This window comes from Ictidomys tridecemlineatus, chromosome 5 (genome assembly GCF_052094955.1).
Source record: "Ictidomys tridecemlineatus isolate mIctTri1 chromosome 5, mIctTri1.hap1, whole genome shotgun sequence".
In the NCBI taxonomy this organism is placed as follows: Eukaryota; Metazoa; Chordata; class Mammalia; order Rodentia; family Sciuridae; genus Ictidomys; species Ictidomys tridecemlineatus.
In genome coordinates this window covers 93,481,230-93,553,318 of record NC_135481.1, presented here as the reverse complement: position 1 = coordinate 93,553,318, position 72,089 = coordinate 93,481,230, and the positions used below count along the sequence as shown (strand labels likewise).

The 72,089-nt window shown below is 38.4% G+C and overlaps 4 protein-coding genes across 4 annotated transcripts in view; all 4 read left to right on the top strand.

The window, feature by feature from the left end:
* The window catches only part of LOC144377869 (disintegrin and metalloproteinase domain-containing protein 20-like), an 8,009-nt gene extending 6,886 nt beyond the window's left edge, over positions 1 to 1,123 (top strand). Inside the window, exon 1 of the mRNA XM_078050429.1 lies at positions 1 to 1,123. This exon is cut by the window's left edge and continues 6,886 nt beyond it. The gene's annotated coding sequence lies outside the window, so the exon portion shown is untranslated.
* A 20,970-nt stretch (positions 1,124 to 22,093) lies between these two features.
* Positions 22,094 to 29,356, top strand: LOC144377868 (disintegrin and metalloproteinase domain-containing protein 20-like). Its single transcript, XM_078050428.1, has one exon. The coding sequence runs from the start codon at positions 23,137 to 23,139 to the stop codon at positions 25,594 to 25,596; it is 2,460 nt and encodes an 819-aa protein (XP_077906554.1). The 5' UTR covers positions 22,094 to 23,136; the 3' UTR covers positions 25,597 to 29,356.
* Positions 29,357 to 40,667: 11,311 nt separating this feature from the next.
* On the top strand, positions 40,668 to 45,159 carry LOC101958461 (disintegrin and metalloproteinase domain-containing protein 20). Its single transcript, XM_078050427.1, has one exon. The coding sequence runs from the start codon at positions 42,638 to 42,640 to the stop codon at positions 44,966 to 44,968; it is 2,331 nt and encodes a 776-aa protein (XP_077906553.1). The 5' UTR covers positions 40,668 to 42,637; the 3' UTR covers positions 44,969 to 45,159.
* A 1,842-nt stretch (positions 45,160 to 47,001) lies between these two features.
* On the top strand, positions 47,002 to 67,006 carry Adam21 (ADAM metallopeptidase domain 21). Its single transcript, XM_078050430.1, has 3 exons — positions 47,002 to 47,099; positions 64,114 to 64,160; positions 64,244 to 67,006. Exon 3 carries the CDS (start codon positions 64,255 to 64,257, stop codon positions 66,421 to 66,423), a length of 2,169 nt encoding a protein of 722 aa, XP_077906556.1. The 5' UTR covers positions 47,002 to 47,099; positions 64,114 to 64,160; positions 64,244 to 64,254; the 3' UTR covers positions 66,424 to 67,006.
* The last annotated feature ends 5,083 nt before the right edge of the window (positions 67,007 to 72,089 follow it).

Below are 72,089 nucleotides of genomic sequence, written 5' to 3'. Positions count from 1 at the left end.
AGGATTACAGGCATGGAACACCATGCCCAGTCAGAAGTTATCATTATATGTTTCCAGAGCAAAGACATTTTTAAGGTGTTGGTCAGTATTTCAAGCCTCTCGATTTTTTATTCTTCTATGTAATTTGCAGGATGTGCCTCTACAAAGGCCATTTCTTTTGGCCCATTTAGTTGTGGCAAAAAGAGCAAATAAGTAGGCCTGGAGAGATGGATGAGAGGAGAAGAGGGTTTTCATTCCTTTCTTTCCTATGTACTTAATAATTGCCATCAGCATTAGTTTGGTTGGGTTCATTCATACTAGCTGTTGGGCTTTGGAGTCCAGTTTGGTTGTCACTAGCAGAACCACCCTCATGTTTTCCAAGGTGTACAAGCAGCAGTTAACCACTGGCCTCTCAGTGATCTGTGTTGTAGCTCTGGGGTTAGTTGAGTGGTTTCCTCTGAATTCCTGAAGAAGCAGTATCAGCTGTTCATGTACCTCCTCCAAGATGTGTGTGCCTGTTCTGCAGGGGGCCTCCCTTTAATCACCTCTACACTAATAAACCCGAATTTTTTGCTGTGATCTCCTGACCCTGGGCATATTTGGTGCTTTCTGAAGTTATCATTCTGATAGGTCGAGTGCTGCAGACACAGGCCTGAATTGGAATTCAGAATGCAAGATGTTTATTAGAGACACAGATTTGGAGAGGCCAGGTAGGATGGAGATGAAGCCAGTGTTTGCACACAAAGAAATTAAGTTGTGTTCAGGTCTTAAAGAAGCTTTAACCCGTGTGGATAAAGACAGTGTAGCAAATGTTGTCTGTCAGATGTTTTACTCCGTGGGCCACAGTGGCAGGGTTCTTCATCCCTGTGTTCTGGTATGAAAGGTATACAGCATTAGTTGTTCTGGACTTCTTCCTTCATTGTTGTTCTGTGTGTTGTTTCCCTGAAGTTCTAAGTTTGATAAGGGTAAGATCTCTGATCCCTGACCACATCTTTTCTGTTACTCTAATAGTGTCTGTAGGCATTACCCATGGAAATCCTTTATGCAATCTGTGTACGGATTAATTCCCTTTGAGAGATGTAGAGCTATTTCGTTTTTGTGCCTTCTTATGTGTCTAGCTCATTAAATTGTGTGTTTCAAGGAATTTGTTCAATTCTCCTGTGATTTCCTATTTGTGGACATAATAGTTTGCTCAGAGTATCCTTTCATTTCCTTTTTTGTCCATAGGAAATATGGTGGCATTTCCTCATTCCTTCCTGATGCTATCTGTTTATACTTTTCAATGTTGTCTCGAAGCAGTTTTGCTAAGGATTTATCAACTTGATTATTCTTTTCAAGGGACCAGTGTTAGGAGCCATCTTTGGGCTGTGTGTGGATGGTTGTGCACAGTAGCCTCCTGAGGGGATAAGTCCTGACATTGGGAACTTTCCAAGGCACTCCCCACAGGATTGACTGCCTGATGCAGGTGAACTTTTCCCCTCAATCTCTGCCAAAGATGCCTGCAGCCAGCATCTGAGATGGGAGTAGCCTGCCAAGATGTTGATCAATCTGTGACTGCAAGACCCCCTGAATCAAAACTCCTCCTTTGATTCCTTATCCCTGCCTTTTATGTACCCCCTTAGGTAAAACACCAGAGCCATTTTTTGTGTAGTTCCAGAAACCATGTGGACTAGATCTATCAGGGGCTTTGCTTTCTGTAAATATATTTCTGAGTGTTTGTACGTTGTTATTAACTAATTGTTTAAGATTGTAAGTTTTAGGGTGGCTTGGATTACCCTGGGCTGGAAGAAAAAACCCTTAATTAGACACTGCCTGTTTTCCCCTCCCCCCATCCCCCCCCCCCCAGTTATTATGGTGCTCAATGTGGACCTGACCATGTGGATGAAGTTAAAGTAAATAGACACTCGATTAAATGGGGCTTGAACACCCCCAGATTCAGAAGATAAAAATTAAAGCACGCCACACCCACCTCAAAGAAATAGAGGGTGCATCGCAATCTAGAGAGAACTGGGAGGCAGGAAAGTTTGATACCTTGATATAAAACCAAAGCAAAACTCTTCCAGAAAAGAAGTCTATCCACTTAAAAACCTCATTAAAATAAGTTAAGGGAAAAAAGACAATTTATCTACTTTTGAGAATGTTTAAGCAATTTAATCAGAGCTACCCCTCCCCACCCACAACTTCTGCCTTCTATCCGGGCTGAGACAGTAACCCAAAATAGTGACAGTGCCACCTCTGCCTGCCAGTAGTCAGCAAAAGGCAGGGAGAAGAAACTAGAAAAAAGCCCCAGGACGCTGCCACAGAGGGATCCAAAGCAGGGAAGCGCAGGCAGGCAAGCTAAGGGCTTGAGATGCTGACAACTAGGGGAACCCTGGGGGGAAATGGCAGCAGAGTGCTTGCTGGAGGAGCTAAATGCCTAACAGCACCAACTGCTTGCAGAGACCCAGGGCCCAACCAGGAGGGCTCTGAGGATAGCCGAGATGTGGGCGCTCACCCCCGGCCATGGGAGCCAGGCATAATAAGGAAAGGCAAAGCAGCATTGGTGTCTCACGTGACCCAAGGTGAATGGACAGAGTCATAGCTCCGATAATTCCCAGACAGACAAAATTCCACAAAAGCCACTGGCATTGTAACTTCCCATGGACGAACATGGGTGTCATGAGTGGTTTCACAGACTCAGTCTGAGGCACAGTTAGATTCAGCCAGATCTGTTTCATTAATGGTCATCACATTTCAGGCACACGTCCTAATTCTGAGTCCTAACAGTCTACACCCAAGGATCCCAGATGCTCACCTGTGACGTGCCTTAAATCTGGGTCCCTGGAACTCAATCCTGGCGATCCCTATAGGAGGGGTCTGTTGCAGGGGGGACAACAGCAACAAAAGTCTCTCTGTCTGGGTCCTCTTAGGTCCTGCCGGGCCCCAGAAGGCTGGGATTTTAAGTCCTAGTTCAGTTGTGCTTGCAGCTGATAACTGGGTGACCTCTGGGGTCTATGCCGGGGTGTAGACTCTTAACATCACTCTCCTAGGTCTACCTATGTTCTGCAGCTATATCTTAAGTTTTGCAGTTTACATGTGTACATATGCTTACCGTCTTTATCTAACACACACACTAATATAATCCACAATCAATAGTCCTATATATAATATTTTCTGTACTCATATCAGTGAGAGGCACTCAAGGCAGGACAGCGTACACAGTGGGGACCCCAGAGCTGCAGGCAGAATTTCAGGTGGCATGGAAGGCACAGAAGGGCAGATCTGACAGTGCGGCCAGGGCAGCTAGGGCAACTTGGCGGATACCTTCAAGTCTGAGTAAATAGAAAACAGGTTTACGTATGACTAACTTGGTTATAAATATATAGAACAGTCAATTTAAAAATTTTGAGGCTTCTCCTTAAGAACAAATATTAATGTGCTAATGTAAACCAAACTTTAACCTATACATTGAGATGACAATAACTGCATAAAACATTAATCTACCTCATTCCAATAGAATAATTACTTATGCCTGGTAATTTTATTGTTTAAAAAATAACTAATTTTTAATAAATTAAGATGCATATATTTATACTTAAACAATAACATTATAAGATATAACAATGTATTTTTACTTAAGCAATAATAATATTTTTAAAAAATATTTATTGTTTAGTTGTAGATGGACCCAATATATTTATTTTATTTTTATGTGGTTCTGAGGATGGAACCCAGGGCCTGACGCGTGCTACCTGAGAGCTCTACTGCTGAGCCCCAACCCCAGCCCAATAATTATTTTCAAATACCACCTCAAGTTCCAATTTTCAATCTTTACTTTGGAAGCTAATTTTAATTCATATTAAAACATAAATGATTATGATAATTATTGCTAATTAATTATATATATATAATCTGTTTCCTGAATATGTAAACCCTTAAAACCTAAGGTTTAAAAGAACATTTTGCTAAACTAATGCTCTATAAACTAGTTTCTGACTCATATAAACAATAAAATATCTAATCATGATTTATTCTTCTATAATTATATAAGACTTATATGTTACTGTCTACAATAAGAAGGAAACTTAACTATATATTTAAAAGACAATTGAGAGACACTAACTTATTTAAAGGGTAACATTATAAGGTATAACAATGTATTAAGAGTTTCTCCCTAGAAGGGATTAAATGTTCTCTTAATTTGTCCATGTCATATTCTACATACAAAAATGGATCAACTAGGTTATGTTAACCCAAGGAATTTTATACCAAAGTTTATAGACTTATATTCAAATGAGAAACTAAAATTAATTTCAAGATTAAGACACCTTACTTATCTTTTGACACGAGACCCATTGTTTTAAAAATTAAGAGGTATACATAAAAATCTTATAGGATTTTACTGTCCATGGTTATATCTAAACTGTTTCCTATATATTTAGAAATACATATTTTATATAAAAATAGTTTCATGTTGACATTTTCAAAACTTGTAAAATCTTTTTAAAATTGTTCATTGTTGATACTGTTTTAAAATGTTATGTTTAATGCCAGATTTCTATCATACAGTTCCTTTATGCAAAACCTTATATTAAATATTTGAGTTGATCTTACTACTTAAATACACAGTACTTAAAGATATTCATACAGCTTACATCTTTATACATAAAGATTGTTTTGACACAAATCTCTTATGTCATTGCTGGGTGAATGCCATATAAAGTTCTAATTTTCATAAAAAAATCATTAAATCATTGTCCTAAAATATACTACTGACTTGCTTTTCCCATCAAATTTAAAGTAACGATCCCCCATACTTAGATCAACATTAGATTTAATGATGATAACAATTTTTCCTAAATTGGTAAGTAAAAGGCTATTCATTCTTCTATTTCATTTTTCGTTATTAGTAATTAATAAAAAATATTCTTCCTGGGCTAGGATAATGGATGAGTGGTAGAGCGCTTGCCTAGCATGTGTGAGGCACTGAGTTCGATTCTCAGCACCACATATAAATAAATAAAAAATAAAGGTCCATCAGCAACTAAAAAAAATTTTAAAAATATATTTTTCCTATCTTCACTAAATAAATATATTTCTTATTCTAAAAGGGCGTCTCTTTATATCTTTCCTGTTTGTTGTGGAGGCTATCTCTCCTAAGTTAAAACTCTGCCTCTCACCTCATTCAAAGTTAAGATAATCATCCAAATTCATTTAAAGTTAGAGTCAAAATGTAAATTTTTATTTTACAACTCACTGTATTCTTAAACAAAAAATACTATATAATATATGGAGATCAGTTATAAAATTATATTCCTTAAGTCATAGCTATTATGATAATTACACATAGTTTTACTCTTGTTAATTTCATTGCGTTTTCCCCTATAAACCTTACAGCTATTGGTTGTTAATGTCTTACACAAGTATCAATTCGAGTATATCAAGTTAATTTAAGACAATAAGGTATTACCTATAGAAAAAAACAAGTTATAAAGCTCACTTTCAACATCTATACAAACTCCCTTTTATAATTTTGTTGCTCAGCTATTACTAAAGTTAAAATCAAATTATACATTTGATTAAAATCAGGCTTTTATTTATTATAATCCTTTTCCAACTCAATAATATTGGCCTACTGGAGCCTAATAAGTAACTCTTGCCAAGTTTCCTGGCCAACTAAAGATAGTAAATCTCTTCTTATTATTGAAATATTTGTACTACACTAGGCCATTGTGTATAGTTTAAGCTAATGATACTCTGACATATATATATATATGTGTATATATATATGTATATATATATATAACTTTTTATTCAGTTTTTAAAAATACAAAAGTGGGAAAACAGGACCCTAAAAGTCCCTACTAAATCTCACAAAAATATTTAAAAATTTTTTAAAAATTATGATACTGAAACTCTTACTGATGCTAAGCAACCTATGGTACAATTGAACGAATCAGATTTCAAAGGATAAAAATCTAAACCTTTTATCGTGGAAAGGGCTGAAAAACCTGATACCGGAAGGTACATTTCCAACCACAGTGGTTATAGCTAGGTAGTCCTTATGAGCAATATCAGGTAAGTAAAATCTATGGAGAGATTTCTATGAACTCATTCTGCTAGTCCACTTTAATGTACCTTGTAATATGGGCTGGAGAATTCATCCCCGTATTTATTAATAATACTCATATGATGGATGGTCTCACAGATACTCATATTACATCCATTCATGTGACTATATTTAAACATAATAGCTACAGTAGCAGCCTAATTACATGTTGGTCCCTTAGTGAACATACCAGTTATTTAAAAGTAACTTTAGAGGAAAAACAACATGGGAAGAAACTAGACCCACCAGTCATGCTGGTCCTTAGAACTTAAGATTGTACTTATATATCTGGGCAGTTATTAAAATAGAATGATTATTGAAATAGATTTTTCTCATAGCAAGCCAGTTATTTCCACAAAATATCCACCAATATTTTACTGCCCTAATCATTCTACAATAGAATTTGGCATTTTTACTGAATGAATGAAGTATATAAATACTTTGCCGGTGCAACATAAAATCTCTGGAGGTGATTGATATGTTTTGGATTGATTTTCAAAAACTTGATAAAAGACAGTTATATCAAGATGCCACTTGCTACAAAAAGCCAGGAGGACTTAACATAGAAGTAGTGTCACCAAGTGTTTCACTTCTACTTCTTAAAAAAATTTGCAAACAACCATGTTTAATTTAGATTCTTAATTTAGTAAAAGATCTAAAAAGCTAAAAAATAATTGAGTTATCTAAAATTATTTTCAGAATACCAAATTAAGATGAGATATACTATCATTTTGATTCCATATGATTTAAATTACTCCCTAGTGTGTGGGTATTATTTATAGCCATATAATGAAGGCCAAATTAAGCCTGGCAAACTGATTGATGTTACTCTAGAAAGGTTAATAACTCACATTTGGATTTATAACAGTCATTTCTTATTTGATGATAATTTGGGTCCTATGTATCTTATTGTATTCTCTCAGGCTTATATCTGCCTCCATATTCACTGTATGTGTGGATATAATCCATTCTCTCATGATGATAGGACCCCTGAAAGTTTCATTTGTAATATTCTAACTTCAGGAAAGATGATATCAAAAAGATCTCTGGCATTTAATTGTTGCCTCGTTTTCCCTGTCTTACAAATGGCCCCATATCTAACTTTATAAGCAGGAAACCCAAGGAGGGTTCCCGCTGTGGCCTATGAACCTATATTTAATCCTCTTATATTTAATGATTGGAGACATAATAGTATCCTGTAAATTGTAAAAAATGTAATCTAAGCACATTTTCTTAATAACTTGGCTCAAAATATTTCTAAAGTCCTATACAATTAGTAAGTATGGATAAGATTAAATATTTTAAAAGCCATTATTATAGATATCAATACTAAGCTTTCTGCTCTCAAATTCTATAAAGGCTTAAATGTCATGCTAAATACAAGTATACCTGTATTACTGCAGCCAGATTTCATGCTTCCCAATAAAATTGGGAAAAACTTAGTGATCATCTGATGCATAGTTTAACATAACAATAATAACGGCTTAAGCCTTGTGGGGATACATCAAATCACCCAGGCAGGATACTTAAAAAAGCAGGACTAAGCTCATGGGCCCTGCACCTCTAGCTTGTCAAATACTCTGTAAATTGATTGGCTCCCATCCTAAAAACATTTTGAACATTCTACATGGTATATTATTGAAATGATGGTGTTTTCTACTAATTCTTTTTATATCATAATAGTAGACCATGACGCCCTCACATCAAGGACCCAGTGATTCAAAGTTATAACCCCTCGTCCTCATTTATAAGTTAAGAATGGGGGAGATGTCACAAGCTGTCTTTGGGCTGTGTGTGCATGGTAGCCTTGTGAGGGGATAAGTTTGGCATTGGGAACTTCCTGTGTCACCCCCCACAGGGATTGAGCACCTGATGAAGGTGAACTTCCCCCTCAAGCTCTGCCAAAGATCCCACACAGCACCTGAGATGGGTGACCTGCCAAGATGTCAATCAACCTAGTGACTTCAAGACATCCTGAAGCAAGATTCCACCCTTGAAACCTTAACCCTGCCTTTGATGTATCCCCTTAAATAAACCACTAGAGCCATTTTTCCCTTGTCTAGTTCCACAATCTATGTGGACTAGAACTATCAGAGGCTTTGCTTTCTGTAAATATATTTCTGAGTATTTGTACTTTGTTATTTACTAATTATTTGAGATTGTAAATTTTAGGCTGGCTTAGATTATGTTGGGCAGGAAGAGTACCCCCTTAATTAGACACTGGCTGTCGTCTCCTATTAAACCAGCCTTTGGCTACATTGATTTTTCCCATTTTATGTTTGCTTTTAATGTCACAGTTTCATAGTCATATATCTGTTTTTTAAAGTTTTGTTTGACCATTGTGCCTCTGTTATGCTCGAATTTGGGACCCCCAAAGACCACCAGAGACCCAAGATCCATGTAAGCAGCAAAGAGGTGTTTATTGCGAGCCAGCTGGGTCTTCTGCACGCACACAGCAACTGGTGACGCTGAGAGGCCCTGAGCCCAGGGTTTGCAGCAGTTTTATACATTCTTTGGAGAGGGCAGGGACTTCACATACATCATAGCAAATCATCACACACCTCGGGAAAATCAAATAACAACTCTAAAACATGATTAGCACATTCACTGGAGGGAACAAGTTGGGTAGGGCTGATTGGTCAGTACAAAAGGGGTATTCGTTTGAACTGATTGGTTTGAGCCAAGAGGGGTGTACGTGCTGAACTACATGGTTTCCCAACTTGTTATCAACCACTATAAACCACTGGGAGGGTTATCTGGCATCCCAGGTATTTCCCTGTCTCATGCTGATTGGTGGCTGCTGGGGGCTGTTATGGATCCCCACCTAGCCTGACTGAGTCAGGGACACCTGGCACAGCAGATCTCTCCTGTTATTTGTAGATAAACCACTTAGCAGCCTGGGAATGTGCTTAGGAGTGCTCTGTGGGTTTTTTCCAAGTACTAAGTCATGTCCCTTCCTTGGACAGGCTTTGCTCTGAGGTCGAGGCTGGTTTTTCACCTCTCACTTGATTATAGCTCAGATAAAATATTTTGAAATTAAAACCTTTTTAAATACATACCCTGAAAGCTCAAAATGTCCATGTAAGTATTCATTGCCATTGCCACATCATGGAAGGTTTTTTTTTTCGTATAATTTCATTCAGTAGCAGTCAGTCCAAATATTATCCATTATGCATTTATATTTTTTGTTTTAAACGTGGAGTATTTAGGTATTTCTTTAATTTTGAAAGGTCTGGCTGTGTTTTGTCTTGTTCCTTTTTATAGTTTTTGATTCTGCAGTGATTAAGAAACATAAACTTCAGTTTTACTCTTTAACATTTACTGAGTATGACAATAGTTGAGAATTAATTTTTGTAAGTACCCTAGGTGGATATGAAAACAATGCCTATTTTGTATTTGTTTAACATAGTATTTTAGGGTGAATGTATGTGTCCAGATGACTTTGAATAGAGGTGCTTGACATTTCTTTCCAAAAAGTGTTTTTGTATGTTCTGTTTGTGGCTGAGAAAGCTGTATTAACATCGTCAGCTACATTTTGAATTTTCCTGTTTCTTATTTTTGATCTCCCCTTTTGTTTCTTTCCTGTTTGGAGCTGGTGATTGAACTCATAGGCACATTACCACTGAACACCTCCCCAGCCTGCTTTATTTTTTATTTTGAAACCTGGTCCTGCTAAGTTGCTTAGGGCCTCACTCAATTGCTGCGGCTGGCTTTGAACTTGCTATCCACCTGCCTCATCTTCCCAAGCGATTCAAGTCCTTTGCCATTGTGCCTGGCTTGGTTCAAATATTTTGAAAATATTTACTGAGTATATACAAATTCCAACTGAATTATCACTCTTATGATAAATATATACCTCATTTATCATGCTAATATTTCACTTTTTCTATTTTTAATATGTTTTTATTATTTACATGTTCTCCCACTCATACACTACCTGATACTGAGGATTGAAACCAGGGCACTTTAACATTGAGTTAAATTCCAACATCATTCCCACGCCCTTTTTTTTGGTGATCCTGAGTATTGAGCCAAGTGGCACTCTACCACTTAACTACATCCTCAGCCCCTTATAAATTTTGTATTCTGAGACATGTCTTGGCGAGTTGCCAAAGATGGCCTTGAACTTGAAGTCCTCCTGCCTTAGCTTCTCAAATAGAAGGACAGTATTACAAGGACCCTGGGTTCCTGTTCTGAATACCATAGACAGTGGTAGGCATTTTTCCATTTAAACATAGAAAAGATAAGTAAAAATGCACTGTAAATGAGAACAAATTATAAACTTTTATAGGGCTGTACCATGAATTGGACTTGTGGGACCGGAAGTCTGTCTGTCAGTAGTTGTGCATGGAGTGAATGCCTCAGCTCAACATTGCTTTGCACTGCTGTAGCCCTTACACCTAGGCCACACGCTGCATTTATAAGAGATATTTTTCTTTCATCAATAATATTTTTTAATTTAAAAATATTTACTTTCAGTACATTATAATTTCAATAATGAAAATAACCTTAGGTTATTGTAATGTAAATTAAAATGTTTTTAACTTTTGTACTAGTGAGAACATTTAGTTGAAAATACAAACACATCGACTGGTAGCTACACAGTATTTTTTCTTCTACATCTTTATTCTATAAGCTCTTTTATGTTTCAATTTTCTAAGCTCTCCTTTTACTTTTAAATTTTGTTGTTGTTGTTGTTGTTGTTGTTGAACACTAAGGCCGAAACACACCCATTAGCCCAGATGTCCAAAGGGTTAGCATCATTGTTATCACTAGCTTCCACCACCACATCCTGTCCCGCTGGAAAGTCTTGAGGGGCAGTTACAGGCATGGAGCTCTTATCCCTGTGATAACTATGCCTTCTTCTGGAATCTCTCCTCTAGGACCTGCTTGAGGCTCTTTCTGAAAAGGTTTCACTTGCCGCAGTCTGTCTGGGCCCAAATAACCGAGCCGCCACAAAGCCTTGTAGATTCAAACAGCAACTCTTTATTCCCCAACTCTCACCGGCACTGCACACACCACACAGGCACACACTCCCTCCACTGGGTTCCATTTAATCTCCCCGAATTCCTAGGAGAACTCATGGGAACTCCAAAGTAGCAGGTACCTGAGGCAGCAAAAGCCACCCTGTTGCCAAACAGTAAAGGTTAAATATACAATACAATCAATCCAGCATCACAGCTTAACTCAAATCATCATCTCAATGGTTCACTGGCATCACCTTACAACCATTCCCTCTGGCAAATGCTAGGCATCATTCTGACTGGGCTATGGCTCTCAACATCTCCCCACTTCTGTTTAATTAAACAAGAGCATGTGGCTTAGGACTGTGCCTGTCTTAGGTTGTCCAAATCTACATATGGTCCTTACGAGTCATCATCGGATGAGCTGACCTCATGGCATCAGCCTCCTGTCTTAGGTTGGTACCATTGCAATTGGATCATACCCGTCATTGACTACTGGTTCAGCATACAGCCATACTTGTGGATAGGCGTTTGCACCAGTGGTGGGGTGAGGTTCTTTGCCTCACCTCTGTTGACCCCCAAATTCCTTGGTGCCAGTCGAGGGGTGAGGTTCTTTGCCTCACCTCTGTTGGCCCCCGAATTTTAGACTATCACAAGCAGAAGTGAGGAGGATGCAAAATGCCATGACACCAAGCCAAATGAGTGCTCTTTTTGGAAAAATTGTACCACCGATGACACAATCAGCAAAGATGCCCCAGCACTACCACAATTTGCTGCACCAACGGATAGTTGCATACAAGTGCATTCAAGTGATACAAAGTCCAAGCAAGTTCTTCAAGCTGTTCAAAGCAGAGGAATCCATCAATAGGTCCATTTTCTCCCAAAGTAAATTGACTCCTTGATTGAGCATCAGTTGTTGAGTTATTATTCATTGATGCATCAGTTTACACAGTTTACTGTGATAGCTATCGAAGAAGCTGTAGTTTAGTTTTATCTTTGTCTTCACCGGCATTGGGGTGAAGATAGGGATTCTGGCAATGATGGCTAAAAAAAAAAATTATGTAACATTCCAGCAGGCACTAAAAGAAAGCAATTTTCTAAACAATTTAGTATCCTGAATAGAATTAGATATAATGAAAAGAAAGGTGAAAGTAAACAAACAGATCTGTTAACCTCCTTTTTGTTCACATATTAAAACAGCTGTTTACCCAATTTAAATTAAACCATTTAAATTATGTGAATAAAAAATATTTGAATTCATTTTTTCTTGAGCGCTCCTCATATATGATATATGACATACGCACATACAGACATACAACACCAAACAGAAGTGTGCACACATAACACAATACATACAACACATAACATTATAGTAAAGGCCTTGTAGCTTTTCACAGGTGAAATCTCCATTGCAATGTTTGAAAACTCCACAATCAAAAATAGAACTGATCATAAAAAACATTAACCTAGGTCTGTATGAGCTCAAAAACTAAAATAGAACTTCATGATGTGGCAAAAGGCAATAATAAAATATATATTGAAAAAAGCATCCTGGTTACCACCTAGGTTTGACTCTTCTTTTGATATCCCATCCTTCTTCCTGTAACTTGCATATGGGTCTGAAGGTATTCCCACAAGTAAGCCTCAGGGTTTTTTACATTTGAAATAGGCCTTAATGGTGTTCATTATTCATTAGCCTCCAAGTGTGGGAGAATCACTGTCATAGATGTAAGAATAGCCAAGCTGGAGCTCTGGATATCAGCTGTTAGGGATTTGAGTTAAATCATCTTCTTTTTGGTCTGTAGAAATCGCCTTGGTTAGTCTCTCTGGAATCCATATCAGCTGCTGTTCTCCCTGTGGAAACACACAAACAGAACCCTGACTCCAGACAATCACTGGGTCAGGACCTTTCCATTGTCTTGTTAAAATATCCTTCCAAAGTACCTTAGGCTTATGTACATTTTTTGGACACATATGCCTTTCTGCAGCACTAAGGCCTGATGAATCCAAATTTAAAAAGTTTAGAGTAAAAAGTGTTATTTTAAGTTTATCTTTGGGTGATATATACCCCTTTCCAATTCCCTCTTTTTGCTTTAATAAGTACATTTTAATAGTTTGATGAGCTCTTTCAACTCTGCCTTGTCCCTGTGGATTGTATGGAATTCTTGTTATGTGAGTAATGCCAAATGATGAGCAAAATTGTTTAAAAGAGGTAGAGGTATAGCCAGGGGCATTATCCGTTTTTAACTGTTTTGAAACGTCCACAGTGGCAAAATTTTGTAAGCAATGAGCTATAATATCTTTAGTTTTTTCTCCAGCATGAAGGGAGCCCATCAAAAATCCGGAGGAATTATCAACTGTAACATACAAATATTTTAATTTTCCAAATTCTGGCAAGTGTGTGTGTGTGTCCATCTGCCAAATATGGTTAGGTATCAGTCCTCTAAGATTGACTCCAAGATTAACTTGTGGTAAAAAGGTCACACAATTTTGACATTGTATTACTATTTGTCTAGCTTGTTCCTTAGTTATTTTAAAATGCTTCTGTGAAGTATTAGCATTGACATAGAACCTTTTATGAAAATTTGTAGCTTCTTCTAGTGTAGAGAAAATATGTATGTCATGTGTAGTTTTATCTGCTAAATCATTGCCCAAAATAAGGGCTCCAGGCAATCCTGCATGTGCTCTGATATGTCCTATAAAGAATGGATCTTTTCTGTCCCAGATTAGACTTTGTATAGTGGAAAACAAAGAGAAAACGGGAAATCCTACCAGCATCTTCAAGGGATACTATAGCATTAACTATATACTGACTATCAGAAAATAAATTAAATATAGAATCTTTAAACATCACAAAAGCTTGTAATACTGCATTAAGCTCTACCTTTTGAGCTGATTGTTTGGGTACTAAAAATGTAAAAGTTTGATCAGGGTTAACTACTGCTGCTGTACCATTATTTGACCCATCAGTGAATATATTTGGAGCATTCATGATAGGGGTTTTTCTTGTCATTTTTGGAAAAACTACAGGATGCGAAGACCAAAAAGACAACAAAGGATTAGATGGTAAGTGATTATCAAATGAAACATTAGATTTACACATGATTATTGCCCAAGTATTTAACTCATTAGCTAACTCATCAATTTGATCCATAGTATATGGAGTAATAATTTTATTGGGAGAAATTTCAAACACTCCCTTTGCTGCTTTTATTCCTTTGAGTATTAATTGTCCTATAGCCTCAGGATACCTAGTAAGAATAGTGTTAGGAGAATAAGATAAATGTGTCCATAATAATGGACCTTCTTGCCAAAATACCCCTGTAGGAATATTTTTTGTTGGTATTACAATAAATAATAAAGGCAAACTTATATCAATTCTGTCCAAATGCATATTTTCCATATATGTTTCAGTAATTTTTAATACCTTTTTTGCTTCAGGTGTTAACATTCAGGGTGAATTTGAATCTGATGGACCTTTTAGGATATCAAATAAAGGTCCCAACTCTCCTGTTGGTATGCCTAGATAAGGCCTTATCCAATTTATGTCTCCTAATAATTTTTGAAAGTCCTTAAGTGATTTGAGTTGATCTACTCGTGGACGAGTTTGAATTTTTGGTGGACGGACCATGGTTGAGGATAATAGAACTCCTAAATAATTAATTGGAAAATTTAATTGTACTTTGTCTATTGCTATCTCTAGATTATAATTTTTAATAAGTTTGTAAGTGTAGCCTAACATTCTAGCAAAGTGTTTTTATCTTTGTGTTCTAACAATACATCATCCATATAGTGAAATATTTGTAGTTCAGGATTTTGATTTCTAAGTGGCTGGATTGCTTTGTTAACATAAATTTGACACATAGTTGGACTGTTAGCCATCCCTTGAGGGAGTACTTTCCATTCATATCTCTGATCAGGATCTTCATGATTCAACACAGGGATAGTAAATGCAAAACGTGGACTATCCTCAGGATGAATTGGAATTGAAAAAAAAACAATCTTTAATATCTATATCCAAAATATACCAGGTTTTTGGCAATGCAGACAATTGGGGAATCCCTGTTTGAGCAGGTCCCATAATAACCATCTCATTATTAATGGCTCTTAAATCTTGCAATAATCTCCATTTACCAGATTTCTTTTTAATGACAAAAATGGGAGTATTATGGGGAGATACGGAAGGTTGAATATGTCCTTCCACTAATTGTTGTTTGACCAGGTCATGGGCTACTTGTATCTTTTCTTTAGTCAGGGGCCACTGAGGAACCCATAACTGGTCTTTCTGATTTTGAAGTAATTTTTATTGTCTCAGTGACCCCTTCTGAATACCAAATCCATGTTTATTTATTCCTTGATCTATTTGATTTGGTGCTGCTATACCTTGTTCTTGTTTTCCTAATCTTTTTTCTTTCCTAAAACCTTGTCTATCCCTAATAGTGGGTGCATTTGGATTGATGTTATTTGTTAATGTCAAACCTAATTGATCTAGGACATCTCATCCCCATAAATTTATAAGAAGATGATCCAATACATATGGCTGTATAGTTTCTTAACATCCTTCAGGATCCTTCCAATCTAATACCATTGCACTTCTATGGGGATTAGTTGCCACTCCTAGGCCTCAAAGCATTTGAGTGGCATGTTGTAATGGCCAATGTTTTGGCCATTCTTGATGAGAGATGATGCTAAGGTCTGCACCTGTGTCCAGTAGCCCATTAAATTCATTTCCTTGAATATTTAGTTTCAGCATTGGGCAAGAATCTAAATTTAAAGACAGCATAGCCCAATCTACACCTGTGGAGCCTAATCCCCCTGGAACCTCTTTCTATAGTACTACTGGAAAATTTATCATGTAGGCTGGATATTATTAATAACTGTGCTATTCTATCTCCTGGTGAAATTACTTATATACCTCTTGGAGAACTAGCTATAATTTTTATTTCACCTTCATAATCGGGATCAATTACCCCAAGACTTATCATAAGTTCTTTTAGAGTAGAAGAACTGTGTCCCAATAATAAACCTACTGTTCCTTGGGGAAGAGGTCCTTTTACTCCTGTGGGAATGATTTGAATTCCAATCTCTGGAGTTAGTACTGCTCTGGCAGAGGTGCAGATGTCCAACCCTGTGCTTCCTCTAGTTTGTCTGATGAGAGATCTAATGGACAATGTGTCCTGGGCACTACCCTGATGGTGTCGCTGGGTTCCTCCAGTGCCCCATATATTTGTGGTTATGGGCCCCGGAGCATTGGGCCCCCCTGTTAGTTTTTTGGCATGCTTTTCTCCACAATATCGTGGGTAAACTCCTGGTCCTTGTCCATTTTTTGATAATGGAGTACCCTCTATGGTGGTTTGTGAATGGCATTCATTAGCCCAATGTCTCCCTCTAAGGCATCGTGGGCAAATACCCGGAATTCTACTCCTTTGATACCTAGCTTTGTTAAACCCTCCTCCAATGGGGCAACTCCTTTTAAAATGTCCTGTTTGTTCACAATTGTAGCATGTTTTTGGCCTGGCATCTAAAGCCTATTGTACAGCAGCCAAGACTTGCCCTTGTTCATTAATGTCTCTACATAATTTAATATATGTGTTTAAATCTCCATATTTCCATGGTTTAATGGCCTCCTTGCACCATCTGTTTGCTTGCTCAAAGGCTAGCTGTTTAATTAATGGCATTGCTTGTTCTGTGTCCCCAAAAACTCTGGTAGCTCTTTGAATAAGCCTATCTACAAATTCAGCGTAAGGTTCATTAGCTCCTTGTATTATCCTAGATAATTGATCTTGTAAATCTCCATGTCCTTGTAAAGTCTTCTATGCCCTAACTGCATCTGCAGGATATACAGCAGGATCATATTCAATTTGTTGCCATTGAGCCTCATAAGGTCCTTTTCCTAACAACATATCTAGATTTCTTTGAGGGTAACCGGCTGCTGCATTTCGCCTACCTGTCTCAGTGCAAAATTCCTCTTTGGCAACCTTCCATAACAAGTAATGTCCTCCATTTAGCAGAGATTTATACATGCTAGCCCAATCTGCTGGCGTCATGTCCAACTCCTGCTGTATCAATCTATACAAGTTGCTCGTCACCGCCCGGTTATTTGGCTACAGCCGGACTGCGGCAGTCCAAGTTGGTTTTTTGACCATGATCACAGTGAAGGGTATTTGGGGACCATAGGTTGATACAGCCTCCTTTAACTGCTTCACTGTTTTGAAATCTAAAGCACGGTGAATTCGCTGCCCTCATGCCTGCTCAAGTACAGGGCATGCCAATCTTTGAGGTCCTGTCTCAGGATCCCATCTATCAACTATGGGGGTTGGGGGCTCCATAGGTGGAGCTGTTGGTTGGACACTTTCGCCCTCTGGTGATAGAAAGGTGTTAGTAGCAGCCTCCTGTTGTAACTTTTCCCCTAATAGCTGTTTCTCCTCTGAGCTTTCTTCCTTTATATTTTCTTCCTCTGTCTGACTAGCTGGAGAGACCTTCTCTTTTGCTTGTTCTACCATGTTTTCTATGATACTTTGAACCTCTAACAATTTATTTAACAAGCTTTCAGTTTGTTTTTTACTAATTTCTGATCCCATCTTTCTACTATAAAGATAACACAAAACAAAACCGAAACATAATGAAACCAAAACGGAACAAAAAGGCATTGTATCAATTTTCCTATTTTCTTGAAATGTATGTTTGTGGTCTATTTCTATCTCTATCTCAGGGGCAAACAACTTCAAACCTTGAGCCAACAATTTTCCCCAGTTTGCCTGAGAAAGTTCTAGGGACAGGCAACTTGAAATAAAAACAAAATAAATCAAAACAAGAACATATTGTTTTTTGAAGTGGACACCCATTCTCTCGCTCTTCCTCAGGGGCTAGCAATTTCACTTACCTCCGAGCTTCAGGAGTTCCCCTTACGGGCCACCAAATGCTGCAGTCTGGCTGGTCACAAATAACCAAGCTGCCAAAAAGCCTTGTAGATTCAAACAGCAATGCTTTATTCCCCAACTCTCACCAGCACTGCACACACCACACGGGAACACACTCCCTCCACTGGGTTCCATCCAATCTCCCCAAAACCCCGCGAAAACTCACAGGAATTCCAAAGTAGCAGGTGCTCCAGGCAGCAACAGCCGCCCTATTGCCGGACAGTAAAGATCAAATATACAATACAATCAATTCAGCATCACAGCAATTATATATAGCTTAACTCAAATCATCATCTCAATGGTTTGCTGGTGTCACCTTTCAATCATCCCCTCTGGCAAATGCCAGACATCATTCTGACTGGGCTGTGGCTCCCAACATTCACTCCTTTTCGAATTATGTTCATGTGGTTTGCTTGGTTTGTCTCCTTTTTCCATCTTAGACTTCCTTCTAAGTAGGAAATGTGCTAGGAGCATTCCTTCTATTAACAAAAAGTCTTTTGGTGTTGGGGGCCATTCTTTGAAATGTTTCATAAGGAGCTTCTTGAGGTATACAAGCTCCTTTTAAGTACTTCACTGTCAATGGTCTTGAGTTTTACTCTTCTCTAGTAGTTTTCTTTCTCTTGGGAGATATCTCCTTTGGGTATAAGTTGAGCGTGTGCTTCAAATTTTTCAGTATCATTATACTCTTATGAGAACACTGTGTGGTTTCCCCATTGTCCAAAACATCATTATGCAGCATATGACTGAATACACTTGAAGCTGAGTTACAGCATCATTCCTTAGAGGGACACAGCCTCTTATTCTGTTGAAAGTCCTTGGATCTATGAATTGACTTAATCTAGGAAAACAAGAAGTTAGGACTCTGCCATGATGGAGAGTTTGTTTGTCCATCCAGCCTAGTGGTTTCCCTTTATTGAACTAGGTAGTATGTTGGTAGGCTGCCCATGTTTTAATTGATAAGGTGACTATGAACTGTTCGTCTTTCCTTTGGAACCTTAGGGCTCAGAATACTCTGGTTGACACATCATTCCTGCAGCTCATTATGAAAAATGCACTTCCTTTGTATCTGCAGTGCACTGACATACGGTCACTGCTACTCTGGGAGCAAATTACATTCTTTAGGATCAGGCAGCCCATCTGTGTCCCCTGAGTAATTTTCATGAATGTTTGTGTGAAGGTCGCACATGATAATTCCATTCTAATGTTCCTATTGCTCTAAGTATTTGGTACACTTTCTGTACATTATGTGAACAAAATTTAGGTATACTGACTCCTGGAGTATTAAGTCTTACTGCAGTACGTTTCAGTCAAACAAGTAAAATTATTGATGTACTTTCAAATGCCCGAGCTAGCATAAAAAATCCAGGTATCTGGTAAGTTCACCCATAATAAATATTTGGCATGCTTCATTGTGCTTTTTGCTCTTCCACAATCCAAAATTCTTAGGATCTATATCCTGCACACCCCTGTGGGTCCCTGCCAATATAAACTATGACAACATTGCAAATATTCTGTAATAGAAACTTTTGCCTTCCAATTGAGACTTAGACCCGACACACAGGAACATGTTGAGATAGGATTTTAGTCTGTGTGTAGGCCCATTAGTTGCATGTCGTGAAGAGTCTAGGAATCCTCTAGCAGGGTAAGTTTCTCACCTGAGGTCATTACAGGGTCTCAAGCTCAATTCCTCAGACAGGAGAGCTCTAGGCTCTTTCACTGGCAAAGGAGGCTCAGAACCACCCAGGTCCTCCTGGAATTCCTCATTTCAAATCCCCACATTTTTTCCTTTTCTGTTAGTGACTTAACACATCCCACTAGAGTGTCAGGAAATGAATGTGCTTAACTCTCATTGTGATTCTGCACTGCCCACATCTTTTGATCTTCAGTGAGGTTGGTGCTGTGGTAAAGCAAAGAAGAGATTCTTTCAGGTCCATCATGATAAGCTTGTGATCTGAGAAAGTGGGGTCTTGGACATCATCATCAGTAGAGTTAAATCCAGCTGCCCCACCCCCCAGTCCTTGAGGCACTTATGGACATCATCCCAGTAGTCACTTGGTCCCCCTGCACACTTGCAACAATGGGGCACTTCATCACAATCAACAGTGAGTGGTAATTTATGTAATTGTGATGCTACTCCATGCTCATTCCCCATTGGGCGGGAGTTCACCAGTGTGTCTCAGGCCACGCACATGTGCACACCAATCCCAGATGCTTATTTGCCTGTCTCTCTCTCCCTCTCTCTCTCTCTCAAAGAATCAGTCCTGGTACCAGATGCTGTATCTGTCAAGATTCAGTCCAAAACAGAGAAATCTACCAAGAGACATTACAATAGGAAGTTTTTGAAAAGGTATTGGAGGACTGAATTGATTAGAAGAGAACACTGAGGTACAGGAGGTGGGATTTCTCAAAAGGAGCTAGCTACTTCTCCAAGAAAGGGGAAGAGGTTGGGGTTATGGTAACCTAGATGCTTTTATAATGGGCCTCAGAGATCTGGACCTGAGATGAGGATAGGTGGTGCTGGTCATTTGGGAACAAAGGAAAGGTGCAACTGATAGCTGGACCTCTTAGAAAAGGATGCTGAGGTAGTGGTGGTACCATAGGGGCTTGGGAAAAGGTCCTCCAAAAGTGAGGACTCAGATCTGAGGGAGGGTGCTCCCAACTTGCACTTGGCATCAAGGCTCTTTGTGTCATGGTCTGATAGAGCTGGTAGTGGAACATCTGAGGAAGGGACACTGTCAGGCTGTGTTGGTTTCCCAGGGTCCTGGAATGTCCTAGATCTCAAGACTTCTGAGCAGGGAGCACTGTCTGCTGGCTCTTGTACCTTGGAAGGGACTTGATGAAGCTTTCTCTGTTTCTGTATCAACCAAATGTCACCACCAGAGCAAAGAACCATGGCTGTGGTATGCAGACAGTACCCACGCCCCCAAAAGTAGCATTCCTAAAAGTTTTTGCCTTTTTTTTTCTTTTTTTAGTGCTCTTCTTGGTAAAACTCTATAGGAATCCTATTCACAATGAGGAAACATAATGTGCGGAATGTCCTGTGAAGGTTAACAGTCCTGCCATAAACTTAATTTTGTAGTTCAGAACTTTGATGGGGAGCATAAGAACTCTTAGTTTTTTTGGTGTCAAAACAAAGTTAAACACACTGGTGATATCAATGCAATTGACTGATATCTTCTACTCTATTGTGTTTCATTTACTGAAATCTTCCTGAGTTGATTTCATGACCTAGGAAGGTTTGTGACCCTTGTTTGAGAAATGTTGAAATAGGTCATTTGTAAAAGGAGACATGCCACAATGGGCATCTTGAGGAGTCTGAAGTAGCTCTTTGAAGTTGACAAAAGAGTTAATGATTGAGGCAAAAGGAGAATCTCTTGGTGTTTGGAGGTTTAGTCATGTCAGCAGAAGGACTGTGCAGTGGACACCACTTCATGTAATTTGTGGGAATGCAGCATTCCTTATTGCTGATGGCAAAGACTTGCCTATCACAAACATTCCTCACTATAAACTTTTCTATAAACCTTGTATTTTTGACAATTGTTAGGATGTTGTTATCTTCTCTCTGAGTATTTTTCATAATCCTATCCCACTTTACCCATTTCCAGTTTATTATCTAAAACTCTAATAAATACCGAGGATACGATGAAGAGAAAGATGGAAAGGACATCTGGTGAATGGAGTGCATCTTTCTCAGAAATGCTTTGTGTCAGAGGTATTTTCTAGTGACTTTGGTTTCCTCTGTGGTACTCATTAGCCACTGATTAGTTTTGGAATGCTACCTAGATGGATGCATGGTTTTGTTGACTTCCAGTTCCAAGAGTATTGCTCATGCTCTGTGCTGCTGATCCCAGTTACATCCTTACTTAGGAAATTTAAGCCCACAGTAGGTGATAACAATGTGGCTCTAAGTTTGTTTTAACTTTGATCTCAAAGACAAGGCAGATTATTAATTTGGCATTTAGGTGAAAATCAGTAAATGACCCAGATTAGCTTTTTCCTGAGAGGAAGTTTGTTTCCAGTAGTAGTGAGGTTTTCAAATCCACTCATATTGATCTTATGAGCTTTTTAATGAACTCTAGGCTGAATCTTCTTGATCAGCATTCTTTGGAAAGTTGACATTGAATAGGATCAATCCAGGTAACTCAGCAGCCATTGGAAAACTAGAATTGAGTTCATATTGACATGACCACAGTGAGCCCCTCAGGATTTAGAACATGAGGCTGGTGGGCTGTTTGGGTTTTTGAGAAGGCTATGTCTGCAAGCTATGGTTGGAGGCAGCTGGACTGTATGCCCTGCCCCTAATAACTTACCTCAACCCATTACCTCATCCGTTTCCCTTCTTTTATTTTGAATATCGTCAATTGGAGGAGATCGACTACTACTTCTGAGCCCTTTAAGTGGGTCTTTTGGCTGTAAACTTAGCATTGGGACTACATAAGATGTCTGGAATGGGGTTGGGTAGGAGCAGTGTAAAAGCAAACTGCATGAATAAAGTAACCACGAATGATGGATTTCGTATGGGTCATTCACATGTTTGCTGACAGTGTGGAGTGCCCGTAGGTTTTTGGGTAGCAGAGGAATTTTTGCGTAAGATATATCTTTTCAAACTGGAAAACTTATTATTATAATTTTACATATTTAAAGAAGAGTGTATAGTGCTGGGGATTCGCCTAGCATGTGCAGGTATTGGGTTCCTTTCCCAGTATCATAACAGAAACCATCTGCCTAGTATGTAATCTGATATCCAGGTTTGACAATTATCTGCCTATGTCAAATCTTACCTATTTTTCTGGGAGCGTACACACACACACACACACACACACACACACACACACACACACACACGTCTATGTGTGTGTGTATTTATATTAGAATATGCAAATCCCATGCATGTTATTGCTTCAAATCTGGTCCCAATTCAAGAATCACTTTAGCCTCCCTTTCGTCTTTTTGTCTCCCATCTTTCCTGTTCCACTGACTCCAATCCAGCCCTTTTTATGTTTCACTTTCAGTACTGCAGCTCTCATGGTCCAACTCCACCAGGATACAGATCCATAAAGATCAGCCCAGCACTCTGAACAGCTCAGAGGGAGGAGCCTTACCAGCAGTTCCTCATGCTCTTGCCTTGTTCTTTTTCTCTGGACAGGTGGCTCCTTAATGACAGATCCTTAATGACAGATCCATAATGGCTGTGGTTGAGACTCTGATGCACATCAGGGTCACTTTTCTACCGCTCTGGCTTGGGATATTTCTGTCCATTCCTGGCCTTTCCCAGGCCAGTCCCTCCCAGCATTTCACCTCCCCAGAAGTGGTGATCCCCTTGAAGGTTATCAGCAGGGACAAAAGTGCAGAGGCTCTGGGTTGGCTCTCCTATAGTCTGCGGTTTGGAGGCCAAAGACATGTTGTCCACATGAAGGCCAAGAAGCTGTTAGTTTCTCCACACCTCCCAGTGTTCACTTACACAGAGCAGCATGTCCTCCATCAGGATCAGCCCTTTGTCCAGGATGACTGCTACTATCATGGTTTTGTGGAGGGGGTCCCTGAGTCCCTGGTTGCCCTCAGCACCTGTTCCGGGGGCTTTCAAGGAATGCTACAGATAAATGAACTTGCTTATGAAATTAAGCCAATTAAACTTTCTGCTACATTTGAACACTTGGTATATAAGATAGACTCTGATGAGAAACAGTTCCCACCCCTGAGATGTGCATTAACAGAAGAGAAAATAGCACGCCAATTGGAATTGCAAATGTCACATAATTTCACTCTGAAACAAAGTTCTTATGTGGGCTGGTGGACTCACGCATGGTATGTTGAGCTAGTAGTCGTTGTGGACAATGTTAGATATGTTTTCTCCCAAAGCAATGTGACCAAAGTGCAGTTAGACATCATTAATACTCTCAATATTGTGGATTCCATATATAACGCTTTGGAAGTTGATGTAATTTTGACTGGTATGGAAGTCTGGACTGCAGAAAACCTAGTTAATACCAGTGTTGACTTAGATGTGGTTGCGAAGTCATTTTCAACTTGGAAGCATAAAAATCTTAATAGACGTCTGCCTCATGATGTTGCACATCTTGTAATAAAAGAATTAGTTGGCATAAAACAAGGTTCCGCGTATGTTAAAGGAATATGCCGTAGTCCTTTTAACTCTGGAGCTCTCGTTTTTGCAGACAACAACTTAAACATTTTTGCAATGATTATGACCCATGAGCTTGGCCATAATTTGGGTATGGTGCATGACACTCAAGGGTGTACATGTGGCTTAGCTTCGTGCATAATGCATCCCTATAAAAAGTCATCAAAAAAATTTAGTAATTGCAGTTATGCCAATTTTTGGGACAATACTCTGAAAACATGTATTTATCCTCCTCCAAATGCAGGGAATATCTTTAAGTTGAAGTATTGTGGGAATCTAGTAATTGAAGAAGGAGAGGAGTGTGACTGTGGAACTAATGATCAATGTGCAAAAGATCCCTGTTGTCTGTCTAACTGCACTTTGCGTTCTGGAGCTTCTTGCGCTACTGGACTTTGTTGCAAAGAATGTAAATTAATGCCATCAGGGACTCTATGTAGAAACCAGGTCAATGAATGTGACCTTCCCGAGTGGTGCAATGGGACATCCCATGAATGCCCAGATGATGTATATGTGCAGGATGGAAGCCCTTGTAGTGACAGTGCCTACTGCTATAAAAAGACATGTAATACCCATGATATACAGTGTAAAGAGATTTTTGGCAAAGATGCAAGGAGTGCATCTGAGAGTTGCTACAATAAAATCAACACCCAAGGAAATCGTTTTGGGCACTGTAGTATTGCAGGCACAAGATATGCCAAATGTTCGCAGCCTGATATCATGTGTGGAAGGATTCAGTGTGAAAATGTGAACAAAATTCCCACTCTCCAAGCACATTCTACAGTGCATCAGTTTCACTTCAATCAAAACACTTGCTGGGGCACTGATTATCATTTAGGGATGTCCATACCTGATATTGGTCAAGTAAAAGAAGGCACCTCATGTGCTCCAGGAAAGATCTGCATCAGTAAGAAGTGTGCCAGTATGGTTCAGCCGACCGAAATCTGTCAGCCTGAGACCTGCAACATGAGGGGGGTCTGCAATAACAAACATCACTGTCACTGCAACCATGAATGGTCACCTCCCAACTGTAGTAACAAAGGCTATGGAGGTAGTGAAGATAGTGGTCCACCTCCTATGGATGTGACTAGAACTACCACTGCAAATGTGCCTGGACATGCAACTGCAACTACCACAGGAAATGCGCCTGGGCCGGACACTGGAAGTGCTACCGGAATTGTGCCAGGAAGAACAACTGGAAACACCATGGAATATACGCCTGATATTGGACAAACGACTGAAAGGACTAAAAATACTGCTGGAAATGGGCCTGGAGGAGCGACTGGAAATAACACTGGAAATGCTCCTGAAGGAACGACTGGTTATGTCACTGGAAGTGCGTTGAAAAAGGAAAAATCATGGTTATTATGGCTCCTTATCTTGCTTCTTTTTATTTTATGTTTAGTCTCTTTGAATTATTTAGCATTGAAAAAGAAACAGAAAACTATTGGTCAACCAAAACCTGAGGAGAAGAAAGTGGAAGGAAAGGAAGAAGTCATACCTAATTAAAATGATCTCTAATTTTTAACAGTGGAGAAAAACAGGGCATGTCTTTCTCCACAGAAATTTAAAGGTCGGTCATTGGAGGATCATAAGCTGTAAGTATTACAGCAAAGGATTCCCACCATGTTCTTACTTATTCTTTTGTGTTTTAAACATTAAAGGTTCATTTCCCTCCCCCAAATTGTCCTTTCTTTCTCCCCCCCACACACGCACACAGGTGTGGGGATACCAGGGATTGAACCCAGGTCTCAGCACTGAGCCACATCTCCAGCCCATTTTATTTTTATCGAGAGACAGGGTCTCACCAAGTTGCTTAGAGCCTCACTAAGTTGCTGAAGCTGGCTTTGAACTGGCAATCCACCTGTCTCCTCCTCCCAAGCCACTAGGATTACAGGCATGGAACACCACGCCCAGTCAGAAGTTATCATTTTATGTTTCCAGAGCAAAGACATTTTTAAGGTGTTGGTCAGTATTTCAAGCCTCTCGATTTTTTATTCTTCTATGTAATTTGCAGGATGTGCCTCTACAAAGGCCATTTCTGTTGGCCCATTTAGTTGTGGCCAAAAGAGCAATTAAAGTAGGCCTGGAGAGATGGATGAGAGGAGAAGAGGGTTTTCATTCCTTTCTTTCCTATGTACTTAATAATTGCCATCAGCGTTAGTTTGATTCGGTTCATTCTAGCTGTTGGGCTTTGGAGTCCAGTTTGGTTGTCACTAGCAGAACCACCCTCATGTTTTCCAAGGTGTACAAGCAGCAGTTAACCACTGGCCTCTCAGTGATCTGTGTTGTAGCTCTGGGGTTAGTTGAGTGGTTTCCTCTGAATTCCTGAAGAAGCAGTATCAGCTGTTCATGTACCTCCTCCAAGATGTGTGTGCCTGGTCTGCAGGGGGCCTCCCTTTAATCACCTCTACACTAATAAACCCGAATTTTTTGCTGTGATCTCCTGACCCTGGGCATATTTGGTGCTTTCTGAAGTTATCATTCTGATAGGTCAAGTGCTGCAGACACAGGCCTGAATTGGAATTCAGAATGCAAGATGTTTATTAGAGACACAGATTTGGAGAGGCCAGGTAGGATGGAGATGAAGCCAGTGTTTGCACACAAAGAAATTAAGTTGTGTTCAGGTCTTAAAGAAGCTTTAACCCGTGTGGATAAAGACAGTGTAGCAAATGTTGTCTGTCAGATGTTTTACTCCGTGGGCCACAGTGGCAGGGTTCTTCATCCCTGTGTTCTGGTATGAAAGGTATACAGCATTAGTTGTTCTGGACTTCTTCCTTCATTGTTGTTCTGTGTGTTGTTTCCCTGAAGTTCTAAGTTTGATAAGGGTAAGATCTCTGATCCCTGACCACATCTTTTCTGTTACTCTAATAGTGTCTGTAGGCATTACCCATGGAAATCCTTTATGCAATCTGTGTACGGATTAATTCCCTTTGAGAGATGTAGAGCTATTTCGTTTTTGTGCCTTCTTATGTGTCTAGCTCATTAAATTGTGTGTTTCAAGGAATTTGTTCAATTCTCCTGTGATTTCCTATTTGTGGACATAATAGTTTGCTCAGAGTATCCTTTCATTTCCTTTTTTGTCCATAGGAAATATGGTGGCATTTCCTCATTCCTTCCTGATGCTATCTGTTTATACTTTTCAATGTTGTCCCGAAGCAGTTTTGCTAAGGATTTATCAACTTGATTATTCTTTTCAAGGGACCAGTGTTAGGAGCCATCTTTGGGCTGTGTGTGGATGGTTGTGCACAGTAGCCTCCTGAGGGGATAAGTCCTGACATTGGGAACTTTCCAAGGCACTCCCCACAGGATTGACTGCCTGATGCAGGTGAACTTTTCCCCTCAAGCTCTGCCAAAGATGCCTGCAGCCAGCATCTGAGATGGGAGTAGCCTGCCAAGATGTTGATCAATCTGTGACTGCAAGACCCCCTGAATCAAAACTCCTCCTTTGATTCCTTATCCCTGCCTTTTATGTACCCCCTTAGGTAAAACACCAGAGCCATTTTTTGTGTAGTTCCAGAAACCATGTGGACTAGATCTATCAGGGGCTTTGCTTTCTGTAAATATATTTCTGAGTGTTTGTACGTTGTTATTAACTAATTGTTTAAGATTGTAAGTTTTAGGGTGGCTTGGATTACCCTGGGCTGGAAGAAAAAACCCTTAATTAGACACTGCCTGTTTTCCCCTCCCCCCATCCCCCCCCCCAGTTATTATGGTGCTCAATGTGGACCTGACCATGTGGATGAAGTTAAAGTAAATAGACACTCGATTAAATGGGGCTTGAACACCCCCAGATTCAGAAGATAAAAATTAAAGCACGCCACACCCACCTCAAAGAAATAGAGGGTGCATCGCAATCTAGAGAGAACTGGGAGGCAGGAAAGTTTGATACCTTGATATAAAACCAAAGCAAAACTCTTCCAGAAAAGAAGTCTATCCACTTAAAAACCTCATTAAAATAAGTTAAGGGAAAAAAGACAATTTATCTACTTTTGAGAATGTTTAAGCAATTTAATCAGAGCTACCCCTCCCCACCCACAACTTCTGCCTTCTATCCGGGCTGAGACAGTAACCCAAAATAGTGACAGTGCCACCTCTGCCTGCCAGTAGTCAGCAAAAGGCAGGGAGAAGAAACTAGAAAAAAGCCCCAGGACGCTGCCACAGAGGGATCCAAAGCAGGGAAGCGCAGGCAGGCAAGCTAAGGGCTTGAGATGCTGACAACTAGGGGAACCCTGGGGGGAAATGGCAGCAGAGTGCTTGCTGGAGGAGCTAAATGCCTAACAGCACCAACTGCTTGCAGAGACCCAGGGCCCAACCAGGAGGGCTCTGAGGATAGCCGAGATGTGGGCGCTCACCCCCGGCCATGGGAGCCAGGCATAATAAGGAAAGGCAAAGCAGCATTGGTGTCTCACGTGACCCAAGGTGAATGGACAGAGTCATAGCTCCGATAATTCCCAGACAGACAAAATTCCACAAAAGCCACTGGCATTGTAACTTCCCATGGGCGAACATGGGTGTCATGAGTGGTTTCACAGACTCAGTCTGAGGCACAGTTAGATTCAGCCAGATCTGTTTCATTAATGGTCATCACATTTCAGGCACACGTCCTAATTCTGAGTCCTAACAGTCTACACCCAAGGATCCCAGATGCTCACCTGTGACGTGTCTTAAATCTGGGTCCCTGGAACTCAATCCTGGCGATCCCTATAGGAGGGGTCTGTTGCAGGGGGGACAACAGCGACAAAAGTCTCTCTGTCTGGGTCCTCTTAGGTCCTGCCGGGCCCCAGAAGGCTGGGATTTTAAGTCCTAGTTCAGTTGTGCTTGCAGCTGATAACTGGGTGACCTCTGGGGTCTATGCCGGGGTGTAGACTCTTAACATCACTCTCCTAGGTCTACCTATGTTCTGCAGCTATATCTTAAGTTTTGCAGTTTACATGTGTACATATGCTTACCGTCTTTATCTAACACACACACTAATATAATCCACAATCAATAGTCCTATATATAATATTTTCTGTACTCATATCAGTGAGAGGCACTCAAGGCAGGACAGCGTACACAGTGGGGACCCCAGAGCTGCAGGCAGAATTTCAGGTGGCATGGAAGGCACAGAAGGGCAGATCTGACAGTGCGGCCAGGGCAGCTAGGGCAACTTGGCGGATACCTTCAAGTCTGAGTAAATAGAAAACAGGTTTACGTATGACTAACTTGGTTATAAATATATAGAACAGTCAATTTAAAAATTTTGAGGCTTCTCCTTAAGAACAAATATTAATGTGCTAATGTAAACCAAACTTTAACCTATACATTGAGATGACAATAACTGCATAAAACATTAATCTACCTCATTCCAATAGAATAATTACTTATGCCTGGTAATTTTATTGTTTAAAAAATAACTAATTTTTAATAAATTAAGATGCATATATTTATACTTAAACAATAACATTATAAGATATAACAATGTATTTTTACTTAAGCAATAATAATATTTTTAAAAAATATTTATTGTTTAGTTGTAGATGGACCCAATATATTTATTTTATTTTTATGTGGTTCTGAGGATGGAACCCAGGGCCTGACGCGTGCTACCTGAGAGCTCTACTGCTGAGCCCCAACCCCAGCCCAATAATTATTTTCAAATACCACCTCAAGTTCCAATTTTCAATCTTTACTTTGGAAGCTAATTTTAATTCATATTAAAACATAAATGATTATGATAATTATTGCTAATTAATTATATATATATAATCTGTTTCCTGAATATGTAAACCCTTAAAACCTAAGGTTTAAAAGAACATTTTGCTAAACTAATGCTCTATAAACTAGTTTCTGACTCATATAAACAATAAAATATCTAATCATGATTTATTCTTCTATAATTATATAAGACTTATATGTTACTGTCTACAATAAGAAGGAAACTTAACTATATATTTAAAAGACAATTGAGAGACACTAACTTATTTAAAGGGTAACATTATAAGGTATAACAATGTATTAAGAGTTTCTCCCTAGAAGGGATTAAATGTTCTCTTAATTTGTCCATGTCATATTCTACATACAAAAATGGATCAACTAGGTTATGTTAACCCAAGGAATTTTATACCAAAGTTTATAGACTTATATTCAAATGAGAAACTAAAATTAATTTCAAGATTAAGACACCTTACTTATCTTTTGACACGAGACCCATTGTTTTAAAAATTAAGAGGTATACATAAAAATCTTATAGGATTTTACTGTCCATGGTTATATCTAAACTGTTTCCTATATATTTAGAAATACATATTTTATATAAAAATAGTTTCATGTTGACATTTTCAAAACTTGTAAAATCTTTTTAAAATTGTTCATTGTTGATACTGTTTTAAAATGTTATGTTTAATGCCAGATTTCTATCATACAGTTCCTTTATGCAAAACCTTATATTAAATATTTGAGTTGATCTTACTACTTAAATACACAGTACTTAAAGATATTCATACAGCTTACATCTTTATACATAAAGATTGTTTTGACACAAATCTCTTATGTCATTGCTGGGTGAATGCCATATAAAGTTCTAATTTTCATAAAAAAATCATTAAATCATTGTCCTAAAATATACTACTGACTTGCTTTTCCCATCAAATTTAAAGTAACGATCCCCCATACTTAGATCAACATTAGATTTAATGATGATAACAATTTTTCCTAAATTGGTAAGTAAAAGGCTATTCATTCTTCTATTTCATTTTTCGTTATTAGTAATTAATAAAAAATATTCTTCCTGGGCTAGGATAATGGATGAGTGGTAGAGCGCTTGCCTAGCATGTGTGAGGCACTGAGTTCGATTCTCAGCACCACATATAAATAAATAAAAAATAAAGGTCCATCAGCAACTAAAAAAAATTTTAAAAATATATTTTTCCTATCTTCACTAAATAAATATATTTCTTATTCTAAAAGGGCGTCTCTTTATATCTTTCCTGTTTGTTGTGGAGGCTATCTCTCCTAAGTTAAAACTCTGCCTCTCACCTCATTCAAAGTTAAGATAATCATCCAAATTCATTTAAAGTTAGAGTCAAAATGTAAATTTTTATTATACAACTCACTGTATTCTTAAACAAAAAATACTATATAATATATGGAGATCAGTTATAAAATCATATTCCTTAAGTCATAGCTATTATGATAATTACACATAGTTTTACTCTTGTTAATTTCATTGCGTTTTCCCCTATAAACCTTACAGCTATTGGTTGCTAATGTCTTACACAAGTATCAATTCGAGTATATCAAGTTAATTTAAGACAATAAGGTATTACCTATAGAAAAAAACAAGTTATAAAGCTCACTTTCAACATCTATACAAACTCCCTTTTATAATTTTGTTGCTCAGCTATTACTAAAGTTAAAATCAAATTATACATTTGATAAAAATCAGGCTTTTATTTACTATAATCCTTTTCCAACTCAATAATATTGGCCTAATTGGAGCCTAATAAGTAACTCTTGCCAAGTTTCTTGGCCAACTAAAGATAGTAAATCTCTTCTTATTATTGAAATATTTGTACTACACTAGGCCATTGTGTATAGTTTAAGCTAATGATACTCTGACATATATATATATATATAACTTTTTATTCAATTTTTAAAAATACGAAAGTGGGAAAACAGGACCCTAAAAGTCCCTACTAAATCTCACAAAAATATTTAAAAATTTTTTAAAAATTATGATACTGAAACTCTTACTGCTGCTAAGGAACCTATGGTACAATTGAAGGAATCAGATTTCAAAGGATAAAAATCTAAACCTGTCATCGTGGAAAGGGCTGAAAAACCTGACACCGGAAGGTACATTTCCAACCACAGTGGTTATAGCTAGGTAGTCCTTATGAGCAATATCAGGTAAGTAAAATCTATGGAGAGATTTCTATGAACTCATTCCGCTAGTCCACTTTAATGTACCTTGTAATATGGGCTGGAGAATTCATCCCCGTATTTATTAATAATACTCATATGATGGATGGTCTTACAGATACTCATATTACATCCATTCATGTGACTATATTTAAACATAATAGCTACAGTAGCAGCCTAACTACATGTTGGCCCCTTAGTGAACATACCAGTTATTTAAAAGTAACTTTAGAGGAAAGACAACATGGAAAGAAACTAGACCCACCAGTCATGCTGGTCCTTAGAACTTAAGATTGTACTTATATATCTGGGCAGTTATTAAAATAGAATGATTATTGAAATAGATTTTTCTCATAGCAAGCCAGTTATTTCCACAAAATATCCACCAATATTTTACTGCCCTAATCATTCTACAATAGAATTTGGCATTTTTACTGAATGAATGAAGTATATAAATGCTTTGCCAGTGCAACATAAAATCTCTGGAGGTGATTGATATGTTTGGATTGATTTTCAAAAACTTGATAAAAGACAGTTATATCAAGATGCCACTTGCTACAGAAAGTCTAAAGCCAGGAGGACTTAACATGGAAGTAGTGTCACTAAGTGTTTCACTTCTACTTCTTAAAAGAAATTTGCAAACAACCATGTTTAATTTAGATTCTTAATTTAGTAAAAGATCTAAAAAGCTAAAAAATAATTGAGTTATCTAAAATTATTTTCAGAATACCAAATTAAGATGAGATATACTATCATTTTGATTCCATATGATTTAAATTACTCCCTAGTGTGTGGGTATTATTTATAGCCATATAATGAAGGCCAAATTAAGCCTGGCAAACTGATTGATGTTACTCTAGAAAGGTTAATAACTCACATTTGGATTTATAACAGTCATTTCTTATTTGATGATAATTTGGGTCCTATGTATCTTATTGTATTCTCTCAGGCTTATATCTGCCTCCATATTCACTGTATGTATGGATATAATCCATTCTCTCATGATGATAGGACCCCTGAAAGTTTCATTTGTAATATTCTAACTTCAGGAAAGATGATATCAAAAAGATCTCTGGCATTTAATTGTTGCCTCATTTTCCCTGTCTTACAAATGGCCCCATATCTAACTTTATAAGCAGGAAACCCAAGGAGGGTTCCCGCTGTGGCCTGTGAACCTATATTTAATCCTCTTATATTTAATGATTGGAGACATAATAGTATCCTGTAAATTGTAAAAAATGTAATCTAAGCACATTTTCTTAATAACTTGGCTCAAAATATTTCTAAAGTCCTATACAATTAGAAAGTATGGATAAGATTAAATATTTTAAAAGCCATTATTATAGATATCAATACTAAGCTTTCTGCTCTCAAATTCTATAAAGGCTTACATGTCATGCTAAATACAAGTATACCTGTATTACTGCAGCCAGATTTCATGCTTCCCAATAAAATTGGGAAAAACTTAGTGATCATCTGATGCATAGTTTAACATAACAATAATAACGGCTTAAGCCTTGTGGGGATACGTCAAAGCACCCAGGCAGGATACTTAAAAAAGCAGGACTAAGCACATGGGCCCTGCACCTCTAGCTTGTCAAATACTCTGTAAATTGATTGGCTCCCATCCTAAAAACATTTTGAACATTCTACATGGTATATTATTGAAATGATGGTGTTTTCTACTAATTCTTTTTTATATCATAATAGTAGACCATGACGCCCTCACATCAAGGACCCAGTGATTCAAAGTTATAACCCCTCGTCCTCATTTATAAGTTAAGAATGGGGGAGATGTCACAAGCTGTCTTTGGGCTGTGTGTGCATGGTAGCCTTGTGAGGGGATAAGTTTGGCATTGGGAACTTCCTGTGTCACCCCCCACAGGGATTGAGCACCTGATGAAGGTGAACTTCCCCCTCAAGCTCTGCCAAAGATCCCACACAGCACCTGAGATGGGTGACCTGCCAAGATGTCAATCAACCTAGTGACTTCAAGACATCCTGAAGCAAGATTCCACCCTTGAAACCTTAACCCTGCCTTTGATGTATCCCCTTAAATAAACCACTAGAGCCATTTTTCCCTTGTCTAGTTCCACAATCTATGTGGACTAGAACTATCAGAGGCTTTGCTTTTGTAAATATATTTCTGAGTATTTGTACTTTGTTATTTACTAATTATTTGAGATTGTAAATTTTAGGCTGGCTTAGATTATGTTGGGCAGGAAGAGTACCCCCTTAATTAGACACTGGCTGTCGTCTCCTATTAAACCAGCCTTTGGCTACATTGATTTTTCCCATTTTATGTTTGCTTTTAATGTCACAGTTTCATAGTCATATATCTGTTTTTTAAAGTTTTGTTTGACCATTGTGCCTCTGTTATGCTCGAATTTGGGACCCCCAAAGACCACCAGAGACCCAAGATCCATGTAAGCAGCAAAGAGGTGTTTATTGCGAGCCAGCTGGGTCTTCTGCACGCACACAGCAACTGGTGACGCTGAGAGGCCCTGAGCCCAGGGTTTGCAGCAGTTTTATACATTCTTTGGAGAGGGCAGGGACTTCACATACATCATAGCAAATCATCACACACCTCGGGAAAATCAAATAACAACTCTAAAACATGATTAGCACATTCACTGGAGGGAACAAGTTGGGTAGGGCTGATTGGTCAGTACAAAAGGGGTATTCGTTTGAACTGATTGGTTTGAGCCAAGAGGGGTGTACGTGCTGAACTACATGGTTTCCCAACTTGTTATCAACCACTATAAACCACTGGGAGGGTTATCTGGCATCCCAGGTATTTCCCTGTCTCATGCTGATTGGTGGCTGCTGGGGGCTGTTATGGATCCCCACCTAGCCTGACTGAGTCAGGGACACCTGGCACAGCAGATCTCTCCTGTTATTTGTAGATAAACCATTTATCAGCCTGGGAATGTGCTTAGGAGTGCTCTGTGGGTTTTTTCCAAGTACTAAGTCATGTCCCTTCCTTGGACAGGCTTTGCTCTGAGGTCGAGGCTGGTTTTTCACCTCTCACTTGATTATAGCTCAGATAAAATATTTTGAAATTAAAATCTTTTTTAATACATACCCTGAAAGCTCAAAATGTCCATGTAAGTATTCATTGCCATTGCCACATCATGCAGGGTTTTTTTTTTTTCGTATAATTTCATTTAGTAGCAGTCAGTCCAAATATTATCCATTATGCATTTATATTTTTTGTTTTAAACGTGGAGTATTTAGGTATTTCTTTCATTTTGAAATGCCAATGTCTTAGCTGGGCACAAGAGCACGAGATACCACACACCTTGTAGATTCAAACAGCAATTCTTTATTCCCAAACTCACACTGGCCTCTACAAACACGTTCTGGGGAAATGCAAGTTCTGCCACACAATTCACGTCCCAAATACTTTCTCAATTCCACAAGAACTCAAAGGGTACTCAGGCAACAGGAACGCCCTATTCCCACCAGCAATAAACTTAAACCTGGAACTTCCCTAAAACCAGATTGTCTTAAACCAGGAACACCCTAAACCCAAGGAGCGGGATACTTCCTCAAACCTGCAGGATACACCTTAAACCTGGATCCACCCTCGTCCTTGAGCAGGGTCACCTTTCTCAAACACACATGCAAGGTCACAACGGATTTCCAAGGCAAGTCCATTTAAAATGGGGTACGCTGGCAAGGAAATTTCGATGCGTCATTCCTACTTGGCAATGGCCCTCAGGATTGAAAGGTCTGGCTGTGTTTTGTCTTGTTTCTTTATATAGTTTTTAATTCTGCAGTGATTAAGAAACATAAACTTCAATTTTACTCTTTTACATTTACTGGGTATGGCAATAGTTGAGAATTAATTTTTGTAAGTACCCTAGGTGGATATGAAAACTATGCCTATTTTGTATTTAACATAGTATTTTAGGGTGAATGTATGTGTCCAGATGACTTTGAGTAGAGGTGCTTGACATTTCTTTCCAAAAAGTGTTTTTGTATGTTCTGTTTGTGGCTGAAAAAGCTGTATTAACATCGTCAGCTACATTTTGAATATTCCTGTTTCTTATTTTTGATCTCCCCTTTTGTTTCTTTCCTGTTTGGAGCTGGTGATTGGAACCCATAGGCACATTACCACTGAACACCTCCCCAGCCTGTTTTATTTTTTATTTTGAAACTTGGTCCTGCTAAGTTGCTTAGGGCCTCACTCAATTGCTGCGGCTGGCTTTGAACTTGCTGTCCACCTGCCTCATCTTCCCAAGCGATTCAAGTCCTTTGCCATTGTGCCTGGCTTGTTTCAAATATTTTGAAAATATTTACTGAGTATATACAAATTCCAACTGAATTGTCACTCTTATGATAAACATATAACTCATTTATCATGCTAATATTTCACTTTTCTATTATTAATATATTTCTATTATTTACATGTTCTCCCACTCATACACTACCTGATACTGAGGATTGAAACCAGGGCACTTTAACATTGAGTTAAATTCCAACATCATTCCCACGCCCTTTTTTTTTGGTGATCCTGAGTATTGAGCCAAGTGGCACTCTACCACTTAACTACATCCTCAGCCCCTTATAAATTTTGTATTCTGAGACATGTCTTGGCGAGTTGCCAAAGATGGCCTTGAACTTGAAGTCCTCCTGCCTTAGCTTCTCAAATAGAAGGACAGTATTACAAGGACCCTGGGTTCCTGTTCTGAATACCATAGACAGTGGTAGGCATTTTTCCATTTAAACATAGAAAAGATAAGTAAAAATGCACTGTAAATGAGAACAAATTATAAACTTTTACAGGGCTGTATCGTGAATTGGACTTGTGGGACTGGAAGTCTGTCTGTCAGTAGTTGTGCATGGAGTGAATGCCTCAGCTCAACATTGCTTCGCACTGCTGTAGCCCTTACACCTAGGCCACACGCTGCATTTATAAAAGATATTTTTCTTTCATCAATAATATTTTTAATTTAAAAATATTTACTTTCAGTACATTATAATTTCAATAATGAAAATAACCTTAGATTATTGTAACATAAATTAAAATGTTTTTAACTTTTGTACTAGTGAGAACACTTAGTTTAAAATACAAACACATCAACTGCTAGCTACACAGTATTTTTTCTTCTACATCTTTATTCTGTAAGCACTTTTCTGTTTCAATTTTGTAAGCTCTCCTTTTACTTTTAAATTTTGTTGTTGTTGTTGTTGTTGAACACTAAGGCCCAAACACACCCATTAGCCCAGATGTCCAAAGGGTTAGCATCATTGTTATCACTAGCTTCCACCACCACATCCTGTCCTGCTGGAAAGTCTTGAGGGGCAGTTACAGGCATGGAGCTCTTATCCCTGTGATAACTATGCCTTCTTCTGGAATCTCTCCTCTAGGACCTGCTTGAGGCTCTTTCTGAGAAGGTTTCACTCCTTTTGGAATTATGTTCATGTGGTTTGCTTGGTTTGTCTCCTTTTTGCATCTTAGACTTCCTTCTAAGTAGGAAATGTGCTAGGAGCATTCCTTCTATTAACAAAAAGTCTTTTGGTGTTGGCGGCCATGCTTTGAAATGTTTCATAAGGAGCTTCTTGACCTATACAAGCTCCTTTTATGCACTTCACTGTCAATGGTCTTGAGTTCTACTCTTCTCTAGTAGTTTCCTTTCTCTTGGGAGATATCTCCTTCGGGTATAAGTTGAACGTGTGGTTCAAATTTTTCAGTATCATTATACTCTTATGAGAACACTGTGTGGATTCCCCATTGTCCAAAACATCATTATGCAGCATATGACTGAATACACTTGAAGCTGAATTGCAGCATCATTCCTTAGAGGGACACAGCCTCTTATTCCGTTGAAAGTCCTTGGATCTATGAATTGGCTTAATCTAGGAAAACAAGAAGTTAGGACTCTGCCATGATGGGGAGTTTTTTTGTCCATCCAGTCTAGTAGTTTCCCTTTATTGAACTATGTATTGTTTTGGTAGGCTGCCCATGTTTTAATTGATAGGGTGACTATGAACTGTTCGTCTTTCCTTTGGAACCTTAGGGCTCAGAATACTCTGGTTGACACATCATTCCTGCAGCTCATTATGGAAAATACACTTACTTTGTATCTGCAGTGCACTAACATGTGGTCACTGTTACTCTGGGAGCAAATTACCTTCATTAGGATCAGGGAGCCCATCTGTGTCTCCTGAGTAATTTTAAGGAATGTATGTGTGCAGGTTACACATGATGAGTCCGTTCTAGTGTTCCTATTTCTCTAAGTCTTTGGTACCCTTTCTGTACATTATGTGAACAAAATTTAGGTATCCTGATCTCCTGGAGTATAAAAGCTTACTGCAGTATGTTTCAGTCAAACAAGTAAAATTATTGATGTACTTTCAAATACCTGAGCTAGCACAAAAAATCCAGATATCTGGTAAGTTCACCCATAATAAATATTTGGCATGCTTCATTGTGCTTTTTGCTCTTCCACAATCCAAAAATTCTTAGGATCTAAATCCTACACACCCCTGTGGGTCTCTGCCAATATAAACTATGACAACATTGCAAATATTTTGTAATAGAAACTTTTGCCTTCCAATTGAGACTTAGACTGTAAGGGTCTGGCGAAACATCAGAGGAAGAGACCACCAAGAGACTGCCTCATGCAACAGCAAACGGGTTGGTTTATTTGGAGACCAGCATGCTGGAGCTCAGAGCTCACCTTAGCAAAGAGAGCTAGAGCCCTGAGAACAGCTTGAGCAGAGCTTATATACTTTTCTTGGAGAGGGCAGGGAGGGAAGTTTATTGACTGGTCAGGGTGAGTGGGCAGTTTGCCTGCAACCGAGTGAGGGAGTGCATCCTGCAGTTTGGCAGTTGGGGACAGCACATTCTGGGAACAAGGTTAGCAAACAGTTCACAGTTGGGGACAACACATCCTGAGAACAAGATTTCAACAGTGTTTTGTTAAGCATATAGAAAAACAGAGTGACAAGTACCTATTTTATTAACCTTTCAAGACCTGACGCACAGGAATATGTTGAGATAGGATTTTAGTCTGTGTGTAGGCCCATTAGTTGCATGTCTTGAAGAGTCTAGGAATCCTCTTGCAGGGTAAGTTTCTCACCTGAGGTCATTACAGGGTCTCAAGCTCAATTCCTCAGACAGGAGAGCTCTAGGCTCTTTCACTGGCAAAGGAGGCTCAGAACCACCCAGGTCCCGCTGGAATTCCTCATTTCAAATCCCCACATTTTTTCCTTTTCTGTTAGTGACCTAACACATCCCACTAGAGTGTCAGAAAATGAATGTGCTTAACTCTCATTGTGATTCTGCACTGCCCACAATATTTTGATCTTCAGTGAGGTTGGTGCTGTGGTAAAGCAAAGAAGAGATTCTTTCAGGTCCATCATGATAAGCTTGTGATCTGAGAAAGTGGGGTCTTGGAAATCATCATCAGTATAGTTAAATCCAGCTGCCCCACCCCCCAGTCCTTGAGGCACTTATGGACATCATTCCAGTAGTCACTTGGTCCCCCTGCACACTTGTAACACTGGGGCACTTCATCACAATCAACAGTGAGTGGTAATTTATGTAATTGTGATGCTACTCCGTGCTCATTCCCCATTGGGCGGGAGTTCACCAGTGTGTCTCAGGCCACGCACATGTGCACACCAATCCCAGATGCTTATTTGCCTGTCTCTCTCTCCCTCTCTCTCTCAGAATCAGTCCTGGTACCAGATGCTGTATCTCTCAAGATTCAGTCCAAAACAGAGAAATCTACCAAGAGACATTACAATAGGAAGTTTTTGAAAAGGTATTAGAGGACTGAATTGATTAGAAGAGAACACTGAGGTATAGGAGGTGGGATTTCTCAAAAGGAGGTAGCTTCTTCTCCAAGAAAGGGGAAGAGGTTGGGGTTATGGTAACCTAGATGCTTTTATAATGGGCCTCAGAGATCTGGACCTGAGATGAGGATAGGTGGTGCTGGTCATTTGGGAACAAAGGAAAGGTGCAACTGATAGCTGGACCTCTTAGAAAAGGATGCTGAGGTAGTGGTGGTACCATAGGGGCTTGGGAAAAGGTCCTCCAAAAGTGAGCACTCAGATCTGAGGGAGGGTGCTCCCAACTTGCACTTGGCATCAAGGCTCTTTGTGTCATGGTCTGATAGAGCTGGTAGTGGAACATCTGAGGAAGGGACACTGTCAGGCTGTGTTGGTTTCCCAGGGTCCTGGAATGTCCTAGATCTCAAGACTTCTGAGCAGGGAGCACTGTCTGCTGGCTCTTGTACCTTGGAAGGGACTTGATGAAGCTTTCTCTGTTTCTGTATCAACCAAATGTCACCACCAGAGCAAAGAGCCATGGCTGTGGTATGCAGACAGTACCCACACCCCCAAAAGTAGCATTCCTAAAAGTTTTTGCCTTTTTTTTTCTTTTTTTAGTGCTCTTCTTGGTAAAACTCTATAGGAATCCTATTCACAATGAGGAAACATAATGTGCGGAATGTCCTGTGGAGCTTAACAGTCCTGCCATAAACTTAGTTTTGTAGTTCAGAACTTTGATGGGGAGTATAAGAACTCTTAGTTTTTTTGGTGTCAGGTTAACAAGTTAAACACACTGGTGATATCAATGCAATTGACTGATATCTTCTACTCTATTGTGTTTCATTTACTGAAATCTTCCTGAATTGATTTCATGACCTAGGAAGGTTTGTGATCCTTGTTTGAGAAATGTTGAAATAGGTCATTTGTAAAAGGAGACATGCCACAATGGGCATCTTGAGGAGTCTGAAGTAGCTCTTTGAAGTTGACAAAAGAGTTAATGATTGAGGCAGAAGGAGAATCTCTTGGTGTTTGGAGGTTTAGTCATGTCAGCAGAAGGACTGTGCAGTGGACACCACTTCATGTAATTTGTGGGAATGCAGCATTCCTTATTGCTGATGGCAAAGACTTGCCTATCATAAACATTCCTCACCATAAACTTTTCTATAAACCTTGTATTTTTGACAGTTGTTAGGATGTTGTTATCTTCTCTCTGAGTATTTTTCATAATCCTATCCCACTACCCATTTCCATATTATTATCTAAAACTCTAAGGATATGATTTATTATCTAAAACTCCAAGGATATGATGAAGAGAAAGATGGAAAGGACATCTGGTGAATGGAGTGCATCTTTCTCAGAAATGCTTTGTGTCAGAGGTATTGTCTAGTGACAGTGGCTTCCTGTGTGGAATTCATTAGCCACTGATTAGTTTTGGAATACTACCTAGATGGGTGCATGGTTTTGTTGACTTTCAATTACAAGAGTATTGCTCATGATTTGTGCTGCTGATCCCAGTTAATCCTTACTTAAGACATTTAAGCCCACAGTAGGTGGTAATAATGTGGCTCTAAGTTTGTTTTAACTTTGATCTCAAAGACAAGGCAGATTATTAATTTAGCATTTAGATGAAAGTCAGTAAATGACCCAGATTAGCTTTTTCCTGAGAGGAGGTTTGTTTCCAATAGTAGTGAGGTTTTCAAGTCCACTCATTGTGGTCTTATGAGCTTTTTAATGAACTCTAGGCTGAATCTTCTTGATCAGCATTCTTTGGAAAGTTGACATTGAATAGGATCGATCCAGGTAACTCAGCAGCCATTGGAAAACTAGAATTGAGTTCATATTGACATGACCACAGTGAGCCCCTCGGGATTTAGAACATGAGGCTGGTGGGCTGTTTGGGTTCTCAAGAAGGCTATGTCTGCAAGCTATGGTTGGAGACAGCTGGACTGTATGCCCTGCCCCTAATAACTTACCTCAACCCATTACCTCATTTGTTTCCCTTCTTTTTTTTTTTAATATCGTCAATTGGAGGAGATCGACCACTACTTTTGAGCCCTTTAAGTGGGTCTTTTGGCTGTAAACTTAGCATTGGGACTACATAAGATTTCTGGAGTGGGGTTGGGTGGGGGAAGAGCGAAAGCAAACTGCATGAATAAAGTAACCACGAATGATGGATTTTTCTGGGTCATTCACATGTTTGCTGACAGTGTGAAGTGCCCGTAGGTTTTTGGGTAACAGAGGAATTTGTGTAAGATATATCTTTTCAAACTGGAAAACTTATTGTTATAATTTTACATATTTAAAGAAGAGTGTATAGTGCTGGGGATTCGCCTAGCATGTGCAGGTATTGGGTTCCTTTCCCAGTATCATAACAGAAACCATCTGCCTAGTATGTAATGAATCTTAATGTATCTGATATCCAGGTTTGACAATTATCTGCCTATGTCAAATCTTACCTATTTCTCTGGGAGCCTGCACACACACACACACATACACACACACACACACACACACACACACGTGTCTATGTGTGTGTGTATTTATATTAGAATATGCAAATCCCATGCATGTTATTGCTTCAAATCTGGTCCCAATTCAAGAATTACTTAGGCTCACTTCTTGTTTTTGTCTCCCATCTTTCCTGTTCCACTGACTCCATTCCAGCCCTTTTTATTTTTCACTTTCAGTACTGCAGCTCTGATGGTCCAACTCCACCAGGATACAGATCCATAAAGATCAGCCCAGCACTCTGAACAGCTCAGAGGGAGGAGCCTGACCAGCAGTTCCTCATGCTCTTGCCTTGTTCTTTTTCTCTGGACAGGTGGCTCCTTAATGACAGATCCTTAATGACAGATGCATAATGGCTGTGGTTGAGACTCTGATGCACATCAGGGTCACTTTTCTACAGCTCTGGCTTGGGATATCTCTGTCCATTCCTGACCTCTCCCAGGCCAGTCCCTCCCAGCATTTCACCTCCCCAGAAGTGGTGATCCCCTTGAAGGTTATCAGCAGGGACAAAAGTGCAGAGGCTCTGGGTTGGCTCTCCTATAGTCTGCGGTTCGGAGGCCAAAGACATGTTGTCCACATGAAGGCCAAGAAGCTGTTAGTTTCTCCACACCTCCCAGTGTTCACTTACACAGAGCAGCATGTCCTCCATCAGGATCAGCCCTTTGTCCAGGATGACTGCTACTATCATGGTTTTGTGGAGGGGGTCCCTGAGTCCCTGGTTGTCCTCAGCACCTGTTCCGGGGGCTTTCAAGGAATGCTACAGATAAATGAACTTGCTTATGAAATTAAGCCAATTAAACTTTCTGCTACAAATGAGCACTTGGTGTATAAGATAGACACTAATGAGACACAGTTCCCACCTATGAGATGTGGGTTAACAGAAGAGAAAATAGCACGTCAGTTGGAATTGCAAATGTCACATAATTTCACTCTGAAACAAAGTTCTTATGTGGGCTGGTGGACTCACTCACGTTTTCTTGAGCTAGTAGTGGTTGTGGACCATGTTAGATATGTTTTCTCTCAAAGCAATGTGACCATCGTGCTGTTGGACGTCATTAATGTTCTCAGTATAGTGAATTCCTTATTTGACATTTTGGAAATTGATGTAATTTTGACTGGGATGGAGATCTGGACTACCAGAAACCCAATTGATACCAGTATTGACTTAGATCTAGTTGTGGAGCAGTTTACATTTTGGAAGCTTTTTCAACTTGATGCCCGGCTGCATCATGATGCTGCACATCTTTTCATAAAAGAATTAAATAGCTCAAAACTTGGTGTTGCCTATGTTAAAGGAATATGCCAAAGTCCTTTTAACTCTGGAGCTGATGTTTTTGAAGACAATAGCTTATACCTTTTTGCACTTACTGTGAGCCATGAGCTTGGCCATAATTTGGGTATGTTGCATGACACTCGATGGTGTGTGTGTGCATTACAGTGGTGCATAATGTATGAATATAGAAGGGTAACAAATAAATTTAGCAATTGCAGTTATGCCAATTTTTGGGACAATACTATAAATACATGTATTTATCCTCCTCCATATGCAAGGAATATCTTTAGGTTGAAGTATTGTGGGAATCTAGTAATTGAAGAAGGAGAGGAGTGTGACTGTGGAACTAATGATCAATGTGCAAAAGATCCCTGTTGTCTGTCTAACTGCACTTTGCGTTCTGGAGCTTCTTGCGCTACTGGACTTTGTTGCAAAGAATGTAAATTAATGCCATCAGGGACTCTATGTAGAAACCAGGTCAATGAATGTGACCTTCCCGAGTGGTGCAATGGGACATCCCATGAATGCCCAGATGATGTATATGTGCAGGATGGAAGCCCTTGTAGTGACAGTGCCTACTGCTATAAAAAGACATGTAATACCCATGATTTACAGTGTAAAGAGATTTTTGGCAGAGATGCAAGGAGTGCATCTCAGAGTTGCTACAATGAAATCAACACCAGAGGAAATCGTTTTGGGCACTGTAATATTGTAGGCACAACATATGCCAAATGTTTGCAACCTGATATCATGTGTGGAAGGGTTCAGTGTGAAAATGTGAACAAAATTCCCACTCTCCAAGCACATTCTACAGTGCATCAGTTTCACTTCAATCAAAACACTTGCTGGGGCACTGATTATCATTTAGGGATGTCCATACCTGATATTGGTCAAGTAAAAGAAGGCACCTCATGTGCTCCAGGAAAGATCTGCATCAGTAAGAAGTGTGCTAGTATCGTTCAGCTGCCCCAAACTTGTCAGCCTGAGACTTGCAACATGAGGGGGGTCTGTAATAACAAACATCACTGTCACTGTGATCATGAATGGTCACCTCCCAACTGTAGTAACAAAGGCTATGGAGGTAGTGAAGATAGTGGTCCACCTCCTGGGAAACCCGTTCCAGAGTTCAATGTGACTAGAACTACCACTGCAACTGTGCCTGGACATGCAACTGGAACTACCACAGGAAATGCGCCTGGGCCGGAGACTGGAAGTGTACCTGGAAATGAGACTAGAAATGAGACTCGAAATGTGACTCGAAACTGGAGAAAATTGTTATTACTGTCCCTTATTTTGATTGTTTTCTTTGTATGTTGTCTGTTTATGCGTTATATGGGATGGATAAAGAAACAGGAAAAGGTTGGAGAGAATAAAGAGGAAGAAGAGAAAGAGGAAGAAATAGAAATCTAAGGCTCATAACTAATTAAAATGATCTCTAATTTTTAACAGTAGAGAAATGCAGGGTATGTCTTTTTCAACAGAAATTCAAAGGTCTGTCATGCTAAGATTATAAGCTCTGGCTATTACAGCAAAAAATCCCACCATGTTCTTACTTATTCTTTAGTGTTTTAAACAACAATAAAGGTTCATTTTTCCCAGAAGTTGTCCTTTTTTTTTTTTTTTTTTGGCAGCCGTGAGCCACATCTCCAGCCCATTTTATTTTTTATTTTGAGACAGGGTCTCACCAAGTTGCTTAGGGCCTCACTGAGTTGCTGAAGCTGGCTTTGAACTGGCAATCCACCTGTCTCTGCCTCCCAAGCCACTAGGATTACAGGCATGGAACACCACGCCCAGTCAGAAGTTATCATTTTATGTTTCCAGAGCAAAGACATTTTTAAGGTGTTGGTCAGTATTTCAAGCCTCTCGATTTTTTATTCTTCTATGTAATTTGCAGGATGTGCCTCTACAAAGGCCATTTCTGTTGGCCCATTTAGTTGTAGCCAAAAGAGCAATTGAAGTAGGCCTGGACAGATAGATGAGAGGAGAAGAGGGTTTTCATTCCTTTCTTTCCTATGTACTTAATATTGCCATCAGCATTAGTCTGATTGGGTTCATTCATACTAGCTGTTGGGCTTTGGAGTCCAGTTTGGTTGTCACTAGCAGAACCACCCTCATGTTTTCCAAGGTGTACAAGCAGCAGTTAACCACTGGCCTCTCAGTGATCTGTGTTGTAGCTCTGGGGTTAGTTGAGTGGTTTCCTCTGAATTCCTGAAGCTCCAGTATCAGCTGTTCATGTACCTCCTCCAAGATGTGTGTGCCTGGTCTGCAGGGAGTCTCCCTTTAATCACCTCTACTCTAATAAAGCCAAACTTTTTTCTCTGATCTCCTGACCCTGGGCATATTTGGTGCTTTCTGAAGTTATCATTCTGATAGGTCGAGTGCTACAGACACAGGCACTGAATTGGAATTCAGAATGCAAGATGTTTATTAGAGACACAGATTTGGAGAGGCCAAGTATTGGATGGAGATGAAGCCAGTGTTTGCACACAAAGAAATTAAGTTGTGTTCAGGCCTTAAAAAAGCTTTAACCCATGTGGGTAAAGACAGTATAGCAAATGTTGTCTGTCAGATGTTTTACTCCGTGGGCCACAGTGGCAGGGTTCTTCATCCCTGTGTTCTGGTATGAAAGGTATACAGCATTAGTTGTTCTGGACTTCTTCCTTCATTGTTGTTCTGTGTGTTGTTTCCCTGAAGTTCTAAGTTTGATAAGGGTAAGATCTCTGATCCCTGACCACATCTTTTCTGTTACTGTAATAGTGTTTGTAGGCATTACCCATGGAAATCCTTTATGCAATCTGTATACTGATTAATTCCCTTTGAGAGATGTAGAGCTATTTCGTTTTTGTGCCTTCTTATGTGTCTAGTTCATTAAATTGTGTTTTTCAAGGAATTTGTTCAATTCTCCTGTGATTTCCTATTTGTGAGCATAAAAGTTTTCAGAGTATCTTTTCATTTCCTTGTTTTGCCTGTAGGAAATATGATGGCATTTCCTCATTTCTTCCTAATGCTCTTTATATTTTCTCAATGTTGTCTTGAAGCAGTTTTGCTAGGGATTTATCAATTTGATTATTCTTTTAAAGTAACCATTTTAGGCTACATTGATTTTTCCTATTTTATGTTAGCTTTTAATGTCACTGTTTTGTACTTATATATATGTTTTTAAAGTTTTATTCTACCATTGTGACTCTAACTTGTTGATTAGAATTCAGATAATATATTTTCAAATTTAAGGTTTTTATAATACATACCCTGAAAGCTAAAAATGTTCATGTAAGTATTCATTGCCATTGCCACATCCTATAAGGTTTTTTTAAAAAATGTCATTCAGTAGCAGTGATTCCAAATATTATCCATTATCCATTTAAATTTTCTTTATTTTAAACATGGTGTAGTTGGGTTTTCTTTAGTGTTGAAACATCTGGCTATTTTTTTTCTCTTGTTCCTTTTTATAGTGTTTAATTCTGCAGTGATTAAGAAATACAAACTTCAATTTTATTTTTTAACATTTACTGAGTATGGCAATAGTTGAGAATTAATTTTGGTAAGTACCCTAGGTGAGTATGAAAACAATGCCTATTCTGTATTTATTTAACATAGTATTGGAGGCTGAATGTATGTGTCTAGATGACTTTGAGTAGAGGTGCTTCACTTTTCTTTCAAAAAGTTTTTTTTATATGTTCTGTTTGTGGCTGAGAAAGCTGTATTAACATCGTCAGCTACATTTTGAATTTTCCTGTTTCTTATTTTTGATCTCCCCTTTTGTTTCTTTTCTTTTTGGTACTGGTGATTGAACTCGGAGGAACATTACCACTGAACACCTCCTCAGCCCGTTTATTTTTTATTTTGAAACCCGGTCCTGCTAAGTTGCTTAGGGCCTCACTGAGTTTCTGAAGCTGGCTTTGAAGTTGCAATCTACCTGCCTCATCTTCTCAAGCGATTCAAATCCTTTGCCATTGTGCCTGACTTGTTTCAAATATTTTGAAAATATTTACATACAAATTCCAAGTGAATGATTACTCTTAAGATGAACATATACCTCTTTCTTCATGTTAATATTTCACCTTTTCTATTACTAATATGTATCTCCCTCATCCACTTGGTACAGAGTATTGAAACCACGGACACTTTAGCACTGAATTACATTCTAGTAATAAATTGCTATTACTAATATGTATCTTCCCCACCCCTTTGATTTTGGTGATCCTGGGTATTGAGCCCATTTGTACTCTACCACTTAACTACATCCTCAGCCCCTTATAAATTTTCTATTCTGAGACATGGTCTTGGCAAGCTGCCAAAGATGGCCTTGAACTTGAAGTCCTCCTGTCTTCTCAAATAGCTTGGATTACAGGTGTGTGCCACTGGGCCTTGCACTAATATGGTTTTAAATCAGCTCTCTTTTGGTTAATGTTTTCATGGAATATGGTTTTATATTATTTTCTCAAAAATTTTCTGTTTATATTTAAGTGTCTTTTTATGTAGCATAGAGCTTGCATGTGTCTTGCATAAACATCTGTTTACTAGATATCCTGATAATAAGAACAACACTGTGCACATCTGTCTGATCCAATTATAGTAATCGAATTAAAGCAATGTGATGTTCTATAGGATGCCAAGAGAAAAAGTTGTGCCAGGAATCAGGAGAGCTGTTATAAGGCCTTGAAAATGTATTGATGGTCTAGCCAGATTACTTCAGACAACTTGTGTTTGCCTTTAAATATTGTGTAGGGGAAAAAGCATTTTCTGCAAACTTGTTACATAACAGATTCTGGCTATTTTGGGTTATTTATTTCAGATACCATATATGAAACAGAAATGTAATGATAGTTACCCACTGGTTAAGTTTATTTGCATCATCCTTGGTTATTTTGCATGCAGTGCTTAACATTGCACATATTACTAGATGTCATTACCTATATCTTCAATGTCTGAAAGGCAGTAGTTCCTGTAATTCCCTAAGCATATAGCATTTCTGTAAGTCTACTAGCTTAAATGCAGGGGGGAGGGAAGATGAGGGGACATATGTGTGATCTTTATAAGGAAAATAGATGCCACACCCTGCGTCCAATAGCTAGTGGGAGATTTTTCCAGTTGCTAAGCATGAGTATTCCAATTGTGAATTCAGCAAATTTGGCAATGTCCCCCCTTGAGGGTCTTCAAACCCAGCAAACACAATTTGAAACAAGCTTGGGCCCAACTCCATTAATTATTAGAGTAAAAAGGAGTTTCTAATTTTCATGGTAGTCCACAGTGGGGTTTTGTATATCAGTGAATTTGTCATTTCAGACATGATTAGCAATTCCTGAAATGTATAGGTATTTCACTTTCCTGGTGGTATTGTCATGGTCAATATTGATTGTAGGTTTCTGGGAGGAAGTTATGGCAGATTTTCAGTAGAGTCACATGTCACTTAATGACAGGAATATGTTCTGAAAAACGTGTCACGGGGTGATTTTTTCATTGAGAGAACATAATAGAGTCAACTTTTACAGAGTACATGCCATAGCCTATTACACACCTAGGCTCTATGGTGTAGTCTGTTGCTTCTGTTACAAGGACCCTGTGTTCCTGTTCTGAATAGCATAGACAGTGGTAGGCATTTTTTCCATCTACAAATAGAAAAGATAAGTAAAAATGCACTGTAAAGGAGAACAAATTAACTTTTACAGGGCTGTACCATGAATTGGACTTGTGGGACTGGAAGTCTGTCTGTCAGTAGTTGTGCATGGAGTGAATGCCCCAGCTCAACATTGCTTCGCACTGCTGTAGCCCTTACACCTAGGCCACACGCTGCATTTATAAAAGATATTTTTCTTTCATCAATAATATTTTTTAATTTAAAAATATTTACTTTCAGTACATTATAATTTCAATAATGAAGTAACCTTAGGTTATTGTAACATAAATTAAAATGTTTTTAACTTTTGTACTAGTGAGAACACTTAGTTTAAAACACAAACACATCAACTGCTAGCTACACAGTATTTTTTCTTCTACATCTTTATTCTGTAAGCACTTTTCTGTTTCAATTTTCTAAACTCTCCTTTTACTTTTACTTTTTGTTTTTGTTTTTGTTGTTGAACACTAAGGCCCAAACACACCCATTAGCCCAGATGTCCAAAGGGTTAGCATCATTGTTATCACTAGCTTCCACCACCACATCCTGTCCTGCTGGAAAGTCTTGAGGGGCAGTTACAGGCATGGAGCTCTTATCCCTGTGATAACTATGCCTTCTTCTGGAATCTCTCCTCTAGGACCTGCTTGAGGCTCTTTCTGAGAAATTTTCACTCCTTTTGGAATTATGTTCATGTGGTTTGCTTGGTTTGCCTCCTTTTTCCATCTTAGACTTTCTTCTAAGTAGGAAATGTGCTAGGAGCATTCCTTCTATTAACAAAAAGTCTTTTGGTGTTGGCGGCCATGCTTTGAAATGTTTCATAAGGAGCTTCTTGACCTATACAAGCTCCTTTTATGCACTTCACTGTCAATGGTCTTGAGTTCTACTCTTCTCTAGTAGTTTCCTTTCTCTTGGGAGATATCTCCTTCGGGTATAAGTTGAACGTGTGGTTCAAATTTTTCAGTATCATTATACTCTTATGAGAACACTGTGTGGATTCCCCATTGTCCAAAACATCATTATGCAGCATATGACTGAATACACTTGAAGCTGAATTGCAGCATCATTCCTTAGAGGGACACAGCCTCTTATTCCGTTGAAAGTCCTTGGATCTATGAATTGGCTTAATCTAGGAAAACAAGAAGTTAGGACTCTGCCATGATGGGGAGTTTTTTTGTCCATCCAGTCTAGTAGTTTCCCTTTATTGAACTATGTATTGTTTTGGTAGGCTGCCCATGTTTTAATTGATAGGGCGACTATGAACTGTTCGTCTTTCCTTTGGAACCTTAGGACTCAGAATACTCTGGTTGACACATCATTCCTGCAGCTCATTATGGAAAATGCACTTACTTTGTATCTGCAGTGCACTAACATGTGGTCACTGTTACTCTGGGAGCAAATTACCTTCATTAGGATCAGGGAGCCCATCTGTGTCCCCTGAGTAATTTTAAGGAATGTATGTGTGCAGGTTATACATGATGAGTTGGTTCTAGTGTTCCTATTGCTCTAAGTCTTTGGTACCCTTTCTGTACATTTTGTGAACAAAATTTAGGTATACTGATCTCCTGGAGTATTAAACCTTACTGCAGTATGTTTCAGTCAAATAAGTAAAATTATTGATCTACTTTCAATTGCCCGAGCTAGCATAAAAAATCCAGGTATCTGGTAAGTTCACCCATAATAAATATTTGGCATGCTTCATTGTGCTTTTTGCTCTTCCACAATCCAAAATTCTTAAGATCTATATCCTACACACCCCTGTGGGTCCCTGCCAATATATACTATGACAACATTGCAAATATTTTGTAATAGAAACTTTTGCCTTCCAATTGAGACTTAGACTTGATGCACAGGAACATGTTGAGATAGGATTTTAGTCTGTGTGTAGGCCCATTAGTTGCATGTCTTGAAGAGTCTAGGAATCCTCTTGCAGGGTAAGTTTCTCACCTGAGGTCATTACAGGGTCTCAAGCTCAATTCCTCAGACAGGAGAGCTCTAGGCTCTTTCACTGGCAAAGGAGGCTCAGAACCACCCAGGTCCCGCTGGAATTCCTCATTTCAAATCCCCACATTTTTTTCCTTTTCTGTTAGTGACCTAACACATCCCACTAGAGTGTCAGGAAATGAATGTGCTTAACTCTCATTGTGATTCTGCACTGCCCACAATATTTTGATCTTCAGTGAGGTTGGTGCTGTGGTAAAGCAAAGAAGAGATTCTTTCAGGTCCATCATGATAAGCTTGTGATCTGAGAAAGTGGGGTCTTGGACCATCATCATCAGTATAGTTAAATCCAGCTGCCCCACCCCCCAGTCCTTGAGGCACTTATGGACATCATTCCAGTAGTCACTTGGTCCCCCTGCACACTTGTAACACTGGGGCACTTCATCACAATCAACAGTGAGTGGTAATTTATGTAATTGTGATGCTACTCTGAGCTCATTCCCCATTGGGCAGGAGTTCACCAGTGTGTCTCAGGCCACGCACATGTGCACACCAATCCCAGATGCTTATTTGCCTGTCTCTCTCTCCCTCTCTCTCTCTCTCAAAGAATCAGTCCTGGTACCAGATGCTGTATCTGTCAAGATCCAGTCCAGAACAGAGAAAACCCACCAAGAGACATTACAATAGGAAGTTTTTGAAAAGGTATTAGGGGACTGAAATGATTAGAAGAGAACACTGAGGTACAGGAGGTGGGATTTCTCAAAAGGAGCTAGCTACTTCTCCAAGAAAGGGGAAGAGGTTGGGGTTATGGTAACCTAGATGCTTTTATAATGGGCCTCAGAGATCTGGACCTGAGATGAGGATAGGTGGTGCTGGTCATTTGGGAACAAAGGAAAGGTGCAACTGATGGCTGGACCTCTTAGAAAAGGATGCTGAGGTAGTGGTGGTACCATAGGGGCTTGGGAAAAGGTCCTCCAAAAGTGAGGACTCAGATCTGAGGGAGGGTGCTCCCAACTTGCACTTGGCATCAAGGCTCTTTGTGTCATGGTCTGATAGAGCTGGTAGTGGAACATCTGAGGAAGGGACACTGTCAGGCTGTGTTGGTTTCCCAGGGTCCTGGAATGTCCTAGATCTCAAGACTTCTGAGCAGGGAGCACTGTCTGCTGGCTCTTGTACCTTGGAAGGGACTTGATGAAGCTTTCTCTGTTTCTGTATCAACCAAATGTCACCACCAGAGCAAAGAACCATGGCTGTGGTATGCAGACAGTACCTCCCCTGTATAAGTAACATTTATCTTTTAGGAAGTTTTTGCCTTTTCTTTTTTTTTCTTTCTTTCTTTATTTTCTTTCTTTCTTTTTTTGTATTTTGTCTCCTTTATTGCTTTTCTAGACAAAACTATTTAGGGAGTCCGTTCACAATGAAGAATCTCAGACTCATAATATATACTAGTAAATAAGTACGTGCATTTGAAATTAAGTAAATAGTTTATAAACTATATAAGAAATGTTCGCAGTGTTATTACTTACAGTTTTGTGTTGATCAGTGGAATTACACTCTGTTCATATAATTTATTGGATGCAGCATATCCATAAACACCCTGGAGCAAAATGCAGTAAGGCATCTATGGTGCCTTTTTTAGACATCAGCAGTGGCATTAAGGAACATCTAGGTTGAGGGGACACTTGTAATCGTATTAACAGAGTAATTTCTTTTTTAAATATTTACTTTATATTTGTAGTTGGACACAATACTTTTATTTCACTCATTTATTTTTTAATGTGGTGCCGAGGATCGAACCCAGGGTCCCAAGTGTAGGAGACGAGTGCTCTACGGCTGAGCCACAACCTCAGCCACTAACGGAGTAGTTTCTGTTTGTGACCTTAGCAACAGTCTTTGGGTAATCTAACTTAGGACAGGGTGAATGTACTGTATGATGCATGAATAAAATCTCTTCAATGCAACAAATGTGACAAGCTGCTTTAGTACTCTCAGAAGATGTGAGAGAACTCTTACGTTCACTTCCCTCTCCTTCACCTCTTGGAGAGTTTCTCTGCTGTCAGCCTGGGGCTAGAAAGAGGTGACATGATAATGTAAAAATGCTCCTTCACACTCTCTTCAATGTGTCTTCTGATTTCTATACTATGCATATGTGCTGTGATCTCTTACTTTTGTTTCCTTATCTCCTAGAGAGTTGTTCACACTTATATTTCTTAAAGGGATAAGCATTGGAAAATCATAATCCACCATTTTGCCAATGTCACTCTCAGCTTTGTTTTTTATATGAACTTTTTTTTTATCTTTCCCACTATTTATATATAAATAAATATATAAATAGTTTCAGGTATTTCTAAATTGCTCATTAAAGCAATTTTATTATGTCAGTTTTAAAGTCCCCATCACATAATACCAGTATCTATATTATCTTGGAGTTGGCGTCTGTTCATTGTTCATTCTATTTGGTTCCATTACATTCTGAATATTTTGGGTGTTATGAGGTTGTAGATGTTATTAATTTTTTCTTTTTATCAGTAATCCTCTGATGTTGCACTAGTAGGGTAAGTGTATATCCTCTTTCTCCATATAATTTTTATTGATATGCCAGGGGTTTGGGCCATCTCATATCTGCTGTTTAGATGTGGAAGTTCAGACTTCCCTCTCAGTCTTTGATACCTAGCTGGGAAATTGAAGTATGGCTCTCCTCAAAGCTGCCCAAATGCCCTCTACTGACAGTGTACAATGAGGACCTCATTACTATATGTCAGGGATGACAATTTCAGAGCTCTGTTCTGCTTTCTTTGACAGCAGTCTGATTTGGAGGACTGGGGAGGCACCTTTTTAAACTGGGTGAGTTTGGAAGTAAACCCATGTTGTCTTTGCTTATGAAGGTGCATGAGGTGATACAATTTTTCCTATGATATTTGATTGGAGAATATGATTGTTTTCTTAAAGTTTTCTATCTTGCCAGACTGCTTCTTTTTGGGTCCTTTGGCAGGAGTAAGTAAACTTTACTTGGAGATTTTGAGTATGTGTTGGCAATTCAGTGTTATAGGCTTCTCCAGATTGTTAATAAGGTTAAAAGAAAACCCATAGAAATCACCACAGTGTTACTCCCTAGCTCCCAAGGTACATAGCTTGTCTGCATTCTTTTCCACCTTTCAGAATCTTCTTCTTTGTTTTCTGTAGTTACAATATTTTTATCTCTAAGTAGCAGGACTAATAGAAGTGTATCTATCTTCTCTGGAAACAGAAGTCCTTTTTACAATCAATGTTGATTGTTTAAAAAAAGTTTTACTCCTTTCTAAAGCTAGAGAGATAAAGCCAAATATCTTTTGGAAGCTTTCATTGCTTTGCTACCTGTAGATTCTAGGTTATTGTTGGTTCTATCTGTTCAAAGCAAACATTCTATTCTTTATCAGTTATCTTTCTCCCTAGGTAGTTTCTTTGCTCTGCTTAATGATGGTGCTGGCTTGCTGACAAAATTTTCTAGGATTAAGCTTGTTTGGTTTCTGATCCTCTCATTTCTTAAGATATGTTTTCCTCATTGATAATCGTATCTGGAATAGGAACAGATTTTATCCTCTGCATTCTGCTGAAGACAAACCTGTTTATAGCTAGCCCTCTTAAGACAGAGTTTTTCTAGATGAAAGTTTATGAAAAGATACCTCCTTAGATTTCTGAAGAAACCAATAAGAATAATATAATCTTTTTCTGAGAGAAAAATAGAACTATGGTTAAAAATGCTTCTAATTGATAATTATCACATGGAGTTCTGGATCTGACAGTTAAATTAGGAGTTGGCAACTTTCACAGGATAAGAATCTCTTTTAGAAAGAAACCGTCCAGAGTTAGAATTTTTTATTAAGTTAATTTTAATCATTGCAGTTTTTATATAGAAGAACTCATAGTGTAAAGTACTATACCACCAATTATTTTTATAAACTATCTTTTTATATAAGCTTATCTCATTAACAGGTTGACAAACCTAAAAGTAAAGACTGCAGAGGTTGTTATAGCAGTTTCTTTTGCATTTTAACATTTGTTTCAGGAAAATCCTATATGATGTTATTTTCTATCTTAGTGTTTGTATATTACTGAATTTAAGTGTGGCAACAGTTCAGTTAGGCTAAGGTACACATGTCACTAAAAAGTTTTAAGAAAGTGAATGAACATTGTAAGGTTCATAGCAGTGTGTTGATCCATAATTAGCTTTATATTTCTGTTAATTTATTTAAACTATATAATATTTATCACTTGTCACTTGAACATTAATAGCATCAACAATGGACATTTTGGAGATCTTAACTTTATCTGTAGCATAAATAAAATATTCCATAAATTCCTAACTACCCATTTTGAGCACATTTTTTAAAAAATATAGTTTAAAGGGAGATGGAATTGAAAAATTTGTATATAAAACAGAAAGCAATTTGCAGATTTTATAATATAAAATGTATTGAATATGATAATTACAAAGATGATTATAGGGTTTTAAGTATTAATGTCTATATTATTAGAAAAGGATTTGATGATAGAAGTGGAATTTGATCTTGCTGTAGAAAATTATAATTCAGTTCAACAGTGAAAAGTGATTAGTCAGTCTACACCAGTGTGATAACACGAGCAACTTTATGAAGCATAAGTGAATTAACACTGTAGGGGAACATAAGCTGAAGTTAAGAAGGCAATCCAATTCTAAGTGTATTGAATTCAGAAATAACAGTTCTATAGAAATGGTGGAGCCAGAGCAAGATGTCAGTTGCTGTTTAAGTGGAAGTGAAAAATCCTTGCTGATTAGCAGCTAAATCTAGCACTTAATCACCTGGGAGACAAAAGGGGGGGAAGGGTTTATATTTCTGTTTGTTCTCTGTGGTCTCAGTTACGTAACTTTGTTCATTGACAAGATTCTTTGAAAATCACCTAGACAGAAAGGACCATGGAAACTACTATTTTTTCTGCTGATAAGTCATTCATAAGTTTGGTGTCCAGAGTAGTACATTGAATAATGTGAAAATTCTCAATTTTTTAATTTCCTTTTTATTTTTATTTATTTATTTATTTGGGGGGGGTACTGGGGATTGAACTCAGGGGCACTTGACCACTGAGTCACATCCCCAGCTCTATTTTGTATTTTAGAGTCTCACTGAGTTGCTTGGTGCCTCGATTTTGCTGAGGCTGGCTTTGAACTCAATGATCCTCCTGCTTCAGCCTCCCAAATTGCTGGGATTACAGGCATGTGCCACCACTCCCGGTTTGATTTCCTTTTTAAAGAAGTAAATAACTTAACCATGAGTAGCTTTTATGTGAGACTAGAAAGAAGTATGTGACCAGACTTATGCCCCCAAATTTGTACTGTGAGTCAGTATATTAGACAGTTTTCCATCACTATAAGTAACTTATAAAGAGAAAAGGTTTTATTTTGGCTCACAGGTTTGGATGTTTAGTTTATGATCAGGCAGATCTGTTGCTTTGGGTTGCTGGTGGGCATGCCAGATGGCAACAGTGGGGAGCATACAGCAGAACAAAACTACATCACAAGCCAAGGAGTGGAGAGTAAGAGGAAGAAGATGGGCTAGGGTCCCACTTTAAAACATTAATCTTTAGGGATATTCAGTATCTAAATTATAGCTGTAGGACTTCAGGGAGTTAAAGATTTTAGTAGAGTGGTTGGATAATAGTTAACTGAAGTGGTAACTTCAGCTTGAGTGGAATGGAGAACAAGGACATGAGTCTGAGAGAAATCAGAGACAATGAAAGATACCTAGTTGAGCAATAGGTATTGCACGATACTAGGGAGAGCTGGACAGATTAAAATTGTTGGTAAATCGCATAGCATATAAGAATTTTATGCTTGGGTGAGAGATTGTACCTGTGAATGAGTAAACTACATGATATTGAAGAAAAATTGAAAAGGCTAAAGAAAATTAAAACCTTCTGACTTTCAGATGATTGTCTGTTTTCTTGATATTAACTAAGATAAGGGTAGGATGTGGGGTGGAGAATAATTTTATCAGTTTGGTGACAAAGCCTTGAAGTATGTGCAAGAGTGATAGGGGTGGTTGATGATAAATGTAAAAATAAGTGTAGTCAGATATCACAGGATTAATGATGGGGAATTGATTTTGTAGGCTGGGGAGAACAGGAACCTAGACTCTAGATCATGTAGTTTATGGGTCTTCTGGGAATGGGGTTTCTTTTGAGTGAGTCTTCAGGTAAACAGTAATTTCCATTGAAGCTTCAGTTTAATACATTAAGTAGACGTAGGGTGCTTTCCATAAAGAGGTTGAGGATGAATTTTGGACCAAAATTCATTTGAGACCAAATTATAAGTATCAGCAATACTTATAATTATTGATTATAAGTATTTCTTTCTGTTTATTCCTTTATGCTGTCTCCCCTTCCTCTTTCCCTGCCCCTTTGCCATAAAAGGGGCATGGGGGAAGGTTTATGGCAGTGTAAAGGATGTTGAACAGGGTAAAGGAAGCATTGCCTATGAATGCATTCAGAGACCAGGAGGCCAGGAGCTAATCGGTATTTGGTTAATCATCTTCATTTTTCATGTATCCTGTTCAAGGTTTCTCAGATTGGTGTGATTAAAGATGCTATAAGAAACTGTGTTCTTTTTATTTCTTCTTTTTAGATACACATGACAGTGGGATATATTTTGGTATCTTGTACATACACTGAGTATAACATATTGTAATTAGGATTCTATTCTTGTACATGATGTGGAATTACCCTGGTCATGTATTCAAATAATTGAAAAGTTATGTTCAATTAATTTTACTGTCCTTCCTGCTCCTCTTCCTTCTCCCTTCCCTTCATTTCCCTTTGTCTAATCCAATTGACTCTATTCTTCCTCTCCCCTCCCTCCCTTGATGTGGGTTAGGATCCACATATCAGAGAGAATCAGCCTTTGTTTGGGGGGAAGTGGCTTATTCTGCTTGGCCTGATAGTCTCAATTTCCATTCATTTACCAGCAAGTGCCATAATTTCATTCTTCTTTATGGCTGAAAAATATTCCATTGTATATTTACATACCACATTTTCTTTACCCATTCATCTGTTGGAAGGCACCTAGGTTGGTTCCATAGCTTGACTATTGTGTGGCTGCATCATTGTAGTACGCTGATTTAAAATTCTTTGGGTATAGTCTGAGGAGTGGGATAACTGGTTCAATCACTACTGCTTTCCATAGTGGTGGAAATTGGTTGCGCCAATTTGTACTCCCACCAGCAATGTATGAAAGTACCTTTCTCTCTACATCTTTGTTAACATTTATTGTTGCTTGTTTTCTTGGTAATTGTCATTCTGACTGGAGTGAGATGAAATGTCAGTGCAATTTTAATTTGCATTTCTCTAATTGCTAGAGATATTCAACATTTTTTCATATAATTGTTGATTATAAGTATTTCTTTTTAAAAATATTTTTAGTTGTAGATGGATACAACACCTTTATTTTGTTTATTTAGTTTTTTTATATGGTGCTGGGGATTGAACCCAGTGCCTCATGCATACTAGGTAAGTGCTTTACCACTGAGCCACAACCCCAGCCCCAGTATTTCTTATTCTGTGAAGTGACTGTTCAATTCCTTAGTCCATTTATTGATTGGGTTATTTGATTTTTAAAAATATTTTGTTTTAGTTGTGGTTGGACACAATACCTGTATTTTATTTTTATGTAGTGCTAAGGATTGAACCCAGCACCCCGCACGTGCTAGGCAAGCACTCTACCACTGAGTCACAACCCCAGCCCCTTATTTGTTCTTTTAATGTTAATTTTTTTGAGTTCTTTATATATCCTGGAGATTAATTCTCTATCTGAGGTGCAGGAGGTAAAGATTTTTTCCCATTTTGTAAGCTCTCTCTTCACATTCTTGATTGTTTCCTTTGCTGTGAAGAAGTTTTTTTTTGTTTGATTCCATCCCATTTATTGATTCTTGATTTTACTTCTTGTGCTTTTGGAATCTTGTTGAGGAAGTCAGTTCCTAAGCCAACATGATGGAGAGTTGGGCCTACATTTTCTTCTAGTAGGCACAGGGTCTCTGGTCTAATGCCTAGGTTCTTGATCTATTTTGAGTTGAGAAACCGTGTTCTTATAAGAAACTGCACTTTAACATCTGGCAATACATTTATCATCAGCATGGATTCAAGTTTGGGACTTGACCCATCTATAGGATGAGTTGTCCACTTTAAGAAAAAGACCCAAAATTACAAATGTAAAAATAAATAAGCAAATAAATATTCATTTAGCATAATGAATATCATAACACATTATGAATTTAAAAATTTGAAAGATTAAAAACACCATAAAGTATCACAAATGTGATACTCCCCAATACTTCTATTGATTCCTGACACATTTCTATAATATGCTTTCCTTACCATTTGAATTATTTATTTAATTGGTTCCCTTATGAGAATTGCTTTTGTTATATTTTCTGTGGCAAGAACTGAAGGTCATTTGTCTTTCCCTGATATGTTTGATAAAATTTTATTTTCTTGATAGTTTCAAAAAAAATTTCAGATTCACAATTTATTTGTAGTGGGAGATGTAATTACAAATTATCAAATTTCAGAGAATCTTCATCATATCTTTTGTTTCTGAGTTAAAATTGTGGTTCTCATAAAGTGCTGAGTCCCTCCCAAGGTCTTATGAAGGTCTATGCAATGAGAGTCCCTGAAGCATAAGCTTTATAAGCTTCAGGTCAATCTGATTTGTTTCATATTATATCATAAATGTCTGTTTACTTCTCTGTTTTAACACAGGCTCAATTTTTGCCAGTCAGTTGAGATCAAAATGAAATTTATAGACATTATGATGAAATTCATGGACACATTTCTCAGCGTAATAGAAGAGGACTTTAAATTTATTCAATATAAAATATCGAATGTGATATTGTAATCCCCCTAAAGCTTATTCTTTCTTCTGACCCAAGTTTTTGCACTAAATTGACTCTTTGATGTTCTTTGTTTCAAGTTTTTTTCCTAATATCTGCTATAATGTCCTGTACTTTGTATGCTCTAAACACATAAATGCTTTTTTACTTTTTAAAAATTCATATTAGTTATGTATAATATTAGGATTCATTCTGACATAATCATAAAAGCATAGAGTATAATTTGTTCTAATTCAGTCCCCAGTACTTCCCCTTTTCTTCCCCTATTCACTTCCCTCTACTCTACTGACCTTTCTGCTACACTCACACACACACACACACACACACACACACACACACACACACACACACACACATGATTAGTGTATTGTGAATATACATGATGTTGAGATTCACTGTGGTATATTCATATATGGACATAGAAAAGTTAGGAACGATTCATTCCATTGTTCTTTCTTTATCCATTCCTCCCTGCCTCAATCTCCTTCATCTAATCTACTTCAATTTCTTCTATTTAAATGGAGCCCCCTCCTTTTTCCTTTTATCTCCTTATTTTGGACTAGCATCTGCATATCAGAAAAAACATCTGGACTTTGGGGTTTTGGGATTGGCTTGTTTCACTTAGTATGATATTCTCCAGTTCCATCCATTTACCAACAAATGCCATAATTTCATTCTTCTTTAAGGCTGAGTAATACTCCATTGTTTATATATACTACATTTTCTTTAGCCATTCATCTGTTGAAGGGTACCTAGGTTGGTTCCATAACTTGGCTATTGTGAACTGTACTGCTATAAACATTGATGTAGCTGTGTCACTGTAGTATGCTGATTTTAGATCTTTTGGATATATACTGAGAAGTGGGATAAGTGGGTCATATGGTAGTTCCATTCCTGGTTTTCTTTTCTTTCTATTTTTTTTAAGGAATCTCCATACTGATTTCCAGAGTGGTTGCACTAATTTGCAACCACCAGCAATGGATGAGTGTATCTTTTCCCCCACATCCTTGCTAACACTTATTTGTATTCTTGATAATTGCCATTCTGACTGGAGTGTGATGAAACCTCAATGTAGTTTTAATTTGCATTTCCCTAATTGCTATAGATGTTGAACATTTTTTCATATATTTGTTGGCCATTTGTAATTCTTCTTTTTGAGATATGTATGTTTAGTTCTTTTGCCCATTTATTAATTTTGTTATTTGTTTTTAGTTAAGTGTTTTTTTTTTGCATTCTTTATATATTCTGGATCTTAATACCCTATCTGAGGAGCAGGTGGCAAAGATCTTCTCCCATTATGTAGGTTCTCTCTTCACATTATCATTCCCTTTTCTATGCAGAAGTTTTAAAATTTATGCCATCCCATTTATTAGATTTTTTTTTGTTTTATTTCTTACACTTTAGGAGTCTTGCTAAGGAATTTGGCTCCTGTGCCAAAAATGTTGGAGTGTTGGGCTTACATTTTCTTCTAGCAGTTGCAGGGTTTCTGGTCTAATTCCTAGGTCTTTGATCCACTTTGAGTTGACTTTCATGCAGGGTGAGAGTCAAGTTTCATTCTTCTACACATGGATATCCAGTTTTTCCAGCACCATTTATTAAGAAATGCTATCTATTCTCCAATGTGTGGTTTTGGCTCCTTTGTCTAGTATAAGATAACTATATTTATGTGTGCTAATATCTGTGTATTCTATTCTGTTCCAGTACCACACTGCTTTTATTGCTATAGTTCTGTAGTATAATTTGAGGTCTGGTATTGTGATGCCTCCAGCATTGCTCTTTTTGCTCAGGATTGCTTTGACTATTCTGAGTTTCTTATTTTTCTTATTTTTCTTTTCTTTTCTTTTATTTTTAATTGGTTGTTCACAACATTACAAAGCTCTTGACATATCATATTTCATACATTAGATTCAAGTGGGTTGTGAACTCCCAATTTTTACCCCAAATGCAGATTGCAGAATCACGTCGGTTACACATCCACATTTTTACATAATGCCCTATTAGTAACTGTTGTATTTTGCTACCTTTCCTATCCTCTACTATCCCCCCCTCCCCTCCCATCTTCTCTCTCTACCCCATCTACTGTAATTCATTTCTCTCCTTGTTTATTTTCCCATTCCCCTCACAACCTCTTATATGTAATTTTGTATAGTAATGAGGGTCTCCCTTCATTTCCATGCAATTTCCCTTTTCTCTCCCTTTCCCTCCCATCTCATATCTCTGTTTAATGTTAATCTTTTCCTCCTGCTCTTCCTCCCTGCTCTGTTCTTAGTTGCTCTCATTATATCAAAGAAGACATTTGGTATTTGTTTTTTAGGGATTGGCTAGCTTCACTAAGCATAATCTGCTCTAGTGCCATCCATTTCCCTGCAAATTCCATGATTTTGTCATTTTTAGTGCTGCGTAGTACTTCATGGTGTATAAATGCCACATTTTTTTATCCATTCATCTATTGAAGGGCATCTGGGTTGGTTCCACAGTCTAGCTATTGTGAATTGTGCTGCTATGAACATCGATGTGGCAGTATCCCTGTAGTACGCTCTTTTAAGGTCTTCAGGGAATAGTCTGAGAAGGGCAATACCTGGGTCAAATGGTGGTTCCATTCCCAGCTTTCCCAGGAATCTCCATACTGCTTTCCAAATTGGCCGCACCAATTTGCAGTCCCACCAGCAATGTACAAGAGTACCCTTTTCTCCACATCCTCGCCAGCACTTGTTGTTGTTTGACTTCATAATGGCTGCCAATCTTACTGGAGTGAGATGGTATCTTAGGGTGGTTTTGATTTGCATTTCTCGGACTGCTAGAGATGTTGAGCATTTTTTCATGTACTTGTTAATTGATTGAATGTCCTCCTCTGAGAAGTGTCTGTTCAGGTCCTTGGCCCATTTGTTTATTGGGTTATTTGTTATCTTATTGTCTAATTTTTTGAGTTCTTTGTATACTCTGGATATTAGGGCTCTATCTGAAGTGTGAGGAGTGAAAATTTGTTCCCAGGATGTAGGCTCCCTGTTTACCTCTCTTATTGTTTCTCTTGCTGAGAAAAAACTTTATTAGTTTAAGTAAGTCCCATTTGTTGATTCTTGTTATTAACTGAGTTTCTTATGTAGTTCTGGAAGAATGTCATTGGTATTTTGATGAGAACTGCACTGAATTTGTATAATGTTTTTGGTAATAAGGCCATTTTGATAATATTAATTCTGCTTGTCTAAGAACCTGAGTGATCTTTCCATCCGAGGTTTTCTTTAATTTCTTTCTTCAGAGTTCTGCAGTTTTCATTGTATAGGCTTTTCACATCCTTTGTTCGATTAATTCTCAAGATTTTTTTTGAGGTTATTATGAATGGGATAATTCTCCTAATTTCTTTTTCAGAAGGTTCATTATTGGAGTATAGGGAAGTGATTGATTTTTGTATGTTGATCTGGTATCCTGCTACTTTACTAAATTTATCAGTTCTACAAGTCTTCTGGACTTTTTGGGTCTTCTAAAGATAGGATCACGTCATCAGCAAACAGTTAATTTGAGCTCTTTTAATGACCAAGGAAAGTCATTAAGCCGTAGTCAAGGACCTTGTAGTCTAATAAAGTTATGAATAATGGGGAATATAATTTGGAGACTCTAAATAAAGGAAAATAATGTTAATCATAAGGCCAATCAAATCAACATAGAATTATTGTGATTGATTTTGGTGTCTTCAGTTTTGTTGTAAACAGTTAAGTGGATCACTGTCAATAATGTCCTGCATAAGTACAACAGATACAAACCAAATGTGTGTTGAACAAATTGAGATACAGAGTCTCTTTATTTTTTTCTGTTTTTATTATGGATATTTTCATACTGCCTATAAAGATTGAGATAATCATGTAAGTACTCATCTTCTAACTTCAACCATTATCAATATATGGCCAATATTGACTCATTTTATCTATACCACTCCCAACTCTCTACTCTCATTTTTTAAAAGCAAATCCAAATAATTTTCTTGATTCATGACTCAATTTTTTTGCTACTCCATGCTTTTTCTCTCCTGATTTCCTAACCTAATCCTACCACTTGTCCCACCCTTTCTTTTGTTTTATTTATTTTATTATTTTTATTCTCCCTTTCAGCAGTGCAGCTCTGATGCTCCGACTCTGCCAGGACACAGATCCATAAGGTCAGCCCTGCACCCTGAGCAGCTGAGGGGGAAGGAGTCACACAAGCAGTGCCTCACATTCTGTCCTCTTCTGCTCTGGATAGATGGCTCCATAATGGTGGCTGTGGAGGATGGAACATCCATGAGAGCCACTCTTCTGCTGCTCTGGCTCGAAGTGTCTCTGTCCCCTTCTAGCCTCTCCCAAGCTGGGCCCACCCAACATCTCAGTTCCCCAGAAGTGGTGATCCCCTTGAAGGTGACCAGCAGAGGCAGAGGTGCAAAGACTCCGGGATGGCTTTCCTACAGCCTGCTATTTGGGGGCCAGAAACACATTGTGCACATTAAGGTCAAGAAACTATTAGTTTCTGCACATCTTCCTGTGCTCACCTACACAGAGCAGCATGCCCTCCTAGAAGATCACCCCTTCATCCCAGATGACTGTTACTATCATGGTTATGTGGAGGGGGCCCCCGAGTCTCTGGTTGTTTTCAGTACCTGTTTTGGGGGTTTTCGGGGAGTGTTACAAATAAATGACCTCACTTATGAAATTGAACCCATTAGGCACTCTGCCACATTTGAACACCTGGTTTATAGATTACACAGTAACGAGACACAATTTTCACCCACGAGCTGTGGTTTAACGGAGAAGGAAATAGCACGTCAACAACTAGAATTTGAAGTGATTGAGAGCTCGGATTGGAAACAAAATTCTACTAGGGACTGGTGGACCCACACATGGTTTCTGGAGCTGGTGGTAGTGATAGATCATGATTTCTTCGTTTACTCTCAAAGCAACTTGTCAAAGGTGCAAGAGGATGTAGTTCTTATTGTCAATTTAGTGGATTCCTTATATCAGCAGTTGAGCACTTATGTAATTTTGGTTGGGATTGAGATTTGGAATCAAAGAAATGCTTTCCCAATGGTAAACATAGAACAGGTTTTAGAAGATTTTTCTCAGTGGAAACAAGTCAGTCTTTCCCAGCTACAGCATGATGCTGCACATATTTTCATTAAAAATGCACAGATAAGTATACTTGGTCTAGCCTATGTTGCAGGAATATGTCGTCCTCCTATTGATTGTGGAGTTGATAATTTCCAAGAAGACCCCTGGTCTCTTTTTGCTAATACTGTGGCCCATGAATTAGGTCATACTTTGGGTATGTATCATGATGAGGATTTCTGTTTTTGTGGGGAAAAAGGCTGCCTTATGAGTACTTTCAGAGTACCAGCAGAGAGATTTACCAATTGCAGTTATGTTGATTTTATGAAGACCACATCAAACCAAGGATCATGTCTGCACAACCATCCAAAGCCAGGGGAAATATTTTTGCTGAAGCGCTGCGGAAATGGTGCAGTTGAAAGAGAAGAGGAATGTGATTGTGGATCCATACGTCAGTGTGAGCAAGATCCTTGTTGTCTGTTGAACTGCACCCTGAGGCCAGGTGCTGCTTGTGCTTCTGGACTTTGTTGCAAAGACTGCAAATTCGTACCATCAGGGGAAATCTGTAGACAACAGGTCAATGAATGTGACCTCCCAGAGTGGTGTAATGGGTCATCCCATCAGTGCCCGGAAGATGGGTATGTGCAGGATGGGATCCCTTGTAGTGAAAGTGCCTACTGCTATCAAAAGAGATGCCATAACCATGACCAACAGTGTAAGGAAATTTTTGGCCAAGGTGCAAAGAGTGCATCTCAGAATTGCTACCAAAAAATCAACTCCCAAGGAAACCAGTTTGGCCACTGTGGTATAAATGGCACAGTATACCTAAAATGTAACACGTCTGACATCTTTTGTGGGAGAGTTCAGTGTGAAGATGTGGAAGACATTCCCCGTCTCCAAGATCATTATGTTTTGCAGCACACTCGCATCAATGGTGTCACCTGCTGGAGTTCTGTCCATCATTTAGGGATGGACATACCTGACATTGGGGAAGTAAAAGATGGCACTGCCTGTGGAACAGGAAAGATCTGTATCGACAAAAAGTGTGTTAGTTTGTCTGTCTTGTCACAAGACTGCCTTCCTGAGACCTGCAATATGAAGGGGATCTGTAATAACAAACATCACTGCCACTGTGGTTATGGGTGGTCCCCACCCGATTGTCTGCACAGAGGCTACGGAGGTAGTGTTGACAGTGGCCCACCCTTAGGAAAAAAAATAGCTTTATTACCAGGAATCGTGATTTTTTTATTGTCTGTTTTGATTTTTCTGTTGACTATTGGGCTTTATGGATATCCTCGAATGCATTCTAGTCCCAAGGAGACCAAAACGCACTCACCAAGTTAAGAAAAAGTTTCCAATTTGATATTCCATGCATTATTAAGTTGTAGTTTCTTGGCCACAGAAATGTTAACACATGCCTGAAAGTGAGCACATTCCTGACATTTTACCGAAAGATGCTGGGATCTCCCCTTCCATCAGATTCAGAAGCATTGTTGTTAAGTATAGGTATTCTTACCTACTGTTCATTATTTTAAGTAACAAATAAAACTTTGTCTCTAACCAGTGACCCAAATTAATCCTTTTTGTGTTTTTCCCCTGCATTTTAATTGTGCATTAGAGTTGCACATAATTATGGGATTTGTTGTTACATATTCATATATGCACCCAATATAACAATATAATTTGGCCTGCCTCTTATGACTCATGGGAGAGACAAGAGATAGACATCAGTGTGTCCAGGGGTGACATTTAGAAATTTGGGCAAATTATTTAAATATTCAGGTGCTCTTTTTAAAAATCTGAAAAGAGGGATAGTAATAATTACCCCACCTAACTCATTGTGTTTAGTTGGTAAACAACAGGGAGAAGTGAATTCTTGTTAAATATAAACAAATTGTTGTTTATTTAATAAAAGCTTCTGAACTTGTTTCCTGTGTGCTTCCTAGTCAAGTTTGCCTAATCTTACTCTTTACCTTCATTTGGCAATTTGGGTATCCTTTTGGAGAATTTGCTTTGAATATCAAAACATAAAGTCCTTGAGGGATTGTTTTAATCTGTTTTGCTCACTATCTTATCCCCAACACCTGAATTAGTGCTTAATACATAATAAATATTTGAGTGAGATAATGAGCTTAAATGGAGTATTAGGAAAAGTAAAAATAATATTTTATCTGTCACCTTAAGGACATCACTCTGGTCCTCTTTCAAAAACTACTAAACTTCAACAGTGATTATTTAAAATATGCTCATTTCAAATGTTCCCGTTTGTGCCTGATAAAATTTTCTAGCTGTTTTGTACCCAATCTCCTTAGTCTGTCTCAGTAATTTTTGAAAGCCCACCTTTTGAAAATGTAAATATAATCAGATACTCTTTTGTTAGCCAGAAAATTTCTAAATGGCACTCTAAAAATTGAGCGAAGTAACCTTTTTGATACACTTTTACGATTTATGAGCTTTGCATTCTCTAGCTGTTTTCTGTTTAGTATATAATTGTCTGCATTATTCTCTGCATATCCACCTGTACATGCAATTTCCATTTCCAAACTGTTGTTTACTATTCTCCCTGACTCCTTTTGCCCTAGAAAATTTCTGCTTTTGTCTCCATAGAGGTTAAATGTTATATTTGGGGAAATGTATTTTCTTTATGCAATGCTAAGTTTTCCATTTATGTGTTCAAGTCACTCTGTGGTTACTTTTTTATGGTTTGATGCACTCTAGGAAAGAATTTGGAGAGGGCTAACAATGTACCGGTCAAGGATAAAAAGAATTAGTAGTGAAGTCACAGAAACAGGGAAGAGTGGACTAAGAATATAATCTGATTAAATTTGGCCATAGAAAATACATCGGAGATTCACATGCTTTAAGTGTATGTGTTTGTATGGAGACAAAAGATCAGTGCTCCAATTTGTTGACTCTCTTTTTGAAATTTTTTGTTGTAAAAAAAATATTTCAATTGAGTTATAGTCAGATTTATCAGTCTGGTCTACTTATATATTTTCTGAGATTTTTATTTCTGCTTGAGATTACTTTGAAATAGTCTATGTTTCCTGGGATAATGCCAACATGATTCAGAGTTTTTATTTTAAAAAATGGCATTTTAAAAATGGCTTATTAAATAAATTGTATTAGGGCAACTGGCAACCCATTTGGAAAAGTGTGTGTTGGATTCCTGACTCATTGCTTCTGTCAAGGTAAATTTGGGAGTCAGGAATCCAACACACACTTTTCCAAATGGGTTGCCAGTTGCCCTAATACAATTTATTTAATAAGCCATTTTTCACAGATTTACCGTAATCCATTGGAATTTACTGATAATTTATTGGAGTGAATCATTTTACTTGTAAACTTTTATAAGGTGCAGCACATTTTGCTTCTGTGTAGTTATTTTATATTGGTTAATTCCCCGCTAGATCAGTCAATTATATCAAGGTTGTTGTGTAGAATTAACCTCCTGTGACAAATCTAGGGTCTTACCTATTGTTTTAATTTGGATTCCTCAAAAAGTCGACCCAGAGACAAGAATTTAGGTAGACTTAGTTTATTTGGAAATCACAAAAAATAGGTTAATGGTCAAGTTTCCTCTCTGAGCTACTGGGGTCATTCTTTGTGGACAGACTCTCTGGGAATTCATGTGAAACACTGAAATATCACTTCATGGTTCTGGAGAAAAATATCAGGAAGAAAAGACATGAATTGTCAGCATTTGAAGTGGGAAAGTATCAGAGCATGGAAATTACCTGCTGTGGGTGCATGTAAACTCAGGTGGGACCAGGGGATATAGGATGGGACATCAGCATCTATTGCATCCAGATTCCCCAGAAGGCAGGTACTGAGTCAAGGATTAAATTTAAATTCTTTATTTGGGAAATGCAGGGTAAAAGTAAAAGTAGAGAAATGAGAGTAAAGTAAAGGTGTTTGAGGTTGGAAAGAACAGTGCAGCAAATGCTGGCAGTGCCCATTTATATTCTTTTAGACTCAACCTTGAGATTGTTTTATAGTGCTGGTGACAATTCCTATACATACTAATGGCTTTCTACTTGACAGTAGAGTATTCATAGAGCAGGAATTGGAAATATGAGAATTATAAAATTAGATGGTTAAGAAGCTATGAAGAAAGATGACAATAGGTTCAGAACAATTAACTTCCAACTTGGGGAATGGTATGAAAGTACTGAGACCTCTATGACAGTATTTAAAGGGAATTCTCCTTATAGTCAGAGGAAAGGCTGAAAATAATACCCAAGATGTGCCAGAGAATTATAAATATTATTAAATTTAGATCTCTGATTTCCCTTGTAATAAACAGAGATCCTACTAGGAAAGAAATGTTACTCTGATACCTTGGATAGGGGAAGTTGAGTGGATACATTTGAAAAAACTTCAATCCCAAGATTCTCATGAGTGTTCTAGCCAACACAACTTACTCTTCACCCCTTGATAGAAGAGAGCAGTCTTATTTCCTGCATACCTTGCTTTGCTTATCCTCTGGAAGACCCAATGTACCTCCCCCTCACTACATCTAAACCAATAATTGGTATCAGTGAGTATGAGAGGATCGGGATCATTGATCAAAAGAGCTTTGGGAGCTGGTTAATATATACCAACAGGAGGCAGGAAAACATATATATAAATGGATTCTGATGCAGGAAAAAATGGAATATAAGATTATTCAAGAGAAAGCTTTTTAAATAAGGGGTAATTTAGGACTTAACCTCTTTACAAAGATGCCCAGAGCTTATCTTAACATGCTTTTGAAATTTTTGCATCTTTGAGGCTTAGATATGTTAATAGATTATAATCATGGAGGTGAAGTTGCTAGAACTGTTTTGGCCCAAATGTGACAGAGGTCAGAATATTCAGAGAGGAAGGCATTTTAGAATGAATTTATTACAAAAGACTAGAGAAAGGACCACTGACTCTCTTAATGGAGGTCCTAGGGGCCACTGTTGTAAGCATTAAGAAATGAAGTAGGAAGATGGGTTCAGGTGTCATTAGGAATCTTACATCACTGTCTTTATGGGATTTATGAAAGGACATGGTGTAACAGAAGTAGGCTTCCTAATATCAGTGGAGGTGATAACATTCCAGGATAGTAGGAATAAAGATAGTAATCCTTAACAAAAACAAGATGGGCATAATTACCATAATCGGCAACAAGACAGGAAAAGCCAACACTAGGCCCTGACATAAACGTATTTGTGGTCATGACTTAAAAATTTTGGTGTTCCCAGTGTTGAGACAGATGGCCAGACAATGAGCGCTTTTTTTTTTTTTTTTTTTTTTGGTCTTGTAACCAAAATAGTTAAAAAGCTTATGATCAGTAGACTGATGCTACTTTCTGCCATGGGCGTCTCTTGCCCATTTTTTTTTTTTTAGACTGAGATCAATCACTGACCTATTGCTTATAAGATTTTGAATATTTTCCCCTTAAAGAAATGATAAGTGTTTGAGGATTTATCATAATAAATATTTGAGGATTTAAAAAGAGCCACCAGTAATTAATCATGGGGTCTCTGTTCTGATGACCTCATATAATCCTAATCACTTCTTAAAGGACCTACCTCTAAATACCATAGTTGGATTAAATTTCTTCCTTCTCAGTATCTAACAATATGGATTAAATTTCAACATGAAACCAGGCTTGGTGGATATGCCTTTAATCCAGCAGCTTGAGAGGTTGAGGCAAGAAGATTGTGAGGTCAAAACCCGCCACAGCAGCTTAGCAAAGCCCTAAGCAATTTGGTGAGATCTTGTCCCTAAATTTAACAATAATAATAATAATAATAATAATAATAAATGGGTGGTGATGTAGCTCCGTGGTTGAGTGCTCCTGGGTTCAATCCCTGGTACCAAATAAATAAATTTATTTTAATATGGTTTTGGGGAGGACAAGCCACATTCAAACTTTAGCATTTGGTTCTTGCCCCACCCTCAAATTCATTCATGTCCTTCTCACATGAAAAGTACATTGTTCAATCCAACAGTCCCAAAGTCTAAATTTATTTTAGCATTAATTCCAGACTCCAAAATGCAGAGTTTCATTTGAGACTCAAGGCAAACTCCTCTGGCACTGAGCCTATAAAATCAAAGTTATCTACTTCCAATTATCTGTTTCTAATATACGATGGTGGAACAGGCATAAGGTATACATTCCCATTTCAAAAGAAAGGAATGGGCAAGTATGAAAGAGAACAGACCAAAGCAAGATCCAAACCAGACATTAATAATTTATAATGTGTGGGGTTTTTTCTGATAAAATCTTAAGGGTCCATAATTAGGCTTCCTGTGCACAAATGGGAGATGGGCCATAAAGGCCTTGGGCATCCCTGTCCCCATGGCTTTGCTGCCTGCATTCCACACAGCTGTTCTGTGGCATGTGCCTATGGCCTTCCAAGGTTGAGGTGGGGTGCTTTTGAATACTCTACCTTCCTGGGGTCTCAAGAATGGTAGTCCTACTCTAACATGGCTCCGCTAGGCATTCTAATGGAGAACTTCTATGACAGATTTGTCCATATATTGTGTCTCTGCATGGCTTCCCAGTCTTTCCTTTGAAATCTCATTGGAAATTGTCAAGATCTCACAGATCTTGGATTCTGTACATCTGCAGAATCAGAATCCCATGAATGCCAAGGTCTGCCTCTTGTTCTCTTCAAAGTGATGATACAAGCCATATCTAGATTGTTGAACCACAGCTGGAGTAGTCATGGAGTACTATCTGTAAAGCAGGTAGCCAAATCCTGCTGGCAGAGTTCAAAGTTAACTCAGGGCATCATGTTTGTGGAAAACAATATGGAAAGTTATGGCGTTGGAAAGAGACAAGTGGCACTTGGAGATGTAGAAGAGCAAGGTTTATTTCTGCACTGGTGCTGGCTCAGTGGAGTCTTCTCCGAAAGTGGAGCACAGCCCTTTGTTCTCAGTATCTTTTATTCAAAGAATAAACCAGAGCTGCCCCCCCACACCTGTAGGCAGCTCTGGTTCCTGCCACAGCTTCTGAGCAAGCATGATTACAG

What these genes read in the sequence shown, in the direction of transcription:
- LOC144377868 (XM_078050428.1), top strand. Translation starts at nt 23,137, where the DNA reads ATGGCTGTGGTTGAGACTCTGATGCACATCAGGGTCACTTTTCTACCG.
- LOC101958461 (XM_078050427.1), top strand. Translation starts at nt 42,638, where the DNA reads ATGGCTGTGGTTGAGACTCTGATGCACATCAGGGTCACTTTTCTACAG.
- Adam21 (XM_078050430.1), top strand. Translation starts at nt 64,255, where the DNA reads ATGGTGGCTGTGGAGGATGGAACATCCATGAGAGCCACTCTTCTGCTG.